At 38.4% G+C, this 72,089-nt stretch overlaps 2 protein-coding genes across 2 annotated transcripts; both read left to right on the top strand.

Annotated features, from left to right (window-relative positions):
• The first annotated feature begins 23,721 nt into the window (after positions 1-23,721).
• LOC134527375 (uncharacterized) lies at positions 23,722-46,898 on the top strand. Its single transcript, XM_063360009.1, has 5 exons — positions 23,722-23,757; positions 25,075-25,178; positions 25,990-26,024; positions 38,088-38,237; positions 46,407-46,898. The coding sequence occupies exons 1-5, from the start codon at positions 23,722-23,724 to the stop codon at positions 46,859-46,861; spliced, it is 780 nt and encodes a 259-aa protein (XP_063216079.1). The 3' UTR covers positions 46,862-46,898.
• Positions 46,899-47,755: 857 nt separating this feature from the next.
• Positions 47,756-71,237, top strand: LOC134527370 (zinc finger protein 865-like). Its single transcript, XM_063359995.1, has 5 exons — positions 47,756-47,783; positions 49,024-49,028; positions 51,507-52,318; positions 59,570-59,662; positions 64,155-71,237. Exons 1-5 carry the CDS (start codon positions 47,756-47,758, stop codon positions 65,158-65,160), a joined length of 1,944 nt encoding a protein of 647 aa, XP_063216065.1. The 3' UTR covers positions 65,161-71,237.
• The last annotated feature ends 852 nt before the right edge of the window (positions 71,238-72,089 follow it).

The following is a 72,089-nucleotide window of genomic DNA, read 5'->3' as shown; positions in this document are numbered from 1 at the left end:
TTCCAGACAAAACAGACTTGCACATGAGATGGAAAATGAAGAAATATTTATACCAATCACTAGTCGCCTAGACGAACTTAAAAATAAGAAAGGACCAGCCATCAATGTGAAGACAGAAGTTAAAGATGAAATGCCAACTGTAAAGAAGAAAAAGTATGAGCCATATCTAGAAGAAGAGTACTTAACGAGTACAAGGTCCATGCACAAGAAAAAAATACCGAAAAAGGGACACCAAATTAATGCAATGGTCCGACCATACCTGATATCATTTACGAGTCGGAATAATGACACGACCTATGGAGTGTACAGAAAACATAATAAGTGGTTCCTCGGTTCTAAAGAAATAGACTTTCTACCAGGAAATATCGTGCGCGTAGAAGAGGTCAAAATGCGCGGGAATCCGGGTCTGTACGAATTTCTGTTTCGCAGGGAGCCTAAAGGATGTTCTCACAAATATTAACAAGAGTACCAAAAAACTGCTACAGCTAACCAATGCACATTTTCGCGATAACGATCCAGATAGTGGCGTATATAAAGACGAAGATCATGAAAAAATCGACATTCTCGCTAATCTCTTCAGTGAACTAACAGTGCATGGTGAAGGTTTAAAAAAGCAAGAAAGTGGTCATAAATTTGAATATGTATATTGGGACGACCCCAATGAATTAGTCGATCATCTTAGAATTCTACATGCTTCGTTTGGTGTAGGAAACTATTCGCACATCAACGAAATAGTCTCCATTCTCGAAGAACTGAGGGAAGCCGGCTACATACAATGAGTCGAACCGGAATCGCTCACGAACTTCACGCTCCTGCTAGACGAAAATACCTACGTCGCAAAGTCATAGTTCGCGGAATTGATGATTTATTCCAGCCGGACCTTGTTGAGATGATTCCATATTCCCGATTGAATAAAGGTTTCAAGTACATGTTGACAGTCATCGATGTTTATAGCAAGTTCGCTTGGGCTAGACCTGTCAAATCAAAGACTGTAACTGAAGTAGCCAAGGCCATGGACAAAATTTTATGATGGGCGTGTACCGTCGCACCTGCAAACGGACCTTGGGAAAGAATTCTACAATGCAACCTTCAAGGCTTTGATGAAGAAGTATGGCATAAAACACTACTCTACATTTAGTAACGTCAAAGCCTCCGTTGTCGAAAGGTTTAACATAACTTTGCGTTCCAAGATGTGGCGACAGTTCACAGCTAAAGGAAATTACAAGTGGCTTGACATCTTGCCGAAACTAATAAGCGAGTATAATTCCATGGTGCATTCTACCACGAAAATAAAACCAAAGGACGTAAAGGACAATCGCCTGCTTCGAACAGTGTTTTCCAACACAAAGAAGAAAGATCCACGAAAGCGTAAAGCTAACGTCGGTGACATTGTGCGAATCTCCAAGCAGAAAGGTATCTTCGAGAAAATTTTCACTGCGAACTGAAGTCCCGAACTTTTCCGTGTGACACATGTTCGTGAATCAAAGCCTAGGACCTACTACCTCGAGGATTTGGACCACAAACCTATTCGTGGCGGCTTCTAGGCTGAAGATATTCAGCCTACGTTGTATCCCGATATGTATTTGGTGGAGAAGATTATAAAACGAAGAAATGGACGATCCTACGTCAAGTGGTGGGGCTTTCCACCTCGCTTTAATTCGTGGGTGGCAGATGCAGAAGTTGAGAAATCCTCAAGACTTTAGTAATTTGTCTGTGTTTTTTTGTACTTGTAGTCTAGTAGTGTAGAATTTATGTAATACAAATTTTTTTAAAGAAAGTGTGGTGTTTTTATTTTCTCAAACCTGTCACTTTTGTGGTATTTTTTAAATTAAAGTTGTTTTGTAACGCCCAGGGATCGAACCTAGTATCGATTCAATATGTAAATTAATGAGTGATTTATTTTGGTGTATTATGGAATTTTCCCCGAATTTCTAGGTCAATAAATAAACATTTCCAAGATGGTGGATATAGCGGCTTACTGGAGGCTGGTAGTATAGGATTTTAAGCCTCTTTAAGAATTTTGAACATGATTTATTGAAATTATTATATTTACATAAAATTACAATTTTTTGCATTGTCCAGGTATCGAACCAGTGACAGGAATCGATCGAATCAATCAGTATATTGATTACAAATATATTTAATTATTTTTGGAATTTTTCCCGAATCTCTAGCATTAAAATTATGGATTTTCAAGATAGCGGACATGACATCATGCTAACTGACTATGCTATGAACAAAGTGGTGGGGGGTCAGTCTGCTGGTAGCCACCATGAGGGAAGGATCGGACGCATTTTAATTTTTTTGCCTTCACCGGGTTCGAACCGAGGACTCCGAGCTCCATGTCTTAAATGTATGTTTTTTTAATATTTTTATTAAAATTTTATTAACTCTTTTTTTGTAAATTTTAAATTTTTTATTAACATTGGATGATAAATAAAGATTTTCAAGATGGCGGCTGTAACGGAAATTGCAACTGTGAGGTCATAATTCAAAATGGCGGAAAACAGAAAATGGAATGTTCGAGAATACAAAATGACGTCATCAAAGATGGCGGATCCAAGATGGCTGATGTAAAATTGCCGCCGGTGTCAAGGTCTAGGTCCTGGTCATCCAAGATAGCCGCCGTGACCTCACTAATCCAAGATGGCGGAAAAACACCACCACCACACCCTGAACCCTGCGCCAGGAGGAACTATTACATACTACTGTTAATCACAGAGTGTTTGAGGCAGGCGAAATTGTAACACAGTATTTGTTAAAAGTGATAATGGACGCACTGAGAACCATTAGATTTAATATTCCTGCTTAAAATTACAGGAAAACCACGTAAGCTGGACACACAACGATCCGCCAGATCCGTCCGCCATCCGTCCATCCGTCACAAGCCGATCGATTCACAACGACCCGCACGTCCGTCATAATATGTTTGTACTTGGACGCTGCCAACAACTATTAAGACTTGTATTTTCAAGGAAATTACTCTTGTAAAAGTTTACCAGTCTGACGATCATGTACGCTGAACCTTTATAAATGACTTTATTAATTCTAAAACTCTTTATTTAAATATATTTTCGAGTCGCCATGCATTATTATTTCCCTTTTTGTCTCAGACAATTATTGTTTCAAATATAAAACTCTAAACGTGTTCATAGATAACTGAAGAACAGGGTACGGAAAAGCTTAAAAAAAAATAATAAAAATAAAAAACTTTTCAAAACAAAGCTAATGCCTTTCAGATATTTTTGAGGTAATAATTTCATCCGTCCGTCCGTCGAAAGTTGAAGCTTGGCAACGTTTTGACGGACGAACGGGTGGAATTCTTCTGGCTATCTGATTGGCTGAATGCCACGTGATTGACGGACGGACGGGTGATGGACGGACGGGACGGATCATTGTGAATCCAGCTTTAAAGTCCCACAGAGGCGTGTTATCTACGAGAAGACTGCACGCCAGCTCGATGCCTATGCGTAGAGGCGACGAGGCATGTGACACGCGGGTGAGTGTCGTCATTAGCGCCCCCGCACTTTACAAACCTCTCAAGATTTACAAAATATGTCTGCTTACGAACAGCACTTAAGAGCCCTAAATGTATGAAGATTTCTGGTGAAAAATTATCTAATATTGACGACGGTTAGGGGAAGTAATTTTTCGCGGAAATAATCTGATCGCTCATTAGACTGCAATAAGGTTTACTCGTGTTGGTGGTTTCTTCCTTGTGATTGGCTGCCATCTGCAACAAAAAAAAAAAATCCGTTGCCTTATTTGGCCCGACCATCCAGGACACGTTCTTTCCCTGCACAAAGTTGTTGTGAAGTCGTGTGCCGACATTGCGCGCGTACTTAAAACAAACTCGATCAATCACCAAACACATACGTTGCTACAGTGTTTCAACATACAGTTGGTATCTAGCAAATTACACGTTTTACCCGTGATTCAATGACTAAGATACTGGATTCATAGCACTTTTGCCTTTCTGATTGGCCCACCCGGGATTCTGGATGGCTCCCGGCCAATGAGCTTCACTCGACGAAAAAAAGACTCGCATTACATGCTGACCACTTCACTCAGAATTGCTGCTTATTGAAGTAGTTCCACCGCAGCCATTACTAGCCAATATCATCACCGCTAGTACACAGAAAAAAATTCTTGTACTTTTAATAAATATTTCTTTGGAAACCATTTGCCAAGAAACAGTCTGTAATACTACAATAAAGATTTTGTAAGTTTGTACAACACATATCTATGGTTATTTTTGCATATAGTTAATACATTTTTCGAGATAACACTGTGTATTTTTTACAAAAAATTGGCGCATAATTTTATATTTTAATTTATATTTCATTCAAGCAAAATTTTTCTAAACCACGGAAAACTTAATCAAGTATTCCACAGTTTTGTTGTATTATGCTTATCTGTTAATACTGGAAAACTATTCATGGAATTCACCAAGAATCCGCACCCAGTATTATTGCGAATTTTATTTTGTAGTGGTACAGTTGTTTTCATATAAATGTACAAATTTTTAAATATATTTAGCTTTACATAAATATTTCTGTTCTATTTGCAAAACAAATTCTGGGTAGGCTGTACCTTTGACTACAGCCACCAGGGGTTTGTTTAATTAATTTTCATTGCACTGAACGGGAATTTTGTGTATGAAATAAATCATATAATATAACAAAATTGATGGTGCTTAATTTTTTGACGTGAATTCGATGAACGACTTCTTGACGGTCAGGCAACCACGCCAGAAAAATTGCGACACCAAACCGTGACAAACTCGGCCCAACGTTCACAACCACTGGCTCAACTGACTCCGTATCAACATCAAAATCACCAGAGAGCATATCCACGTCCATTACCAAACAATTTTCTGCATTCTCCATCGCTTCTCACGAGGTGGACGGCTGAGGCTCGCTCGAGCGCCAATTTCGCGCCTCGTTCTTCGGCTTGTTTTGCCCCACTGGCTCATTTCTCTCCGCTGCTTCTTGCCTCACTTGACACCTAGGACACTTCCCTGCATTTTTAATCGCTTCTGCACGGGCGATTTCACTTTTTTCTTTATTTTCTCCAACATAACCCGTTTTCGCTTAGAATTTTGCGATTAATGAGTCCAAAACCAAAGTTAGTTACTTTATAGTTATTTCACTCAAATAGCGACACACAGTGCTCACTCACGAGCAACTTAAAGTTATAATCACGCAAATCGGTCTATTACTTCCGGAGTTACGGCTCTCACTGACTTCGACGCTCCCCCACCAACACTCGTTACGTCATCACTGCAAATGTTAACCGGGTGAGTCCTACGTAATGACCTAGAGCAAAGTCTGCTCTACTAAGATATACGTATTTACTTCAACTCTGTATCTTTCATAGTTTACGAGTTTTAAGTGTTATAGAATCCTCAGCCGAAGTTTAAGCCAACCCGAGATTAAAGAGATTCATATTCCTGTCGGAATTTCATGTAAAAAATTACAGTGTAGCAGACACTGAGGCCGAACGTCAGATTGGACTTCTAGCGCGTGCCCGTCGGGTCAGACGGCGGGCTGCCGCCCCCAACCTCCGGTATGAAATAAAATAAGTTAGGTTTTCTAGGGTGGGGGGTTATTTTTAAAGGATACTAGGTATTTTGATTTAAACTTTTGTATACATTAAGCCCAAACTAAATTTTTACTCTGTGTTCAAGTTTGAAATTTATTTTTAGCAAGTTGGAAGACGTCTAACAAGTCAGCAGCCAATGAAGAGTCTGGATCAGACTGATGTGTAGAGGTCAGCACAGTCCATTCTAGAAAGAAATTAAACAACAAATTTTTCCAGTCTCAATATATTTCTGCCCTGTGTTTATACTATTTTTTTAAAAATGTATCAGTTTTGATAGTAACATGCAGCTTAATATGCATGTTTCGTATTTCATTACTTGCTAGTAATTATTTTGTTTATTTAGATTGTATCGTAATTTGTAAGGGTTTTATTATGTTATTGTTAATTGTTTTTTATTTATGTAAGCTTAGTTATGTTTTTGTTGTTGTTGTAACTATACATTAAATTATTTAACATGTCTGGGGTTAAATGGTGCACAAGGCGGCTCGCCACATAAAATAAGTAGGCTAGATAAAATAAAATAAACAAGTTAAAAAGTACAAAAACATTTGCAACCTAAAATGTCACCAAAAAGGCAAATATTCCTGTACCCTACATTATAGCAAGGGCGGAAACAGCATAAAAATAAGCAACCCACGAAATCTGCTTGAGTGACTTCACTTTATTCTTACGTGAGCCGCGCGCCCTGTCCGCGCTTGTGCCTGCCTCTGTGCTTGCTTGTGGCTGTCCCTGTGCTTGCTTGTGTCTGTCCCAGTGATCGTGGCTGTCACTGAGATTGCCCGCGCGAACGCCCAGTGGCGCGCCCGGAAGTTATTACTGGGTGAGGTAGAGGGGGCAGAGACGGGACTGAGGTTTCAGCGCGGACAATTGCCCCCGTAGTGTGCCGTGTGCGGGGACAGAAACTTGATTGCTTCCCTTCACGCTCTTCCCTCAAAACATATTACACAAACATTTTTCTTTGCAGAAAATCCCTTTCGGAATGGTTGTTCGTATCGAAACTTGTCCCAGACAAAAGCTTTCGATAATATATAACCGGTTTATAACAACATTTAACGGATTTGATACTGAGCCTTCTAAGGTAGACGAATTAATTATTGTTCATTAGTCCCCTTTTTTCCACACCTTGAGCTAATACAAGGGGATCTTTGTTTGTAAATTGACTTTTTATGTAAAATTAAATATATTGGTTAATTTTTACATTTACATGTAAACAACTTTATCACTTCAAAATAGTGTTCGCTATAATGCTAGGTTTGGATTCTTACCCGGGCATTTATGCTTTGTGTTTTCCCAGTACCTCCAATAGTTATTTGTAAATCATTTCTTGAATAGCTTTCCAGTATACTCGTATACTGTGCCTATGAATAAGCACCGTAAAACAAAATAACATCACATTGTTGAAAATTCTATTATATTTTTAGTGGTTCAAATAAATATACTTGAATGAATAATCAATTACAATATAAAATTATACACCAATTTTCGTAAGAAATACTCAGTATTATCTCATAAAAAGTATTTTATATGTGTAAAAATAATCATAACCATTGTAGTATTTCAAGCTATTTCGTGACAACTGATTTACAAAGGAATCTTTTGTAAAAGTACAAACAATTTTTTTTCTGTATGGTTAGTGTTAGCAAAAAACTTTTAAACAAAAGTTCTTTGTACTACACCCAGGAGGTAAAATTATTCCAAGCGCGTGTCATATATTTCATATTAAGGAAGATATGGGGATTTTTCCGTTTTTAAAAAACCTTCACTCTTTATTTCCCCATAGCTCCGATTTTGCATGTTAACGAACTCTACCAAAATTTCCCATCTCTTTATTTCATGTATCAGTCTGCAATAATTCGTGCAAAATTACGACCATTATCGAGGCCATAAAAACGATTGTATAGCTATATATATATATATCCTTACTTTATATTATATATTATAATATTATAAATGCGAAAGTAACTCTGTCTGTCTGTCTGTCTGTCTGTCTGTTTGTTACATTTTCCCGGCTGAACGGCTGAACGGATCGTAATGAAATTTGGCAAGGAGATAGATTATATCCTGGGGATGGACATAGGCTATATTTTGTCTAAAAAAAAATTTTAAACGGGTTAAAAAATATATCTTAATTTTATGTAATGTGTGTCATAGATATACAAACTGTTAGTGTCATTCCTCTATGTCTGCCGAGCAATAGCTTTCAAGCCATTGCGTTACGTTATGCTATTGTAAGGAACTAAGTATAGAGTAAGAATAAAATAAAGATCTTGACAGTTTGTAGTGTCGCCATATTTGTTTCAATTTTCAATACCGTTTTTGTATATTACAATTTAAATTGCAGAAAAAAATAATGTTTCATAGACACATAAATAGTGAGTGTGTCATTTCTCTATGTCCACGAGGTATCGCCGCGTCAATTTTCTCCTTGGGGCGAACCCGTCCGCTTAGTTAAATAAACAGCTTTTATCGTTGAATGATTTCATGATTTATTTCATGAAAATCTGCTCTCATAAAAAAGTTAGTTTTATAGACATTCAATAGGTGTCTCGCTCTCTCTGAAGATCAATCTATGAATCGTTACAAATTTATTTCCTTTATTTTTTTAAGTTTGATTTGATACAATATGGTTTCACTAAAAATCAATTTCTACCCCTTGCTATTTTCATTTCCACATTACGAAGTTTCACTTCTTCCACGCGGAGGGACTGCACGCAATATTTTTGCATGCAATTAAAAACTATTTTTTAATGATGCCAAAGAAGTATAACTTCTCATGCGCGTACCTAAGTACACGCACCCATTTTTTTTTAATTTAATTTATTCTATATATATTTGTTCTCCCTACCTAGGGTAATTCTTTTAAATTTCACGTGTATGTTTTCAATGTCATTCGAGTTGTATGATTTTTTTTTGTCAAATTGGTCATTATTTATACTTTGTTTCATTTTGGAAACATACGTATTTTAGGTATTATGACAAATAAAAAAAATTAGTTTAACTAACATTCTTAGGTTTTTATTGTGTTGATAGTTTCAAGTTAAATATTATGTAGGTACATAAATTCTTAAACTTATAAATTTCTTCGAAATTTATTCATAGGTTGGTAGGGCCTACTAATATTTTCTATTTGTCAATATTGTTATTTTTTTTACAGTACCTACTTATTTGCAAGGAGTTTGGTTTAGTGTTTATAATTTATCTGCTAAGCGTCAAGAGTCTTAGGGCTGCTGAGACCGAAGACCAGAAATATTTATCAATTATGTAATATATTGTTGAAAAAATTGAATTTTACTATTTCAGGAAAGTTGATTTTTTTTATTAATTAGAATAGTTACGTGTAATTGTCATCTTCCTTTATTTCATATTAAACATTATGTTTGGTTGAGTGTGAGATAATTTTATTTATGTATGTTTTAATATCATTTAATTTCTTATATATATTCTTACCTTCCTACTTCTATTAAATTTCAGGTGGATGTTAACAGTGTCATTCCAGTTGTATAATTTTTTTTGTCAAATTAGTTGTTATTTATACTTTTTGTTTCATTTTGGACTATTTTTTTTATTTAATTCAAAGATTTGTGGTGTATACAGGGAGTGATATCTCTATTAATTTCTATACTCCTTTGGATAAGCAGAATATTGCCACCACAGTTTTACTATAAACAAATCCTACAAATGTTTTAAACATCATGACAAATAAAAAATAGTTTCACAAACATCCTTAGTTTTTTTTTTTGGTGTGTATAGTTTGAAGTTTAATATTATGTATGTACGTAAATTCTTAAACATAAAATTATTTATTAATTTATTTAGATAATTATTCATAGGTAGGTAATAAGCTTTCTATTTGTCAATATTGTTATTATGGTAGATATGAGTACAGTAAATGACTACATTCTTTCTCTTTTCTATGCTTATATTCCTTTATATCTCTTTCGATTTGGAGTGTTTCTGAGCCATTCGGGGTCCTCAACATCAACCCACCCCCCCCCCCCCCCCCCCCCCCAGGTGGTTAAAGCACCAAAATTGCGAAAGTTTAAAAATTTTTAAAAAATTTCCTCTTTCGACTTTAAATGTTTTCAAGCCATTCAGGGTCCTCGAACCCCCCGCCCCCCTCTGGGAACAAAGCCCCAAAATTTCGACAATTTCAGGAATTTCATATATATATTCTTTCGAGATGGAGTGTTCCAAACCATTCGAGGTCCTGAACATTCACTTTCCGCTAAAGTGAACGCCCCAAAATTTCGAAATATAAGAATATAGATAATTGGATGTTGGCATGTATGACGTCGATAAACTCTTACACCGTTTGACCGATCGCCATGAAAGTTGGCACATCGAAGTGTTTTTTTTATAATGGAGAAGGTTTTTATGCTATCCATTTTTTTTGTAACTCGCCGCTAGATGGCGCTGTAGCGCATCAACTTCTAAACCTTTCAACCGATCGCCATGGGTAAACAGAAAACCATAGGTCACAGATACACAAACAGTAATTATGTGTCATTTATTAATGTCCACCACACTGGACATATCGCTATCCATTTTGCTGTAACTCGCGGACAATAAATCACCCGGCGTTCAGCCCGGGCAAAGCCGGGTACTGCAGCTAGTATATATATATATATATATATATATATATATATATATATATATATATATATATATATATATATATAACTTTTGAGTGATGCATGGTTTTCGGATCTAGGGACAATGAAACGAAAAAATAGACATTCTCTGAAGTCGCACCACGACAACGACGGAAGAAGGTAATTTTCTTCGAGCTATACCTTTAAAAAAGGAGGAGGCTTTTAATAATGAATCATGCGAAGTGAACTTTATGCTGTGTGTGTGTGTGTATATATATAATTTTATTTTCTTTGTTACGTGAAAACGTCTATTTGCTCCTTACAGTGATAGTCGGTCGAACTTTCTTGTGTAACAAAATACGTCAGATTTCAATCGCTAATACCTACGAGACTAATAATTAGAGACCAGAAAAATTCGCTCTTTCATTTCGCGTTAGGCTAGAATCCAGTTGCGTTTTACTTTTTGCTGCTTCAGTTATTGGACCACAGTTGGTCTGAAGGACTAGAAGCCAATGAATAAGCTTCAACGAAGTAAGTATCGAATCACAAGCATTTAGTTAACAGGTGCCACGAGTCACTGGCCAATGAGCAGGTGTAATTATTTCCGAATACACCAGTGGTTCCCAACCTTTTTTTGATCAGGGACCACTTTAATTTCATTATTATTAGCAGGGACCACAAGATTAAAAAATAATCTGTATCAATCTAAAAATAAACTTTGAGCCTAATCGTTCAATATTAATCGAAACGTTTAACATAAGCAATCTAAAAAACCAAAATAAACATTAATTAACAGTGTAATGATTGAAAACATATATTTTTAGTACACATTTCAGTTTTCATCAATGATATTTTTGAGCTTGCATCTTCTCTACAAGATCTTGAATTCTTGGGGTAATATTTTTGCTCAAAGCTACACGCATATCATCACTTACTTTCAGTCGATTCCTGGATTTGTTTTTAATAATCAGTAATGCAGAAAATTTTTGTTCGCATAAATAAGTTGTTGAGAAAAGCATAATATAGCGCAAAGCGATTTCTCGAATTTTAGTAGCCTATATGAAATTGCTTTCTTACACCAAAACGTCTCCAAAGAATCAGATTCAAAAGCGTCCTTACAGTTCCTGTCATTTTGTAATTCAATAAGTTCTTCTTGGATTTCTTCTGCAACTTCTCTAGCGTTAGTGCCAAAAGGGTTACGTATCTGTTTTTGGTCCACATTAGCTTCTGTATTGTTATATTCTGGGAAGTAACAGTTGAATTCATCAACCAACATTTGCAAATGACATTTTCTGTTTTTTTTATATGATTTCCCTAAACATGGCATACTTGTCGTCAAGGAGTGCCTTCAATGTTGCAAACGCACTATAATTGCCCTTGCCAACTTGACTAATCCATAACTTTAGTTATCAAATAAAAGCACGAAGTTTATCTTCAAAATTAAAAATATTTTCAACGCTTTCTAATTGTCTGTTTCCTGAACCTTGCATTTGCAAGTTCAACTAATTTATTTTATTTTAAAGTTCTCGTGAAAAAGTTATATTATTTTTAATGGATTGGCGTGTGAATAGGGCATGGTTATCAAAGTAATATTCTTGGCACTAAGAATTTCGTGGGAAAATATAATCACTACAACTATTACAAAAATTATTTTCAACCCACAATAAACAACAATAAAGAATAACTGGCAATTTATAATATCCACGAAACTGCTTAAGTATTATTTTTTGATAAAGCAAATTAATAATTTGTTTGTCAGAAATATATAATTTTTGTAAATATTTGCAAAATAAATGTTTATAAGCAGGAACACATACTTATAATTAACAATTATAATTTACTAAAGAATCAAAAGATAACTTTTTTTAAAAATAAAAGGTGAATTTCTCACAACGGAAAGTTAAATTTAAAACGAAGAAATGCGCACAAATGCAGTACCAATCTGTTTCACATGCTGTTCGAAAACAGCATGAAAACCCTGCTCTCTATCAGGGAAGGAAGACAGAAGCGTGACAGCTCTGATCTCTATTTTGAGAAAAAGGAACTCAATAGTAGGGCGAGTCAAACCGACAACGGTAGAGTACGCTGCAAGTGGTGATTTATCCAACTTTGGCATTAAAAGAGTTAACGGTGTTTTTATTTCGTCATGAAAAACCTAAAACAGCATAACTTTATGATAGCATAATTTAAGAATTTTTATGGCTGGCTCCACTTTTTGATTTCGGAGGCCAGTATTCTTTTACTATTTTAATTTTTAGTTTCATATCGCTTATTTTATATATAAAATGTTTAGTCAGTTGCTTGCCCTTCCCCCGGTCGTCTGTGCGCCGCGCTCGCTTTTGTTCACCGACGCGCGTTCATTCAAAGTTTGAAATCTTTCACGGACCATATTTTAGCTCTCGCGGACCACTGATGGTCCGCGGACCACTGGTTGGGAACCACTGGAATACACAGAGGATCATGAAGTCTATGCTAGAGGTCATTTAAACAGCGAATTTTTCCAGTCCCTACTAATAATGTGTCAACATTGGCTGAAGCAACAACGGATAGATAGGGCCATGCATATTTCGCGAAAAGATTCCGAGACTAGTTATAAGTTAAAACACTGTAGCACCGTCTAAGTCCCGTGATTGGGTGAATTTCTTTCAGGTACAAGTTGATTAATACAACACCAATCAGAGTAATTCAGTGCGAAAGCAAACGCATCCTGAGTGGCTCAGTCAAGAAAGGCAACGACTTCTCTCGCAGACGGCCGCCAATCGCAAGGAAGAAACCGCTGGTGCGGGTATACCTTGTTGCAGTCTAATAGGCGTTCAGATTTATTCGCGAAAATTGCCTGCCCCTAAGGATAGATCATGTCTGTACGTGTTTGTCACGCGGTGTTTGTTTTGACTGTGGCGTCATCGTGCCAGTGTAGGCGCGTGCGCGTGATTGTTGTGAATTAGCTTTGTGTAAAGTTATAAACTGGTGTAGCGTAGAAACGCGTGTAGCTAGGACATCGGGTGTCGCCAGAGTAAGAGTGAAAATCGGTATTAAATTGAATGTTACAAAATAATTAAAGTTACCGTCTCATATTCTCAGAATTACCGAAAATGCAGGTCAGAGGAAAGCTCTTACGTCGAAAGGAGTCCAAAAAGCCTAAAATGGTCCAGTGCCGGGTAACATGAAAGTTACGGCAGCGTCTGAAAGGGAATGTAAAAAACGGCGCAAAGTGATTACGTAGCTGACCCATCAGGCGTAAAGTGGCCAGCGACAGTCCAAACGTCCACGGATAATGTAAATATTGTATCAAAGAGATTGATGATTAAATTACACATTAGTGCGAAACACTTGTTATGATCTTATCCCGACGTTTTCACAAAAAAATCTACGGCGCGGACCCGAACAGCGCTTTTCTCTCTTCTTTTTTTTTTTTTTTTTTACCAGCGAAGTGGCACAGCTTGAAACGTTGGGCTCACGTCACAGAGACTCGGGTTCGATCTGATTTAAATTTCCCCGTGTTTTCCCGAACCTCTCCAGACGAATACTGCATATTTCCTACTGGGAAGGCCGATTCCTCTCTGGAGTTTATCTACTTTGTTAATGGTCATTACCTTTCAGTTGACATCTTCAGAAGATACAGAATCAAATAATAATCATACCTATGTGTGTGTGTATGTGTGTATATATATATACATATATATACATATATATATATATAATTACTTGTCTTGACTTTGTTGTGATTGAATGTGTGTCAAGTGCCTTACCACTGGAAAAACCCGCTCCGCAACTGCGAATTTTACCGATCGTGCAATAATATGTTTTGGTTATGATGTTTACTGCCATGGTGGTAAAAATAATTTGTCATCCCAGAAATAAGAAATATTAGCGAGTCATTCAGTACTCGCAAGTGATGTGTAAACATCTAACCTCGGTTAAGGAGCAAATTCATATGTTATCATGTTGCAAGTACACTTATAATAAGAAACTCGGACATGAAATTTAAAGTAGAATTCTTTAAAATAATGCCGAGCGTGATAAATATGTAAGAAAATTGTGTTTTTAGTTACATTTCTTGACGCAATTCACACGTAGTTTCCGCTAAACACCGTCTTTAGACCTGATTTTCGACCAGAAATTTTATTAAAATACGGCCCCATCATGTTAAAATTCATTGAACAGTTAAGACTCTAAATTTTCTCTTTTGTCTCTATGTACTTCGGTGCGCGCCATCCGTCACAGATGGCAGCACTGTGGTTGCATATGTCGTTCCATGCGACTTCGTTGCGTTCAGGAAATTACTCCTACCAACCGTCGTGTAGCGAGAGCTCAGATGTTTACACATCAAAAATGTTTGTCCCTGCTCTTAAGAAAAACGGTACAAGGCCGTGGAGGGACGGGGCTGAGATTAAGGGGTAGACAGTGCTTCCCTCTTAGTCTGAACATTCAGTTAATGTATTCGATAGTCATTCCTAAGGGCACATAATTTCCCCGAAAATAAGTTCCGAGGACAGCGGTACAATCGCCTGTGGTTTCGTGATGGGTCTAGTTTCTGTCAGGTACACTCCCACTCTCAGCAATACGAATCACAGCGACATAGTGCGGGAGCAAATGAAAAACCTGACTATCTACACTGTTAGAAGTTTCAGTAAATCCACGGACTTTTCAACGAAGAATTTAACTAAAATAAACCTTAGAGTTATTCGTTATTTAAAATCATTGAACCTTCTTAGAAACTAAACCATATTTCAACTTCCTATTTGCATATTTAGTTTAAACAAAGGTAAACACACACTGAACGAAAGGCGGGTTTCCTTGCTGTAGACTTAACCAGGTTGTGAATGTTTTGTTAATATACCTAGAATATTTTTTATTCGTGTTCGTAGTAAGTGAACTCAGTGCCCGTAAATTTACGAATAATTCGTAACCAGCGTTCTTCGTAAATTGGAAGTTAAAATTTTTAACAGTATAGCTAAAAAATGAATTTTTTTTGCAGACGGCTGCCAATCACATGAATGGCGACGGTATAGGCCTACCTTATTGCTTTCTAAAGAGCGGTCAAATATTTTCACAATGAATTTCTGCTTCATAGTTATTCTTCAAAGAATTTTAATTAAACACAACATGTCTTTCACCGGTTCCAACTGTAATGAAGAAAAAAATTGTTTCGTTGCCACCACAAAAATTATTTTTTGTCATATGGACCCAACAAAATTATTTATTGATGGCAGAAATCAGATTTTATTGTTCACAAAGTGTAATTCGTAGGAGCGTGTATTTTTTGTGAAACACTCTGAGCACTCGTTCACCTGCAATAAAGCACGTATACTTGCGCCGACAGTCTCTTCGTCGTAATTGGCGGCCGTCTGCAAGGGGAGACATCACCACCTTCGACCGGGCGAGTTTACCTCCGTGCAACATTGCTGCTGTTCGTGTGCTGACAGCAGCCATGCACCTCAGAGAAACTCAACCAATCACGAAACACAGACGATGCTAGAGTTTTAACACACAGCTACTCTCAAAATATTTTCGCGAAAGATGCGTTCCCTAGTAATTAGTAATTCATTATCTCGAACTTATCGTAAGTGATCATTTAACTCCTTGATGGACTCCAAATTGCCTATATGAAATCAAAACATTTTAGAACGCCCATTGGTGGATGGCCCAAATTGGGCGGTCAAATATTATTCTCCTTGTTTGAAACTGACGCAGGGCCATGTCAAAAGCACTGAAGTTTAATCATCAACGCGAAGCAGATGTTTATGTGATTCGAGTTTTCTGTAGCTACTACTCAATGAATAGGGCCAGTGACTTTTCGCGCAAGACAAGTTGTATGTTAAATTTCTGTAGCATCGCCTGTGTTTCCTGATTGGTTGAGTTTCTTTCAGCTGCATGCCCACTGTCGGCAACACGAATCACAGCAATTCTATGCGGAAGCAAACGTGTTCTTAATTAACTGCTCAAATAAGACAATTAATTTTCTTGCAAACATCCGCCAATCACAAAGCAGAAATTACTGACGCAGAAATACTGTGTTGCAGTCTACTAAGAGTACAGATTGTTTCTCGAAAAATCACTGCCTCTACCAATGAATCCTCGAAATGTTCCTGACACTACGTATCTAAAAGATTAATTGGTAAAGACCTGCAAAATTCGCGGTTTCGATTGCCTTCAGGATAGACTGCACATACCCCTGTACACTCGGGCAAATAACGCAAGTTCATTGGCTGCCGACTTGTAAGTCGTCTCAGCTGGTTTGTCTGTGATTAGATCCTTCTTTGGTTGAGGGTTTATAACTGGTTGAGATTCGTCCAGATGAACAGTAAGCCAATAGCAAAATTATCTAAGAGGAACACTTTAGGATTCTTTCTAAGTGTTAAGACGTGAGAAGGCATTAAAATGTGAAACCACACATCCCCAAATCTGTACCTCAGAGCCATGTAAGCCTCTAAGGAATTTAGCAAAATTTATAAGATACGAAGTCCAAAGATTTGTCTGAGCCAGTCAAACGTCCAGTCCAGTTACAATTTCATGTACCTCGTGGCTGTTGGAAATATCTCCCATTTGAAGAAATTAATTATAATTTCCTTCTTTCCGGTCACATGCATATTAAGGTTGACATAAAACAAGGCATCATTGAAAGATCTTTTTTTCTTTTTTTTTTACGCTCCTGCAAAGACGCCTAATGGTGACTTAGTCTCGTTCCGAGGGACAGATAAGTTTGCCGTTAAATAAATGTACAACATTGAATTCAACTTATTTTGTTGTGATGAACAAAGTTTATCGGTGGAATTCAGACTTATCATATATAAATATATATTTAATTAATAATGTCAAATCAAGGAAAGTAAAGATTAAACTTTGTCTCGTAATTTACTTCACCAAATTTTTAAAATTAAATTACAATATAAATAAAAAGTAATGCACAGACTTGCAAATTTCGCGTTATTTTAAGGTAGGTCTTTAACGGGTGATACAGTACTAAACACTTGAACCACGTTCTCATTGGACCATGAGTAGTTTTGGCATGTTCCGAAGGACAAGGAACCAACAGTACCAAATTCAAACGACCCTATCACATGCAGTTTGGTTGGAAGGTAAAATGTGGCATCAACTAATGAACAATAGATAGAGCCACAATTATATCGCGTTTTCTTTACATAGCATAGTACAATTAAAGCGAATATTGAACTGCTTCTAGTTGATGATTGGCCCACGTGCTCTCGACATGCCCTTGACGACCCTGGGACAGTTGTAAACAAGGATAAACTTGATATTGACCAAGTAGGCCATTACGAACAGGTTTGCTTCGGCACAGACACTTGAAAAATTCGCGGATTCATTTCGCGCTAGGCTGAAATGCACATATCTATACCTTTGAGCTGTCTCTGCTATTGGATAACAATTTACCAGGAGAACTTCCAGCCAGTGTGAAACTCAAAAAAACAAATATGTATCAAACCATAGGCGTACCCAGGGGGGGGGGGGTTTGGGGGTTCAAACCCCCCCCCCCCCCCCCGAAATAGGCAAGAAAATTATGAACACTCATGTCATTCGAGCTCAATTTCTAAACACAGAGCAACGAGAGAATAAACGTCACCAAGCAGCCCAATTGGTAAGTAAATGTAAACAAATTTGAATTGCAGTGGTTGGTTCATGATAGGTCAGTCTAAACTCTCAAATCGCGGTGATTGGTCTATGGAATAATCAGTTCAACTCTACTTTGATTATGTTTTACATTTGCTTAGTAGAATTGGGTATTGAGTCACAGTGGTGATTGCGACCTAATTTCATAAAAATCTCTTTAAAACTATTAAAACGTGGGGGCGGGGGACGTTTTTTGGTCGTTTTGTCAAGTCAGGTACTTTCATTTAAATAATGTACATCTGTACGTATAACACGAAGAAAAAAGTTTGATTATCGCAAGGTGCGTAATTTTAAACGACTGTTACAAACAATGAAAAGCTGAAATGTAAATTTCTCGCCTCAGATGAAAGGGACCTCGTTGAGTGCAACGTGGTGTGAAGTTGTGTTTGAGTCAGTAGCTTAATGGCCTCAACTCATCCCTCCTTGTGGGTACGCCACTGCCGCACCTCGAATGGAAAAAAAAATCAAAGCAGTGCTCGTTGCCATGGAGACGCAGAAGGAATAAACAATGCAAAATCCCGCTGTCCCACTGTTTCCCGGGCTTAACCACCATTGGGAGTTGATTTTCGGAAAACGTCATCCTGCATAACATGAGGAACATTACTGTCAAGTTCGTCTATATAAAATTAAAAAAGGGCAATTTTTGATATTTAAAGTACCCGTAAAATTTCATCGGTGATGAGGACTGCACTAACAGTGAATTAGTTGTTGCCATAGAGACGAATGAAGCATCAACAAAGCAACAGCCGTTGCCATGGTGATTTTATACCAAAAACTGAAATTTGGATATTTTACACCCCCAAAACTCCCTTTGGATTTTCGGAAAATCATATCTTAGTGAGCGTCTACATACATCACAAAATGAGTAGCTAACTATGCTAAGTTTCAATCGGTTGAAAGATTTCAAGTCAATCGTAATGAGTCAGTCAGTGGTATTTCGCACAAATATATTTTTTAATTCAAATAATTTTACATAAAATAATAATTAAATCTATACAGAAATATACCTCGAATTGAAAAAAAAAATCAATCTAAGCGATGCCCGTTGCCATGAAGACGCAGAAGGCATAAACATTGCAAAATCCCGTTGTCATGGAGCTGGAGTACCCACTGTTGCCAGTGCTTAACCACCCTTGGGAGCTGATTTTCGTAAAACGCTGTCATTAATAAAAATAAAATGTAGCCTATATATAAAGTTGGACAAAGTTACAAATATTTGTGCGAAATTTCATTAAAATCAAGGCAGTAGTTTCGGAAATTAGCTCAGTCAAACATCGTGACACGAGATTTTTATATATAAAGATTTAATTCTGTTTTGCTACACTTGAATTATAAAGCCTGAATTACAACAGCCCGTCGCATCCGTCCGTCATCCGTTCGTCCGTCAGCTGCCAAGCGATATACAACTTCACTTCACTTCACTTCACTGCTTGAATTTTGGCCTTGAGCTGTATCCGTTTAGCCAGAAATATCAATTTCATTATTCTTTTTCATCATCTTTTATCGCAAGTGTATATTTTGGAATAAGTCTTAATTTTACTCCCATGTCTTACCCGGGACTCGAACCCAGAACCTCTTCCACCATAAGCCGGTGTGCATCCGACTACGCTACGGAGGTCGGCTGGCGATTTACAACACTCCGCTCGTCCGTCATAATATTTCTCCATGTCAATGCTGACAACTGTTGAGAAAACTTAACAATTTGGGGGAAAAAATTATCATATGTAATTATATTACTTAAACGATTATGTAAAGTAAGTAGGCTACTTAAAACTCATTAAACTCAGAGTGTTTTTTTTCGGTACCTAACGTATGTATTTTCACATTTCCAGAGTTACCATACGTAATTATAATACTTCCGTGACTTAGACCATTTTTGTTTCAAAAATGAGCTTTCGAAATGTGTCTAAACGTAAGCTAAGAAATGATTTTGGAATCAGCTAAACAATTAAACAAACTTTAATACATTTTAATATAATATTTTATATGCAAACACATAGAAGACATTAGGAGGTTATAGCCTCATCCGTTCACCCGTCAAAAGTATAAAGTTACCAAGCTTTAGACGGACGAGTGGATGACATTTTTCAGTCCATCTTATTGGGTGCAGGTCACGTAATTGATAGGCGGATGACGGATGGATGGGCTATTGTAATTCCGGCCTTAGTTGCTAACACCCTTACAATCAAATTATACAGCAATTATTATATTGTCATGCCGTCAACTTATTAGGAATAAGTTTGTAAAGTGCGTACGTAAATTCGTTAACTAATTATTTATATATTTTTTATATTTATATATCTTTTTGGGGGGTTTTGTAGGTATTTTAATATTGTAATGTGAACTTACTTAAGTTAATTGAAAGAAAAATTACGTACAAATTACATATCAACAATAGCCCAGGTTAAAAAATGAAGTTTGAGACTATTCTATTTATTTACTCAAGAAATAATTAATTTTTGGTGTTTATGCAGTTTTTCTTTAAAATCTGGAAGAACACCCCCCGAAAAAAATTCCTGGGTACGCCTATGTATCAAACTACAGGCTACTAGTAAGAACTCCTAACAAGTCAGCAGCCAATCAGAACTGGAAATTTTTCCGAGTGTACTGAACTATGGAGTTTCTCCTAGTGATAATTGAAGCCTCTACCAATGAGTATTCTGAAAAGGCCTTGATCATGTATAGACAAGTTGAGTCTAGCCTGGAGTGAAATGAAACGCGGAATGATCGTGCCTCTACGTTGTTATTTGTGCAGAAGCGTGTTTGAAGAGCGCCCTGGCACCTGAAAAGAGAACACAATGACGCGAGTGCTGCACTGCTTCCAAGGGCGCCCATATGATAATTTGTAGGGGGGGGCCAGACTTAGGGGTATGAAGTATTTTTAATATTTTGGAAGACTAACTGCGGCCTGTTACTAGCCATAAAATAGTTCCAGTTCTGACCCTGTTAAAATTTTTTGTCCTGTTACTAAAATAATAGACCACAGTACTCATTCGCCATAAAAAAAGCTTTATTGGCTACTTTATTAATTAAATAATAACTATTTTATTGTAACAAGTGAATTTTTAGCAACACAAATGCAGGAATACAGTCCTTATATTTTTGCAGCGTCTCGGGAACACGAATATCAAGAATACAGTCCTTCAACTCATTGCTCTCTTTACCCCTAAATAAATGTCGCGTACAAATTAAATTAAAATAATTATAAAGATTAAACGTGTTGGTCAAAAGATTTAACTTTGGGAGAGAAACGATTTAAATATGTTATCACAGTAGGAAAATAGTTGTTTTTAAATGTAACGCCTGAACTATGCTTATAATTATAGTCAATTTTTTTTCAACTGTTGTTTACCTTTACCACGGCGATATTGTATCACACAAAATATTCCCTCGTTCACAGTTAAATGAATATTAGTATGTTTTGATATAAATCATAATTGCTTATCATTTAGAATTAGCACAGATGGATTCAGTAGTCGAGGACTATAAGTTTATTTAGTGATAGTAAAGCTTCAAATTACAAATGTGAAATCTGTTTACAATATTCAAATAAGATATAAGTTACTAAAAAAGGAATTGTTTCAAATCATGTAACTTCAAACTCAATTTAATATTATCAGCTCAGATCATGTTATCAATGAGTGCCTTTAAACAGTGCTTACGGCTATTTTTGCTCAATGGTGTCAGCAAATTGGACCACTGGATATGAACTACACTTAAGGGACAAGGTAAATTCTCAAAAGTAAATTGCAAAGTTAAGTTATTAATCAAACAGCAACTTCTAATTCCATCTGATCAGACACAAAATCAACATTATAGTTAGAACAAATTAAAATTTAGTTCATACCAAAAATTATTCACAATAAAATTAAATTGAAGATGAACTTCTGGAAAATTAGTGTGATCTCAGATTATATGAAAATAAATTGATTTAGGTACTTGATAATCGATAGTTCAAGGGACTCCCGAAAATTGTTCAAATGCTATTCAATACGACGGCAACCAACCTCCGTCAGTACTGTACATGCGAAAGTATGACGACACAGATGACCCCTGGCTCTGAAACAGAGCTGTGCGTGGTCCGGGAAATATGGCTGCTCACTGCCGCTGCTTCCTTCCTCGCAGTGGGAAAGGTCTTGTTCGGTACGCACCAATGGTCGATTTCGAAGTTCTGTGTGAAACACAGCGCCCTCAACTGCTTCTATATCGCCACTGTCGGTCAATCGTTGGCCTTCCTTCCTTCCGGCTGGAGCGGTTTTGATATGAACTTGCAGAAATTATTCTCCTCAGCTCGATTCTCTTTAGCCAAAAATGTTGATCGCTGGCATTACAGCACGTTGAACAGCGTCAGGAATCAGTCTTGCAGGCTGTAAACTTAGTTGACTGGTTTCATTCGTTTCCGTCGTGAAAATTTGATAGTTCGTTTCAAAGCAAGCAATAGATCGTGAAGTAACCCTATCGTGGTTGCAGTTTATCGCCTACGATGATTAAAATTTGATGTCACAATAATTTAATTCATTAATACTACTTCTGCCACATAGCTTTATTAGTAAAAACTTGAATGTCAGTCGAAACTATAATAAAATCGTGCAAAATTGTTATGTCGTGGATAATCAAAAGTAGGTAATAACGATGTCTCTTCAAAACCGTGGTAGAACGAATACTCCTTTTTTCTAAAGAATGTACTTTTCCTTTGCTATTTAAACGACTTTCAGATGTCAAAACACAAAACATAAGCTGAATGTCCTAGCTATCGCTATTCGCTGGATATGCTAGCCAATCATTAACTTTCTTACAAGTTCATCTTCTTATAATAATTAAATTTATTGTTCAACACATGAATGTCAATGGGTTATTTATAAAATATGAACATTTTATGAAACAAGCAAAGATAAAAAAGAGGAATTTCATATCAGTGTCTAAACACAATCATAGAGGATTAACCTAATTTAAGTTAACAGAATTGTTAAGTATGAATAAAGTATAAGAATTTAAATTTCAGTATCTTATGCTTCTCTACCTTCATAATTTAATACAGAAAACAAATTAAAAATGCACACATCACACAATTTTTCACTAGTATTGACATAAAAAGAAAATTTTAAGATAAATTAATATGCATAAGTTTGATTACGGATTTGACTATAATATTTATCTGAAAAAGCAAACTGTAAATTTATTTTCTTTTTGCCGAACAAGTCAAGCACTTTGTCCTCGAAACCAGGGTTTTTCACTCTTTTCCTGTGGACACTTAGAAGGCACAAGCTGGACAGACGGTCCTCGCCAGTAGTACTTCTCAGCCACGTCTTCACTTTACGCAGTGTGCTGAAAGAACGCTCTATTGTGCAAGTTGTGGGGGTATGGTTTGGTAGAATATAAGCAGTCTCCTTAGGTACTGATGGGTAAAACATTGTTTCTGAAAGTATATCATGGAGCTTTGTTTTTTCCAAACATTCCGTATTCGTCCAGACGTCATACCATACTCTGGCTTCTGCTTCCAAGTTGTCGATTTGATAAAACTTTTGCAAACTTTTTATGTTTCTCATGAAATCTTTCGTCTCCTTTTTCATCAAATGTAGTTGAAGAATTCCACCTTTGAGAGGTATGCCTTTATCTCTTTCAAATCTTGTAGTAAGAGACATAATTATAGAATCCATGTACGGATTGTAAATTGCAACTTTGAAATAGTCTTCAGGTGATGAGCACTGGACATTCACGTTACATCTGTGGGTCTGTCTTCCAGCCAATATTGGGATTTTTATATCTATGTCAAGCTCATTACAGTCTTCTTTTACTGCCTCGAAAATGGTTTTGAATTCGTCATTGCTTTCTCTCTGCTTTTGAAATTTTTCTAGCAGGTCAGTATTGATGTATCTGTCACCACACAAAAGTTAACATGATGCAGTGCGTGGTGCAGCTGTGGTTAGTGGCTGTGAGGTCACTTTATATCACTCGTGCAATGAGGCAAGTTATGGAATGTTAAAAAAATAATAAATAAGGGGAACGCAGGGGAGGGCAGAGGGCGGACGGCAGTCATTGTTTTTACTATTTAATATTATATATATTCCGTTCAATAAATTATAACATGTATCTTCAGGGGGTGGGGTGTTTAAAATTTTATGAAGATAACGTTTTTACGAATGCAATCCAAGCGACCGTGAGCGTACGTAAAATCGGGATTCCAGTGTGAATTGCTTCCGAGTCTACTGAAGGTAGCGGAATCCTTATCCTTTTAAACACTTTTGAAGGAAAAAATAAAGTTTTCCTCTAAGTTCAAAATTCCAACATAAATTTTACGTTGTAAACTTTTCTGAACAATAATTCTTATTTGAGTAACTTTAATGGTGTAAGCTTACCTTAAAAATTATTGTGTATTTTCTGAGCGGATGTGATGAATGAGGAAAACTAAGAAGCACTACATAATAACAATGGTTTTTATCTTTACACTTTTCACTTATTTATTTACAATTAAGTTATTTATACTGACTGAATACACTAAACTAAATCTAGACCAGATGCATAAAACTGTAGATCTAAAGACTATTGAAAAATCTCTGTTTTGAGATGTTATTTGTGAACATACACATTATTATGACGAAAAAGTAGCAAAACATTTCGCCGTCTGCAAGCACATGTCAATTGTCGCGTCGTCTAACTCTGACTGGTCTAAATCTGTTGTGTTGTGTTATCGAGTGAGCTTGGGCAGGATTACGAAGGGGAATGACTCGCCACGGGCGTTGCGCTTGAACAGCGTTTTCTCCCTGTACACAACACCTTATATCGCAGCAGCAGAAACTAATGCTTGAACTAACAAAAAATGAAGTAGACATGTAAAAAACGATATAAAATAATAGATTCGTGTTGAACCACTTCTACATAATACCGAATTTAAATAATTTTCTTTAAAGTAAAACACCTGACTACACTATATATTTTTTCCTTCCCTGAAAGCTAGGGGGGGGCCACGGCCCCCCCCTGCCCCCGGGTATGGGCGCCCTTGACTGCTTCCCACGCGGGCCTCCATGCCTTCCGGGGAGGCCCGCCTCCCAGCGGAGTGGGCTAGCTGCCGCCCGGGAGGGCGAGGAGGTTGCGAGCCACCCTGTGGCCGGTAACCTCGCCTCACGGTCGCCTAGCAACAGGAGGGGGGAGGAGGTGGTGTGGGTTGGGGAGGGGGCAGCCCACCCACCCACTCCCCCTCCCACTCCTTCAACCCGGGCGGAGGACTTTTTTTTCCCGCCTCCCCTCCCAGCCGGGGCTGGGTGGTGTGATCGCCCGACCAGTCGCCCCCGAGACGACGCGCAGGGCTGCAGGTGACATGGGCGCCGCCAGGCGGCCCAAGCAGCGCTCCGCCAGGTAACATCCTCCCCCCTGCCCGCCCTCCCTCGGGCCCACCCGGCCTTCCTTCCGCGAGTCGGCAGTCCCTTTCCCGCCGCCGGCAGTGGCTTCTCTCGCACACGGCGCGGGCCAGATGTGGTCTGGACTGGAGGCAACACTCAGCGCCAGTCTCAGAGGAGCAGACGACCGCTTTGGATACGGCGATAAAGAGTTAAAGCCGGAATGACACTAGCCCATCGCCTCCGTCCGTCACTCATTCGTCCGTCCATCACTCCTTCGTCCGTCCGTCAATCGTCCGTCCACGTCACGCAGCCAGCCTAACGATTTATAGTGTAACTTCATCCTCCGTCAGAAGATTTTCAAAAATCAGTGCTGCCAACAATCCATGTTTTTCTCGTTCTTAAAATTCGCAGTTTAATTTCGCGTTAGGTTAGAATACAAATGAGTAGAACTTTAGGCTGCTTCTGTGATTGGAGCATAGTTTAATAGAACTCTGAGCCAATGAATACAGGTTTCGCGAGCCAGTAGCCAATGTGCAGGTGTAATTTTCCGGAGTACATAGTATCGCGGAGTCTACCCACGATGTAATAGAAACCGCGAAATGTTTCCAGTCCTTAACGTATGTCGTGTTTCTTTACGTATTGTATTAGCATATCCTCGGAAATACTCAAAAGTCATGAATTAATTATTTGGTTTTAACAACCGCAAGTCACGTGTAATTCTGGTCTTGCTGAGGATCATCGGAGTCAATGAAACAGGTGCAGCTGGCCAGTGACATCAGCTGTGTCGGTGGGAAAGGGAACACCGCCCACTTGTTTGGGTCTCGCAGGCCGGACTCGTCCTACCGAGAGGTTGCGTCTCGCGGTAAGCCAGAGGCGTCGGGACCTCTGACTAGCTGCTAGGGTCGAACCGGCGACCCTCGTCGCGTGGGCTCCACGCCTTATGGCCAGTTGCACCATTAAAGGTGGGCATCGATGTGTTGCAAACGACCGTCACGTAGCCCCATTGCGTAACCAAAATGTGCATGTGTGGACGGGACTCGTAGCGTTGCGTGTCAGAACTTACCACGAAGATACGCAGTGGGCTCGATCCATTATTTGTCGGTCCTTTCCCCGTCACATCAGAGGAAGTTACGGCTCGACGAAAGAACCAGTTTGGACGGGTGGCGTGTCGTTCTTCTTCATTTATAGTCCCAATCGAAGACAGCAAAAATTCGAATTCGGTCGGATGCATTCTCGCAAAGTTCTTGTACAGTACACTCACTGCCTGAAACTTCAAATCAGCCAACAAACTCGAACCACCGGACAGCTACCGTAAATACTTTTGACTTTCTCTTTTTTCTTCTTTTAAGCGTGAGGTGTATAGGAATGAAGGCCACCGCTGCAAGTTAATCTGCGCTCATGGTTACTGATGAACAACCCTTCTGATGTATCTACGGGACGTAACATTTTATTTATTTTTTGACACGGATACGTTGTAACGGATTAATGGCAAGGTGGGAATTCCAACATCATTGCACCGTGACTTGTGACAGGGTTATACGTAATGATGACACGCAACGGATAACGTGCAACATATGGACACCCACCTTTTGCACCATGTGTCGAGAGCGCTGAAGGAACATCAATGGGAACTTCGATGTGAACCGCCTCGCTGGTCGGTTCACAGCAATGATCTCGGATTGACACTTCGCTAGGAGGCATGGTTGCATTTTCACGGACTTTATGCACGTTGATTTAATATGACGTAAATATTATAGCATTATTTACTAAATTTCAGATCATAAATATAACTCATAACAAACTTTTATTTATTAATATTAAAACCTCTTCTCATGCCAAATACCCATATTTTAAATGTTCTAAAAGCTTGTTATTTTAGTTTAATGTTTTAATGTAATATTTCGTCATGATTACTTTTAATATTAAATAGAAGCTTTTTTTAGTCAAAACCTATTCATATTTCCGAATGATTCGTTTTGTATTAACTTTTGAATACCAGTATGTGTTTTCAGTCGTTATTAAAATTCAAAAACTGAGGCAGCGACTATATGTGCTTATACAGGTATATTGTGGCAATCACATCAAACGTTTGTCCACCGTGTTACAATAGATTGTAGCGACTTCATATCGTTCCAGCCTACCAATAGAAATGCACCTAACATTTCTTCGACACTGCTGCGGCCTCCTATTGCAGATTGGAAATGTACGGACTATAGTTCTTTGTGATGGTGCAACGTTTAGAAGAATGATCGTTAGATCATTCTTGGGCTAAGATCATTAGATCGCGGATCGAAGAGTAGATGGTGCAACTGGCCATTAGCGATCAAGGTCACTCAAGACTCTAGTGGCTCCAGGAAGGTTTTGATACCTGCCCAGAGATGTGTATTGGTGCTAGGGATTTAGGAGCAGGTATTTTTAGCGAAGAATAAAAAATCTCACCACTCATTAGACTGCAATTAGGTAGGCCCGCACCAGAGGTTACTTGATTGTGATTGGTGACCGTCTGAAAGAGAAGCCAACACTTATTAGGTCAGGTCATTCAGGACACTGTGCGTCTATTGCCGTCAGTGGGCCTGTACCTGGGCGAAACTTGACGAGTCAGGAAACACAGACGATGCTACAGTGTTTAGAACACACTACTCGCATGGGCGTAGATCCGGTGGAGAGGGGAGCGGTAAGAGGGAGCAAGTGGACCCTCCCCCCCTCCCTACCACCGCTTCTTACTGGCAAAAGTGTAACTTTACTGTGAAACGGGTTTAATGTCAAAACTTTGTTTTATTAAAATTTTCTTATAGTTTTCTGCTTATTTCATGCATGCAGGCCAAAATATGGGCAGTATACAACAAGCAAGCACCGTAACCCCATGCGCCAAACTTACGAGCCGCGTCTCCCTTCCTCCCCCCCCCCCCGCCCCCCGAAAGAAAATCTACGTTTCCCCCTTGCGAATCCTACAGATTTGCGCCCCTGCACTAATACATGGCACTACGAACAACTGCTGGACTTAAACCCGCGACACTCGCGTCAGTAACCACATTTGAGTCGGTGGGGCGGGGTGGTAAGTACGAAGCTCGCCGGAGCTTCCAGTGCGGTGTCGCCTCTAAGAGCAAGGCAGTGTACCGGCGGGCAGTCCTCTCGTCGTGCGTTGCGTGGTGACGCATCGATAAACACGCTAAACTCGCCGCTCGGCGGACCTGGGTTCGAACTGCTGGGCATGCAGGACGGGTTATAAAATATGTTGGATGCAATACACCAATCAAAGACGTGCCTAGAGCGAGAACGGAAATGACATACTTTTCCGTCACGACGAATCTTTAAAATGGCGTAAAACACATGGTCGTTTAAGGAGATTATAAAAGTGAAATAACTAAAATAATGATAATAAGATTATCGTACGTGAAATAATTTTATGTGTGAACAATAAATTATAAATTATGTTTTTAAAACATTAAAAATTCACATTAAAATGTATTTTAATATGTAACTAGTATTATTGTTAGTCGGAGTTATACATGTTTAAAAATTTAAAAACGCACAATGAAAGGTCTGAGATAGCTCAGACCGAAAAAAAACTTTGATGGTGTGAAATGATTGAAAATATATTTGAGATTATCTATCCAGATGTATTTTTTGGAGAAAATTGGAAGCCATTTGCTGTCCAATACAACCCCCCCCCCCCCCCTCTTTCCCTCCGCCGAATAATTGACAATGTAACAGTACTTAAAATACCAGCCATGGACTATTCAACAACTGCATCAGCACAAAAAAAATTTCAGTAATATTACGTTCGGATTCTTACCTTGGCATTTATGCTTTATTTTTCGTAAGAAATACTCAGTAATATCCCGGAAAACGTATTTCATATGTGCAAAAATAACCATAGCCATGTGTCGTACAAATTTAATATCTTCCTTTGTAGTATTGCAAACTATTTCTGGGAATCTGGTTTCCAAAGGAATATTTTACTAACGTACGTATTTTTTCATTCCTGCTGTGTATGGCCATTAGATACTAACTATAACCATCAATGTTTACAAGCAATTTTCAATATGATTATTTGAGAGAAATATGTTTAATCCAATTTGAACGTTTATTCGGAAAGAATATCACTGAGTGTGAACACATTTCAAAAATTTCACTGATTTTAGTTAAAAATAATAATAATAATTTTATATTTCATGCGCCAGCTTAACCATCTTTCGAAAACAAAATTCTGAGACTGATTTCACTAACGTCACATCCACGACACGATGAAACATATGATCTTTCTAATCGGAAAGTCCGTTACACTGACGTCACAGATCATTCAAAGTAACTAGCTAGGAAATTGTGTTAGTTGCGTCGCATTCATCACGTCGCGTTCATCGCGTCGCGCCCGCCGCGCTACTTTAATTCCAGTATCAAAGTCCCTAAACACCGCGCTGTCGAAATCACCCACCATTTTGACTTGTTGGGTTGTCGCTAAAAAATCTCTGACTGTATGGAAGAAATAATTCTAAAAAAATTTTTTTTCGCACAGAAAAAAATATCTGTACCTACAAAAGATTCTTTAGAAACAATTTGCCAAGAAATAGTTCGTAATACTACAAGGAAGATATTGTACATTTGTACAACACATGGCTATGGTTGGTATTGCATTTATGAAATACGTTTGTCAAGATAATGCTGAGTATTTCTTGCGAAAATTGGCACATAATTTGATATTTTAATTTGAGTTTCAGTCAAGCATAATTTTTTTAGACCATGGAAAATATAATGGAATATTCAATAACTTCACTTTATTTTGTATTATTATGCTTATTAAGGCGTGCAGTTAATACTGGAAAGCTATTCAGGGAACGGTTTACAAATAACTTTAATTATAGAGGATACTGGGACAACACAAGGCATAAATGTCCGGGTAAGAATCTGAACTCAGTATCACTGCGAATACTATTTTGTAGTGATACAGTAAGTTGTCACGTAAATGTTCAAATTAAGAATATATTTAGTTACACGCGAATATTTATGTTCCATTTACAAAAACCATCAACACAGCGCAGAAGCAATCTTGCAGGTATTATGCTGGAATCATAATAGCGCCAAGGCCTCGATACGATATACGCGAATATTTTTCTAACCAATCACGTTCGACACACCCGTCACGTCAGCGCGACATGCATGGCGGACGCGACAGAGACTTCCGGATTAGTAATATTTCCTGTTTCCATCATGTCGGGGGCTGAAACTGAAAGAATGTCAGATTTTTGCTTTCGAAAGAAGTTCAAAAGGTTACGTAATGCTATTATTATTATTACTTTTTTTTTTACGTTTTGCTTACCAAATTTAATTGCGAAATCTCTAAACTGTGTTCACGTATAGTGATATATATATATATATATATATATATATATATATATATATATATATATATTTCAGTTTTAGTTAAGCAAAAATTATATTCGTGAAAATATTTGCCTGAGTTTATAAATATATCCGATTATGTGTAGCATAGGCGTACTCATGGCAAACAAAAATGTAAAAAAACATAAGCGATGTCTATACAGTGAAACAGGCGTAGAAATCGTCCTAAAGGGCAGTATCTAAAATTATTATACTTCTATAAATTAGTGTTTTGCTAGTTATTCTAAATAAATTCTCATCCTCTAAACAAGTGTTTATTTATGGGTTTTATGAACTTAAAGGCCAAATTATATTTCAATTCTAGCATCAACACAGAGAATGAAATTGTGTGGGATAATGTTTGAAATTAAAGTTTTGTGTGGCCTTTTTCGTTAAATTATTCTTATGATATCGTTCGTACAACTGTAAAAAAAAAAACCTCCTGCTGCATGAATTGGTGTTTGAATTTGTGTGACTGGTATTAATGTAATGCTACGTTTTATTTAAACGGTCAACGTGTGATGTGATGTTAATATATGCCTATAAATTAGTTTCTAGTTGGAGTTTGTAAAGTTTAACTCTTGTTTTTGAACATTTAACTAGCTCCTAAGTTTGTTTTTCAGCATATTACCAATTTTATATTTTATCTTCAACTCTTATCTTCGTTCTGTTAAGTTGAAATGCCATGTAAATTAATTTACAAATTAGTTTAAACGAAATATTTTCCCCTTAACTTCTCGCCCACAAAAAAAAAGTCAAATAGATAAATAAAGAGCGGCCGGGAATATTAACAGGCGAACAGTCGTACCAACTGCACAGTTGACGTCTGCCGCAGTTTGCTTGTCCAGACCCTACCGCGGCAAGGCGGTGCCTCAGACTCGGCAGTTGACAGCAGTTGCGGGCCCTGCGGTCCGACCGCCAGACCAGGGACTGCCGAGAGTTCACAGGGATGGCTCAGAGCAGTTGCTCAATGAAGCGATCCCAGGACAACAGGGGCCGAGTGCGCGCCGTCTTCAGTCATGGTTTCTAGATTACTTTACGTATTTGAGGGGGTTTGGGGAACATGACTACTAGCTCCGAAGAGGTGTGCAGATTAAATGGGCCAGAGGCAAAGTGACTATTAGGTCATATTGCTAACTCGAGTCGCCTAGGCGGTGGTAAGTTACTCTACAGCGTGGGTTTGCCAGCCCTTCTGGGGTGAATTGTATGAGTTAAATTGGTTTCCGAGCAGAGGACATGTTCTGCTCGTGTGTTGATTTATTTTATTTAGTTTTAAAGCTTGTTTAGACTTAGGGTTGGAATAGAATTTAGTGGGTTCTGTTTGCTAGATGTATATTTACGTACGAGGTTCCCAAAACCGTGGGCCACTGACCCCTTCCCTATACCAGGAGCAGAGGCTAGGCCTGCGGAGGGGACAAGTCCTTTCGACCCACGGCTGGCTCGGGATGTACCTGGGCGATGCAGCGCTGCAGCCAGAATCTCTGCCATCTCTTAGTTTGCACTATAGATTAAATGTCCTCCACTGTTGCCAGGTTGATACTTGCCGGCTTGTTAAATTTAACAGTTTTACTTTGTATACCATCGTTACCATTAGTTACTGCAAGTTTTTAATATACTTTTAAGTTGTATAAGCTCTAATCACCAATTACTTCTCATTTCACAGGAGAAACTATTTGTAGTAGTCGGTCAGTATTATTAACAAGGTATTCCATTAAATTATGTTCTATGCTCTTAACAAAGTCAATTTTTTATATTAAATTATATAAAATAAATATTTTTTGATAAAAACTGTTAAAACCAAGATGGCATCTTACAGTTAAGTAACGTCTCCTTGTAAGTAAAAAGCGTTTATGATCAGATGGCGCTCTTGATGGAAAACAAGAAATTATATTTCCAAAATTCTTATTCTAAATTTTCCTTTACAAAATACAATGTTTCAGACATTAAAGTAATCTTTATTACATTATAAAATGGTGTCTATAACGTTTGTGCTAAATGACCTGTATCTGGCAATAAAACACGCCGAAATGAGGGCAGTACTAGTGGTAGATTTCGTGCATTTGAAAGAGAGAGTAAAGGGCCATTGCAAACAAAGGATGAGACACGCTATAAAAGCGGTAACAAGCCATGCAAGTGTTGGAAACGTGGCTCGAAAATAATGTTTGGTAAGTATCTGGTGAGAATGTTTGTGACCCAGCAATGAGTGCATGAGCGCCATTGTGATTTATTTACAGGAAATATCCCTTGATTAATAGTGAGATCGAGTCTTAAAAGGCCCGTTCTACAATTGCACGGAAACGTAAAAAAATGGCAATCAATGAGTCTGCATTTAAGGGTTATGAAATATTAATTTAATTAAAAAAATATATGCTTCGAGATCACAGCATGGGCAGAATTAACCTAAATAATAAAAATAAATTACAAAGTAATAATATAACACTAGATATTCAAGTACCTGAAACATTTTTTAACGTACTTAGATCACAAACAAACGTGGCCACCACCGCAGCCAAGTACTCGGCTCCTATTGGTCGCACGGAGCAACGTACACGGTTTCAATCGCGTTGTTTTTGCTGAAGCTATGTGCACCGTGTGCAGTGGCGTAGCCAGGATTTGTGTATGGGGGGGGAGGGGGGGTGTTAAGAAGCATGTCCCCCCCCCTTAATAAAGCGGGTGGTCCGGGGGTCCTCCCCCGGGAAAATTTTGATTTTAAGGTGTAAAATAGTGCTATTTTAGCAGTTTTCGGTAGGTACTTAAATTTAAATATTGTAATGGTAAAAATTTTATTAATTTTAATAATTTTAATATGTAATTTGTTTGAGTGATGAATAAGAAATTAATTAAAGATTTGGCGCTAGGGGGGGGGGGGGGCAGTTTGAACCCAACCCCCCCCCCCCTCCCCCTGGCTACGCCCCTGACCGTGTGTGCAGGGTAGGCGGGGCCCGTAACAGCTAGCACCGCCACTGTTGCTGTATGTGTTTTTTTTTTTAAATGTGGAACATCTCAGCTCTCGGTACACGGCATTTCATGTGAGTGATTTTGTGAATGGAACGGAAATGTGTAACCACGGTGCTGCCATCTGTGAAGGATAGCACTGAAGAAAGTTAACCAAGTCAAAGGGAAACTTTATAGTATTAACTTTTTAATTAATTTTAACAAGATGGCCCGTATTTTGATAAAAATTCCTTGTCATAAATCAGGTATGAAGTCGAGGTTAGGTAATTTTTCAAGTCTTTTCCGCTTTTATCGGAGTCGTTTCATTATATACCTAGTTTGACATTTCGGCCTGCAAATATAATGATTCGATAGTCGACGTAGTTGCTCGGGCAGCGAATTCCAGCGGTGGTTGCAGAAACTACGAGTGATTCGCGATCAGAAATATAGTTGAAAACACATTTTGCGTATCTTTATCAAGCTCCGCATTATTTGAAAGAATCCTACGTTCAATTTCGTGCCCCAATTTCGTATTATAAGAGTATTTGCAACACAAGAACACGTTATTTTGCTTTTTACCGAGGTTAGATGTTACACATCTCTAACGCTTACTTAAAAGATTCGCTCGCATTTTTTTTAAACATATTTATACAATTCGAAGTGCAAGTGTTGGTTATGAACTATGGCCACGGCTATGTCTGAGTTCAAAATGAGAACTACTAGTCATTAAGCCAAATGCACAATTGATAAATAAAGAATTAAATAATGGACACAAGCTAAAATATTAGTTATGTTTATTTTTTATTCAAAATAACGTATGTCCAATTTCCTGTTAGGTATTATGATCATGAACGCACCACAGTCGCGCACAGTGCGCGTAAGGAGATGTTACATTTTTCTATGATATTGTTACGAAGCGTGCTGGAAGCAGGGCTGCGCTGCGAGCCAGGTACCTGCTAGTCAGTCCGCCGAGCCAGTGGCTATCGGGCGGTGTGGCGGGCCCGCGCGGCCACTGACGTCACGCGCGCATATCGCTGGGGATTAGGGCGACCCGACCTCGCCACTCCCCTGCCCTCGCGACCGCCTTATTCGGCGCCGTCATCTATCCCTGAGTGGCCAGGGAATTCCGCGGGCTTACGGAGGCCGCCGCGTGGAGTGGCGTAAATTACGCACCGCTGTTCTGGATGCTTCGAGCGTCGTGTCGGCCCGGGATGATGCGAAACGTCACAAACACTCCAGTTCGTTCCAGAAGGACGGCCTACGGGTATAAAGGAGGTGGCGACGCCGGCCTCAGCGGGAGTTCCAACAGGCGAGTTGAGTGAAGTGCGAGTTCGGCGAGCAGCCCGTGTGTTGACTGAGTAGCGCGAGACTGTGTGTGCGGACAGGCGCGAGGCAAGGGGCGAACCACAGTTGAACCTAGCTCCAGTGAGGAGTGCGAACTCTGGACTTAACAGATATTTTGTTATTTGTGAAAGGACATTAAGTGTGGTTATTATATTAGTAGCAAATAAAACTGTATAAAATTATTTAATTGGGCTTTCCTTACGAACCAGTGTCCCCACATTTTTGTCATAAGTGGGATAGCCCTAATTAATAGATTTAGGATTCAGTTATACAATTGAAATATATAACAAATTTAGTTATCGAAAATTCAGTTATTCGAAAATTCAGTTATTTGAAAATTACATTTTTTGTAAGAATTTTAGTTAGTGTTAGTTTGAGTGTCATGAAGTTATTGTTAGTTTTTAGTAGAAGTTGAGGTTACCTCATTGGTAATAAAAAATTGAGTATAGCTAATAAAATAGTGATATTGATAGACAATTGAGTATATATGGACAAGGAAGATGGCCGTCGACGAACTTAAAAACATAATGGCTTTCTTGGCCGAAATGAAGATGAAATCAGGGGACTGAAAAGTGACCAAAAGGAGATGAAGAATGGCTTAGAGGAGATAAAGAATTAAATGAAGGGTGGCAAAGAAGAAATGAATAGTGGAATTAAGAACTTCCCAGAGGAGATGAATGGCCAAGAGGAGATGAAGAATGAAATGAAAACTAGCCAAGAGGGTGAAGAATGGGCAAGAAGAAATAAAGATTGAAATGAAGAAGTACCAAGAGGAGATGAATAATGAAATTAGGAACAGCCTAGAAGTGAAGAATGCAGTGAAGAGTGAAATTGACGAATGAATTTATACCTAGAAGGGAGATGTACACCAAACTTCGTGTGGTGAACGCTAAACGTCTGCGCCGACTCGTCACCTGCTTCCCGCGGAGCGTTTGAACGTCACTATGCCCCCCCCCCCCCCCCGAAGCCCACCAAATTCAAATTTGCAGGCTACTGATCACGCCAGTAACTTTACAGGGTTATTTTTTCAGACATACCTATGTTCCATAACTAAAGTTTCTTGTTTTAGAATTCCCTGCCACTCATTAAATCAATGCCTCTAAATTTGCAAACATACTATAAATAGGTCGTCTTTATGTGTGTATGTTATACATATAAAGAACATATATAACATATATAAAGACATAAAATAGCATATTTTGAACACACTTGCTCACCAAATGTCGACATGGTTATGTTGTTATCTGTAACAGTTTTATCATTATAAGTCAGTCAGTTTCGTCATTTTGTTCCGGTTTTAGTGCAAGTATTGCTATATCTTACGTAACTATATATTTTATTAAATAAAACATAGCCTATGTCAATTTGTAAAAATATAAATAATTCATGACAATAAAATTAATGTAATAGATTTAGCAGTTTTTAAGTTTACTTCTTACAAACAAACTAACTAGCGCACGATCTTCCTATAATATTGCTATATATTTAATAACATGCCTTCAAGTTTTTCGTCTAATTTTTTTTTATTTTCCTTAATGTCTATGTCTTAAGGATTGTATAGCCTATGTGCAAGTTATCATAGAATTTTTTTTATTTCCAAAAGAAAAATGGATTTGCACAGGCTCGTATTTTAGTTTAAAAAGTGAGATGTTACAAAATCCTATGAAATAAAAATTAATAAAAAAAGCCATATGAGTACTAAGACGCTATTAATAAATCAGAATTTTGTGCTTTTTACGCAGTCATTATAACATGCAGAGTGCTTCCTTGAATTCACAGGTGTAGGTTTTCAATAGGTCTCGAGTGGAAGGAAAGTAAACAATTGTGATATTTTAGCTGTAATAATAATGCCAGTTTTATTCAAATGCCGACTTTGAATAAACTAACAGAATATCTCAGCACGGACTACGTCACACTACAGTGGATTTCTGCCTCAGAGCTAACTGAGAGCCAACCATGAAAATTAATTCAATTTTTAAATTAAGTCACTCCAATTCTTATTCTGAGAATGAACATGTTGCCTAGGTTTATGTTTCCGTTTCCATGTGTATGTTCCATCAAGTGGTAATTTTTCCGTAACACGAAGAACTTTAACCCTTGATCCTCATGACATGATCATGTATATATTGATCCAGTAGTACATTATGCTTGCTGTGTTAATTAAGTACGGCGAAAGATCCTAGCCAATCAAAAACTAAAATTGCGTATCCAATTTATATAAAAGTTTTATAATTCATATTTTTATAATCAAAAATATTTTGGTAATTATACAACTTTTTATCACAAACAATTACAATTCCTATCATTATTGATGTGTAACATCTTAGCTCTCGGTATACGGAATTCTGTAGAAGTAATTTTGTAAATGGAACGGAAGTCGATTGGAACGGAAATGCGTAAACACGGTAGTACCATCTGTGGAAGTCTCAGAAATCTCAAAAAGATGGCGTACCCGCGTGATTCATCGGTATATATTGATTTCGTGAAGATCGCAGGAATTACAACGCGCATAGGTATTAAAAATAAAACTTTATAAAAGTACAACTATCCTTTAATACTTTATGTTATAATTAGCCATGTGCCTGATGGGATTTCCCCAATTTTAAAGCCCTATTTAACCCCCTTAGGAGACGAATTTTCAAAAATCCTTTCTTGTTGCTCGCCTACGTTATATAAGGAACTTCTATGCAAAATTCCATGCTTCTAGACCCATCTGTTTACGCGGTACGTTGTCGGTCAGTCACGATTTCCCAAACGTTCATTCCCTATTTAACCCCCTTAAGGGAAGAATTTTCAAAAATTCCTTTCTTAGTTCTCACCTATGTTATATATACCTATATGCAAAATTTCACGGTTCCAGACACAACGGTTATAGTTTAAGCTTTGCATTGCCTGTTAGTCAGTCAGTGTTAGAGTTTTAAGTAGATTTATAGTCATAAAAAGATATGACAACTTAAAAAATCGGTTAGAATCCTGACATTACAATTTTGACAACCCTTAGTTAATATTGAAATGTAGAGATAGCGCAGTATTCATAATACTGTAGACACACAACAAATTTTTGGCCTACATATAATTTATAATAAAATAAAACTTACTCCATATTCATCTTAGCTATATAAATCGGGGAAAAAATTATAAAATTATAATACGCTACTTTTTAATTTTTAAAAATAAACGTTTACTGTAAATATACAACTGGATACTCACTAAGGAACAATGACCCGTCAAGTTTCCATTGCACACGCGGTGTGTGTGTTGTCCGCAGGCCGGCGCGAGGCTGACACCCCAGCGGCCGGCGAGGCTGGCGACGGCCGCGCCCCGGGCATGGAGGCCCCGCTCGCCATGGACTGCTACGAGGACATGTTCAAGGAGATCACGAGGAAGCTGTACGGGGAGGACGACAACATGGCCGCAGGTACTCGCGCCTCCCCCTCCCTCGACCACCCAGTGCTGCCCCTTGCAACAACAATGTTTATGTGAAGATCCTCATTTTTCAATGAGGCGTTATTGTGTTGCAAAAACATGGCCGGTATTCCAAGGGTTGTGTGCTACACCTGTACCCTAACCGTATTCCCTAGTGCAAAATACCGCACCCAAATCCTTAGGTCACGGCCAATCCTTCACGTTTAGGAAACGGATTTTGGGATGGCATGCCAAGACGTTCAGGTAAGGTAGTTAATAAGCACTGCCTTGTTGGTATGCAACCGTAACCGAACTCGCAAGTCGTATTCCAGAATGCGTCCAAACCGATTTCCAGTAAAGAATCACGTCGGCAACCGTTTTAATAAACGGTGCCCTCCGCGAGGCTACTAGATACTGGTTCAAAGCATTCTAGCGGACATTTCGCAACCATCGATACAATTGTTACGGCACACAAATGAGAGATAGCAGCACCATCTCACAAAAAATACAAGCGCCTTTCTAATTTTATAAAGTAATTCTAAGTTGTGAATATTTCTTGTTATGACCACGAAAGTGTACAAAATGTATTCCAACATAGTTTCCCTATCATAAAGTTTCATTTGGCACACCAACACACTTTACGTCCCCCTATGAACACAAAAATTACTATATATGAGTTGATGGTGCCAGACGCAGGTCCGCCATCTGGACGAAATCAACGAAAAAGTGAGCTCTGCACATGAGCGGAATTTGGGCAACAGATTGACAACGGATAGAACAACAAAATACATTCCCTAAAAATAAGGAACTGGCCGTGTTCTTTCGTGCACTAGGAATCGGTTAGGGCAGGGTTTCCCAATCTTTTTCAGTCCGCGGCGCACATACATGTTTACTATTTTGTCTCGGCGCCCTAACATATTTGGCTCGTCGAAATAGATAGGTACAATGATATTAGTTAGGTAGATAAGCACAAAAATTAAAATATCCACATTATGAATCTTAACTGTATATTTATATTTATAAGAATATAAAATTAACACAAAAACATTCAAGAGAGACTTAAAAAAACAAAAATTAAATACAATAGCTACCTACCTAGACAATGTGATGGGTGAGCTTGGTTATTTCACACATTTTTTCAAAACGTGTAATAAGGTTTGACACTGCTACTCGCATTTCTTGCTCCACATTGATCTTTTAGCGATATTTGCTCTTGATTACAGGTACAGCTGAAAATCCAGCTTCGCACAAATAAGATGTTGCAAAAGGAATGAAAATTCTTATAGCTTTTGAAGCTAAAGTGGGATATTAATTTTGAGCCGATATCCAAAACTCCACCAAATCGGAACATGTGAATCTAGTTCTAAGGCTGCTGTCGCAAGAGAGTTCAATGAGACTTTCTTCTTCTTCCGATGTAAATTCTGGCGGAGCTTGTGCATGGAATGGGTCTTGGATCCACGCATATTTATCGACATCGTCTTCGGCAAAGTATTTTGTAAACCATTCAATGAGCTTCTAAAGGTGTTCCGTGAAACGGGTCATCAGGTCTTGTGAGACAACAAGCTCATTTGATGTCGCATTTTCATACAACTGCGAGAAACAATCTTGACGGCGATTTTCATTCATTTTTTGAATACAAAACTGCAGTTTTTTCTTAAACGCAGCGATCTTCTCCAGTAGTTTCAGAATGTGCATGTTGTTGCCTTGCAAAGACAGATTCAGATTGTTAAGTTTTTCAAATATGTCGCACAAATATGCTAGTTTTAGCAAAAAAATCTGGTTCAGCAAATTAATTGGAGTTTGCATGATGTCTTGTTTTAAAAAACTGTGAATTTCTTAATGTAATTCGAACACACGAATTACGACATTTCCACGGGAAAGCCATCGTGAATTGCAGTAATATATCAGTGCCGTATGTTCAGCTCCCATATCTATGCATAGTTTTTTGAAAAGTCTGACTTTTAGTGGTCTAGTTTTAATGTAGTTTACAGTGCCAATGACATGTTCTAATACTTGGTTTAATTCAGAACTCATCGGCTTTGACGCAAGCGCTTCTCTATGGATGATGCAATGGGTCCACACAGCATGCGAGGCTTTTTTTTTTTTACAAAGAAGCGCTTGTAATCCTCCGTACCTGCCAGACATTGATCGAGCACCATCTGTACATACACCAATGCATTTTTCCCAATTCAAACCATTTTCTGTAATAAACGTGTCAAGAATTTCAAACAAGTCATGAGCCTTTGCTTTTTCGGTAATGTTTTTTTTTTGCAGAATAAGAGTTCTTCGACAATAATATTGTCAGCCACAAAGCGTACGTAACAAATCAGATGTGCATCATTATTACTGTCAGTAGCCTCGTCAAGCTGCAGACCAAATTCCTTGCCTTTCATTTTTTCTATTAATTGCCGATTTAGATCCTCAGCTATGTCATGGATTATCCGACTGATAGTGTTGTTAGATAAGGGTACCTTAGAAATTAATTTTCCCGCCGATTCTCCTACCATAATATTCACCATGTCGAGAGCAGCCGGTAGTACAAGCTCTTCTGCAATAGTATGAGGATTTTTGCATTTCGCCACCCTGTATGCTACCTTGAAGGATGCTAACAGCGCGTTGTTAGGTACTGAGGCTTATTGAGTAAACATATTTTGTGGGGTTTTTTTTTAAATTTCGTCATTTCCTATTTAAAAAATCACGCAATTTTTCAACCATAGCCGGGTGAATGGTTTCGAGATGTCGCTTTAACTTACTTGGAAGCATACTTACGGTTGATAAAATTTTCAAACTGAGCACACACTGTGGTCTTTCTTCATTGTTTACTTCTATTGAGGTAAAGCCGCAGTCCAAATAGCTATCATCGTATTTGCGATATTTCCGGTTTTTTTTTACTTCCCACGCCATTGGTAGACGCATTATCAGTGTCCCTTTTACTACCGACTTGTTTATTTAATAAAAATCTATCCATTTTGACAAAACAAAAGACTTATGACGAAAACAAAACGAAACGGCACAATCAAAACTAAACGGGAGACGACGACGTCATCTCGTCTCGCTGCTTGCTTGTAACTAAACAAATGACCATTGTTTATTTTGTACCTGCGAACACTTAAGTTGAGGTTTCGGAGAATGGTCAGAGAATCGCTTCACGGCGCCCTTCTTAACTTTCTACGGCGCACCAGGGCGCCGCGGCGCACACTTTGGGAACCCCTGGGTTAGGATATAGGTGTAACATATTCAACACCTAAAACCTTATTTTTTTTTGTCTTGGAATACCGGCCTTGGGTTTCAATTGGTTGCCGATCTGTTGCCCAAATTCCGCGCATGCGTTGAGCTCATTTTTTCGTTGATTTCGTCCAGTTGGCAGACCCGCGTCGCCATTAAACTCGTATATAGACACTTTTGTGATCAACGAGGGATGTACCAAGCGTGTTGGTGTGCCAAATGAAACTTTATGATAGCGATACTATCCTGGGATACATTTTGTACACTTTAATGGTGTTACACTCTGCTCTGTACACTGGTGTAACGTAAATGTCTCCTTGGAAAAACTTTGGGTGACTGGTGGATCTTTTAGTTTCAAATACATAAATAACAAATGCAATTTCGTCTATATCTGTGAACCTATTAATTTTACTTTTATAGTTACTGGAAACTGAGCCAACAAAACATTATAACAATAAACATGATAAAGAAGTTCTTTGACATACATAATTTTACTAATGCATTATTCGTTAGCCATTACCTACAATGGTGACTAATACACAAATTGGGTTAATATTGGTTCGTATGGACGACCCTTTGTAAAAATATTACGAGATGACTTCCACCATAGTTAACAATACGAATAAACAATTAACAATATGAATAAACAATCTCAGGATTATAATGATTGGCACATCGTGTAATTAAAGTTCTCTAATTATCGCATTTTGGCACGCTGGAGGTCTAACGGAGAATTTGGAAATATGATGTTTGGTACTAGGTGGCCGAAGATGATGTTTCACGCTGTAGTTTGGACTACCAGGGTACCTTAGCAGTCCTGGGTTCAAGGACGGGAAAAAATCATGCGGTCGCCATGCTTGCTCCGGCTCTTGAACCCTGTCTGTGAACAAGCCAAATCAAACATTATAGACCTGGTTCACATACAGTCATTAAACGGGCAAAAATGCCCACAAAAATGGTGACGGTCGGGAAAGAGAAAGATTGTGGAAACTCACCAAAACAGCGTGTAGCTCATAGCACTCAGTACGTGTGCTCGCCGGGAGGTGAGCGAAGACGTTCCCGAACGAGCGCGGTTGACGTGGATGCGCTCATCATTGATAGAAATTATAATTTAGCAAAATATGACTATTTCTACATGGAACATAGGCTGACTATGGGAAAACATCCCTTTACAAGATGGCTACATTCTCGTATGATGGCAGAAGTGAAGTCTTGCTGTGGGCTGGCCGAGGATGTGAAGTGGTTAGTCTGATAGTGCATCGCGAAGTCCCTGCGTGGCGGGAAAGACTCTTAATTAAAACAGGCGCTTGCTTTCGAAATAAAGGGGGGACTTCGGCTTCCGGACCGAAAGGTTCTGAGGATTTCCGAGGGGGGTGGTCGAGAAATACTGACTTCGATATCTCTACATTGGTGTTAGAGGCCGATCGCAGCGCGACCTACTGAGGAGTGGCCGAACCAAGAAGAAATCGACTAGTGCATCTTTCGCACGAGGCTCCTTCAAAAGCATGGGGCTTATTGAGGAGACTTGTGCAGCGCTCTAGTGGCTTGGAAAAGAATTACAGGGAACTACTTGTGGCGTGAGTCGCCAGGGGGCAAGTGTTTAGCGGGCGTTCAAACACCCAGGGGAAATAACTCACAAAACCGCCACTAGAGGCCAGAGGTGGTACTTTTGGAGACCTATGGCTAGCCTTGACTTAGGCCGGGGTTAAGGACCGGTCACTGCTCTGGGCAGTGTTCCCAGGAAATGCTGGAGGGGGGGGGGGTGGTGGTGGTGGAAACTGCTACGATGGTGGAAAACTAACTCTACAGAGCCCGGAGACATGACTGAGGGTTTGGTAAAATGACTCATGATTATGCTTTGTAGTGCTCGCGTCAGGAGGGCTCTTAGAACCGAGCTGCTCTGATAGCTTGCAGGGCATAGCAGTTCTTGTCACGGCTACAGGGAGAATTACAGGCGAGGAGCGTGCATCAAAGAGGGGATAAGACGAGCCCACATTCTGGCTTGCAAAGACTCGGCAAAATTCAGATCTGGTGCTGGGAACGGATTGGAGAGATTAGCCTGGCAAAGATTAAGTGGGAGTGTGCAGAGAGCAGAAAAAGTTTAAGTCTTAGTTATAAAATTACTGGTAAAATTATGGTTCAAAACTCAAATTTAAAAATTGTGCCAAAAAATGCTTATTGGTGGAACAATGGTCTTAACAAGAAATAATCGCAACTTAAAAAGTACTTGAGAAAATTAGAAAAGAGTTTCTATTTTTATGGAACGGTACTGCTATCTCTCGTATTTTTGCCATAACAATTTATCCGATGGTTGTGAAATGTCCGCTAGAATAATTTTATACCTGTTTCTAGCCTCGCTCAGGACGTTTTTTAAAATGGTTTCCGATCTGTTTCCTTACTGGAATTCTGTTTGGCCACGTTCTGGAATATATCCCGCGAGTTAGGTTACTCTTGTATCCCAACAAGGCAGTGCTTATTTGCTACCTTACCCGAATGTTTTGGAATACCGCCCTCACTCTCTCTTGAATTTACGGAATTTTATATATATATATATATATATATATATATATATATATATATATATATATATATATAAAACAACTGAGCACTATATCTCTCTGATCTATATAGCAAATTAGAAGTATACAAGATGTTTAAAAATTCTTGCTACATACATGAGAGGGTGATAGAACACAACTAGGCAAGTCACCGCACAATGCCTTCTGGGAACTCAACCAGTGAAGCGCTTTCCAGTCAGTGATAAAAACATTCACTTACAAAGTCGCTCTTTGCTTACGAACACTGACAACACACATTAAGTTTTTACAAACACTGTTGACAGAACAATATTGGCAGAAGGCAGGAGTGGCCCCAGAATTTGTGGGGCCCTGGGCTATTTACGTTTGCGGGGTCTGATATTTTGGAGAGGTGCCTTACCACAGCCTCTGGAGAAAAGGCGTAAAAATTTAAAAATAGATTATTTTAAGCAACATATTTAAGTTAACCAGGACCTCAATTTTAAAGATAGTTTTGCTAAATTATTTGAAAGTTTAGAATATAATAATAAATAAAAGTACACATTTAACTCAATACACATGATTGAAGTGAAACTTCTTTGGCAATCCAAACCTCGACTCATAATTATCTTCTCTCTCTCTCTTTCTCTCTCTCTCTTTGTCTCTCTCTCTCTCTGGCATATAGGCAGAGAGAGAAGATAATTTTTAAATAAACTTGAATTAACAAAATTATTAAGTCAAAATAACTGTTCAGGATATCAATAATTATTGATCAATCACTAATGATTAATTAACAAACATTACTCACTGTTGGAATACTCACACCATAAAGAAAAACTGTGCTGTTTACTGTTTCTTCAAACAATTCTACCATTTGGAACATGCAAAATCTTTTAAATGAAATATGAAATTTAAACAGGTTGCGCTATCTATGCGGAAAATGCACGAACTGTCTTAACAGCATTCTCTAAGCTGCTGGTTGAACAAGGAGGTATGCGAGTGTGCTGGTAGTAAATATAAAATTCAAGGCATTCACAGCTGATTGTAATGGACACCTACATCTATTTTCTGAAACAAGCGCATGCGCACACTCTCTGTTTCATTCTTTCGTTCATCTATCTCTTTCGGTTCAATTTTTTTTTGGGAGGAGGCTGAATCATCGCACAAAGAAGAGAACGAAAAATAGCCCAGCAACATGTATACATAATTCTCTCTTTATATATATTTGGTGAAATACCTATTCTGGGTCCTCTTTGTGTCAAAAACGTTTCACAACAATGTTTACGAAAATGCATTAAAATTCGGCCTTGAAATTCCATTCTCATCACACCCAAAGAAGTTTCACTTCAAAAAATTCAGTTTAGCATCACTAAATCCTAAAAAAAATTGTGTTTACATTGTATAACTAATGATATTCTACAGATTAATGACAAAAATTTTATATTACTTATGCATTAGTAAAAGAAGTGCCGGCACGGAGCTCGGCTTGCCCGGCCTTGGACCCACCCCTAGCAGAAGGATGAGTAGACCATTGGTATGGAGAACTCTTAAATTTATGATACATGACACACTATATCGACAACTATGTGGTCAGCTATTGTACTGTTCTGTACTATTCTTATAATGTTTCAGGGAAAGGGTGGGAAGGAGACTAGTTCTGGACTCCACAGAGACAACCCTCGTGGCCCAGTGTCGGATCCAGGGAGACCAGGGACTAGATCCAACTAACCCCTCACATTTTTTTCCCATGCTCTAATAGAGATATGCTGATTAAGAAGTTTTATTCTATATTAAGTTGTTTATGTTTTATCAGGTAATTTTTTTTGCAAACACTACATATTTAATTTTTTTTCACTAGTAGGTACAATAGGCACTTACAAAATATAATTCGTGACTGTTTTACACACATATGCATAGAGCATACACACATATATTACCCATGCATGAGAATATCCAGCAAAAATGTATGAAGGGTCATTTTTCGGAGATAAACCTCATTACGGATGTAGTTCTTATCACTTCCCAAGGTTTATTAAAGAGTGACAAAGCCATGATTAGTCCCACAAAAGTGTTAATCATAGATACTTGTCTGACTTTGTACAGATAGGATTTTTTATCTCCTCATGCTTTGATGGCAAGGGGCCTTATTTAAGAGTTATTTCAAAAATTAAGTTTTGTTCATGCAATGTTTTTTATCTATTAGTTAATCATACTCCATGCCTATGAACCTTCTTAATATGCAATATGGTAGGTACTTTATTTGTGTTGTCTATATTTAGCCTTAGACTAGTTAGTCATTAATTATTAATTTCTTTGTTGGTTTTGTACATTATAAATTTGGGTGATGAGGAGGATGAAGTATGGTATTCCTATTTACAAATGGCTGGAGCAAGCCTGTTGTGAGAGAGTGACTCTAAGTGGTGGTGGTGTGCCATGCACAGCCAATGCCCGACCGCACGCCCCCACGTCAGAGTACGAGCACGGCGACGGCACTTTGGCCGCGTTCGGGCTGGCCGCGCTGATGCAGAACGGCTTCCAGTCGGCGACCGTGCCTCAGCCACATGCCCCCGCGCAGCCCGACCCGCGCGACCGCTGGGTGCAGAGCGACGAGGCGCTGCCCTGGACCGCGTCCAAGGTCGCCTCCTACAACCCCGCGCAGCGGGCGTTCCGCTGTGCCGACTGCGACAGCGTAGGCTCGCTGGCACGCGTTGCCGAGCACTGGCTGGGCACGCATGCCAACCTGCGTGTCTTCCAGTGCCCACGGTGCGCGTACTCGAGCGCGTGGGCACGTTGCGTGCGCATGCACCTCGCACGGCAGCATGGCATCACCGAGGACTCGCTGGGGCCGCTGCACAGGGAGAGCCCCGCGCTCCAGGAGGTCAGTGCCATAGTGTAGCAATCACGTAGATAGATTATAATTTTTTGCACACAACTCCAACATTAGCTATGTATTTGCCAATAAACCCATTGAAATAATTCGAGGTAAACAACAAAAATGTGCATTTGTTTACAAATGGCACTCGACCAATGCACTTTTATTTAATTTTCAAGATGTAAATTGATGCACTACATAATTTAATGCACTTATTATGAAATATCAAACATTAATGCATCAAACATTGCTGAGGCATTATATAATCTCAAAAACATCTACTTTGACAAATATTTATGAAAATTATAAAGCAGAATACCATCCAATGTTTGGGGCCATAAAGGCCTAAGGGGTTTTAAGCGTTCATGGAAGGCAAGCTCCAAAATGAAAGTGCTACAATTTTCTACATTCAGGAGAAATACTTTTGGTAGTACACCAATCCCTCACTTAGTAAATCTTCAAATTGTGAGAATTCATTTAGTGTAATGTTAATTTTACTGCCCCAGTCTTTAATAGCAGGTCTGTAAATTTCAGTTGGCACGAAATTGTCACAGGATAAAAAAAAAAGTCAGGCATGACCTCTGGGCATGAAGCCATGAAGTCTGTTTCGACTCAGTAAACAACAGATATATAGTGGCATGCAGTTAGCTCTACAAAGGGGAAAAATATGCAAGCACAGGTCTGACTAAGCTATTGGCTATTGGTTATTGAACAAATATCAGCTATGGCAAGTTGCGGCTATGGAGTGTAAAGGACTAAATGTTTTTATGTCAGCGCATATGTCGCCGTGCTGTACCGTTGCCACCCAGGCACAGATATGGCCGTGATGAACTTCAGTCTAGCCATTAACTGTATGTATGCAAATACCTGCAGTTGGAATCATATTGGAATCCAAACAGTAAAATCGGTTCCACTGCCATGGATGGTTTTGAAAGTTTGTGGAAAGGTACGCGACATGATTTCAAGGTCATGCCTGGGTACGCAAGCCAACCAGTCGACTGATGCTAAGTACACATAACCACCTATCTCCCTGTTACGTGGTGTCGTATTTGTCATACAAAGTATTCTATGGTAGGCTTATAAAGATAAATGGCGTCATATATTTATCATTGAGTGTTATTCTACGCATTTATTTTACGTAAAGTACCTACATATTTTGGAACTCATTAAGTAAATTAGCCATGCTATTATTTGAATAACACGATCATTTTTAGGAATGCATTAGTCGTGCTAGGTGAAGGATTTGTGTATACAGATTATGTACTGTATTATATTTATCGATTTATATATTTTGAATCAGAGGAAGGTTAATTTTCTGATTAAAAAAATATAAAAAACCAAAATCGAGGCACTATTTTACACTGAACTGTCATTAAGGAACAGCATTCAGGCTTGGGTCCACCCAATATTAAATGAACTGAGAAACAGGGATGTGCATGAGGGGGATGGGGGATAAATCCCCGAAAATTCTTTAAAATCTATTATTCCCACCAACAAAAGGAAAGAATTTGAAAGCAAACAGCAGGTAAACTGGTTATATCCCCCAAGAACCCCACGACCCACCCTCCTTGAAATGAAATTCTGCATACCTTACACTCCTGCCAAAAAATGATCTATTCATTTTAACTAAACAATGTTTTTTTTTTGTTTTTTCCCCAATAATGCTGAAGACTAGTACAACTTATATTAAACTTTTAAATTTGTAGTCACAAATAGTTTCTATGTTTTTTATAATAACACAATGTATGCATCCCAAATTATGTCTTAGGTAGGAAATAATGTAATGAAATATAAATTATTTAGATTCATTCAAAATCTGTATTTACATTATTAAACTTGTATGTGTGTAGCCTACATATAGCAAACAATGTTTGTTCAAGTGCTAAGGACTTCCCCTCCCCGAAATTTACGAAACAGGATTTTAAGTCCCTGCCATCATTTACTGTAAAATGTTTTGAGGTAATGAACTTAATAGTTTTTTAAAAAAAAAATTCTCTAAAGTGAAGTAATTTGAAGTGAAATCCCACTCTACGTTAACCAGAAGCAACACACTCTCATCTATGACACAGCAGAGTTGTATTGTGGGCGTGTAAGTCGTGACAACTTTTTTTGTTTTTGTTAGTTAGGTTTAACGCCTGTTGAATTTCTGTGTCATTGGTGGCAGTGATTGCTAAGGTGTGCCGCAGACGTGGTAAGGGCCTTGTGTTCCATCCCAGCACCCCGGAATGACTCGAGTTCGTGAGCACAGAGTCCGTGCCCTAGTGGTTCGGAGCCCACTCTGATCCTGGGCGTTGCATAGCCTCACGTGTCTGTACTAGTGATGCAACGAAGGTAAATTTTTGGGCATTGGGGAATGCAAATATCTATCGCTGATATTCGCGAATGCAAATGTTCAGTTTTCTAAATCTGGGTTGGTATGAATTTGTGGCACGACTGAAGCTCACCCTAGCGTCACCTGTCAGTAGAACTGGAGAAGCCTCCACACTTTTATCACAGTTTGCATCTTATTCTGTTTAATGACAGATTGAAAACAGGAACAAGTGAATTTATAGTTTAGTGTGTGATTAGTGATTTAAGGTGAGTAAATCAAATTCTAGTGAAATATGGAGTTATTCTCACTTTCAGACACTGAATGAGCTAGATGCAAGCTGTGTAACAATGAATATTCATGAAAAGGAAGAACTACAACAACTATGAGAAATCATTTGAAGTCACTGCATGAAACTGAGTTTTGTGAATTGGAATAATGCAAGAAAGTAAAACAGGATATATTAAAACATTTGTTTTGGCATCGTCTTCCCACCAAAGTACTAAATCTGAGATAAAACAGATGTAGCTGCAGGAATGTGTCGAAAAAACAAAACAGTCCATTAATAAATCTGTAAAGTGTTAGACAGTTGATAATTCAATAAGTGAAATGAATGTGCTGGAAGACTTGCCATTTAGATTTTTGTGGAATGTGTTGGATTTTAAAGACTTATAAAGCACCTGTGTCCATCCTTTATTTAAAATCTAGTCAGTATTTTCTTCATTTATCTGCGATAAATTATATGGTACAGTAAGCCAGAAAATACTCGAAATCATTTGAAAAAATTTCATTTACTAGTGATATCTGGTCCAACTCTTGTTCTAGAGTTTCGCTACTGAGTTTATCATTGCAAGGTTATCTTAGAAAAAAAACTTATTTTTACAAAAAGAGTAAGAAAAAATTTTCTAATGAAAATTCTAAGAAATTCATATTTTTTGTCTTATTTAATATTATTTTCAAATTAAATTTTTTTATGTTCATATTTGCAAAATATTGGCATGAATTTTGTGAATGAGAATGTCAAGAAATATGTGAATACTCACGAATGCAAATATTTGTTACATCACTAGACTGTACATAGCACTACATTAAAACCTCATTAATAAAAACCCGGTTATTAAAAAACTCTTATTAATACAAGGTTTTTCACAGCCTGTAGAAATTACGTAGGAATTATAATGCTAAGTAATTTGTTTAATACAAAAGTATGGTTATTATGTAATACAAAGTAGTTTTTGTTCGAAGGGTAGTTAATAATATGTAGTAAAGGATAGTTAGTACAAGTAACCCAGATTAATGCAAAGAAACAATGTGTCATTTCAACCAAAATAAGGCTGATACCATTGTTTTGGTTTAATTTATGTTGGGGAAAAAAAAAACTTTGAAATTACATATATTTCCAAAATGATAAATTTTTTGTGGGTAGTTTCTAAACCTTTTCCGTATTTTTCTATTTTAAATTCTCTAAAAAGTTGTACGTACCAAATATGTTTTTGAGCCTCAGGTGTAACTTTCCTAAAATTGTATTTTAAAATGCCTGAAAATGTAGCCCCCTTATAACCTTATTTCAGCCTCCACCAAGATCTGGTGAGTCTGTTCATCTGGTCATGTTCGGTACACAAACTTAAGGCACGTTCAAATCAGTCATTCGTACTTTCGTGATTTGTGTAAGGTTTCAATTTGAATGCATTCACTTAGCGTTGCTACAACACACATTCATGCACTTAGTATTAAAAAATTCTAGAAACATACATAAAGTGTAGGTACCAAATTTAATCATTCCCACTTTTTATTTAAAAATTCATCAAAAATTATTTATGCCAATATTGCTGTTTACTACAAATTGAAATAGTAATTTTTATCGCTACATGTGATTTACAATTTGATAATATAACACGTATTTGTATCAAAAAGATATAAATTAATAATTCTTTTTAAATTATAATTTGTGAGATTAAAGATTTCTTTAAATAATGTTAGAATTTTCCAAAATTTTGGAGTTGTGGAGTTTAGGTTATCAATTTGACAGTATATCTTGAATTATTTTTCAAATTTTATCCCTCACCCTTAAATTTTGAATAATGAAAGATTAAACATGGCATTTGTATCACCCTTGAAAAAGAATCGACATTGTAATCATTATTACATTTAATTATGCTGCAATGAGCATTTTTGATACATGAATGCAAACATATACAAGAAATTTAAATGGAAAAGTTTTTTCATCAATAGATGTGTTAGCCACCTGAGTTGAATTAAAGTTAAAAGTTTAAGAGGCCCATATTAGGAACAGATACAAACTGTATTTTATGAAATGTTTTTTTGGGACCGCAGTGAGTGTTGTTGCGACTGTGTTCGCAGGTGACCAAGTTCCTGCAGCGTCTGCGAGCGAGGATCGACTCGACCCCGTTGCCCCTGCCCCCTCCGGCACCCCCACCAGCCTCCCCGCCCAAGCCGGAGGCCAGCGGCGGCCCCAAGCGCTACTGCTGCGCGTTCTGCCCGTACGCGACGGACCGCCGCGACTTGTTCACCCGCCACGAGAGCATCCACCGCGAGGAGAAGCCATTCCAGTGCTACGTGTGCCAGAAGCAGTTCAATCGCGCGGACCACGTCAAGAAGCACTTCCTGCGCATGCACCGCGACTACCCGTACGACCTGAACCGCATCCGGCGCCAGCCGTCCAAGAACGGTGGCGGCGCATCGTACTACCACAAGTACGGCAATGGCTCCCCGTCGCCCGGGGGCAGCAACCAGCAGGGCCACCAGATGCCGGGCGCTCCCCCGCACGCGATACACCCCTCGCCGCACCTCCACCCCGGCCTCAACATCCCCGGGGGCTTCGGGACCACGGACGTACGAACAGGGCCCGGTGGCAAGTCCCGCTCCCCGGCGGGCTGCAACGCACGGTCCCACGGCGGCAAGGGCAAGCGCAAGGGGGAGAAGCGCTATGCGTGCTGCTACTGCGCGTGGTCGGGCGTCGACAACTGGTGCCTCAAGCGCCACCTCAACACGCACCTCAAGCCGTTCGTGTGTGGGCTGTGCGACTATAAGGCTGCGCGGTCCGAGCGGCTGGCCACGCACGTGCTCAAGGTGCACAACAAGCGGGCGTGCGGGCGGTGTGCGTACCTGGCAGATGACCAGGCCCAGCTCACCATACACCTGCAGGAGCACCAGTACGTACTTGCATGTTCTGTATCAGCCTCTGTACACTTACTTCATGCACTTCATGCTTAACTGAACACCTGCAGGAGCTCCAGTACATACTTGCCTGGCCTGTACCACCCTCTGTACACTTACTACATGCACTTCATGCTTAACTGAACACCTGCAGGAGCTCCAGTACGTATTTGCATGTTCTGTACCAGCCTCTGTACACTTACTTCATGCACTTCATGCTTAACTGAACACCTGCAGGAGCTCCAGTACGTACTTGCATGTTCTGTATCAGCCTCTGTACACTTACTTCATGCACTTCATGCTTAACTGAACACCTGCAGGAGCACCAGTACGTACTTGCATGGCCTGTACCAGCCTCTGTACACTTACATCATGCACTTCATGCTTAACTGAACACCTGCAGGAGCACCAGTACGTACTTGCATGGCCTGTATCAGCCTCTGTACACTTACATCATGCACCTCATGCTTAACTGAACACCTGCAGGAGCTCCAGTACATACTTGCATGGCCTGAACCAGCCTCTGTACACCTACTTGACGTTTACTGATCATGTTCTGTCGTCAAAAAATCTTTATTATCTCGCCACACAACCCAAAATCAAAGAACAATTACTTCATTACTGCCAACCTCATACATAAACTCATTACAATTTTACAACACAGAACATCACTGTATGTGCATTAAAGCTCAGTTCAGAATTTTCCTTTTTAAACTTATGGCACATGTTAGCATTATTAAAAAAAAAAAAAAAAAAATATTACTTCAAAGGCATTCTAAGAAAAGTATGTTTTTTTTTATATTCACAAAGCTCTTTTTCAGAAACACTTGAGATTTGCCTGTGAAGAATTTTCTTGGTACAGTTCCCATAAATGAGCTTCCATTACAGTGGGCACTCTAGTGCAGCAGTGTGCGGTTCGGCAAGTTCTGTATTCCACCTGCTCACACGCAGATTTTTTTGGTGGATTCAGGTGTTTGTTGCATGTAACATGATATCAGTCTTAAACAGTAACACTCATGTGTATTTTTACTTGACATACACCAACTTACTACAGCTTGTTTTAAATACAGTAAAACTTATTTAAAGAGTTTTCGCTCAATATGATTTCCCGTATAATAGGTTAAAATGTTTCGGAACTGCCATTTTCTCCACAAGACGTGCGTTATTTTTCCCATGTAAGTAAAATCTTTTTTTCCTGTGTAAAATAATGTTTTTCTTTTTCAATTGAAATTCATGATTTGTAACGAAGTAACAGTTTACTTCAATTACAAAAAATACATAGCTGTTCTATTTTAAATTATTTTTCTGACACTTATATAACATGTGTGAAAATATAGTCAGCGCTGGCCAGCATCATATAGTCGTATATTAATAGTTTGCTGATTGCATGCAATGTGTGCACTCCTTTATGTGCCGAATAAACTATATTTGATAGTCCTCACTCTTTTGTAGTCAGAGTGTACTACAGTGACAATTTTTTTTGTTCTCTACATTAGTTCTATCTTCCATTTGGGTTACATTTTATGTTAACTTATTTAAAGTTGATGTGAAATATGGATTATATTTTGTAATATTAATTTACAAGTTATATCGCATCAAAGTGTTAGGTGTAGATTTAGAATATGTGTTCTAAGTGTAAATTCTCTTTTACACACTTTTTCAAATATTACAAGTTCAGTCAAAACCTTTTTAGTATGTACGTTTTGTATTCAACATATATGCAAGTTATAATTAATTATTTCAGTAATGATTTTAAACTTTTCATTGTAATATAAGTTTATGCCCTTGTTTTCCTAAGTAAATGTTACCATTAGTTAAATTATTAATTTATACTTGACGCTGCAGGGAATTTACATGTTTAACTAATTAGGCGTGTTATGGACTGCGAACATGGGCGCCACCTCGTGGATGGGCAAGTGTACCTGGTTAGCGACTCTGTCTGTGGGTCGTGACGTGGCCCGTGTGGGTGCTACGCTTGATCCCCTATACAGCGTTAAAGCCTACCCTACCAGCCAGCTCTGAGCGGCGGGTACGCTTTTACACTATCAAGTGATGGTCGTTGGTGGGCTATTAGGGCGCCCCACACGCCCCGGTCCCGTATGCAGGAAGCACACGTGGTCGCTCAATAAAGTACTTACAGATCTGGTTGGAGGGTTTTATTCCGGTTGAGTTGTACATGAACGAACACAATTATGAAGTACACTTTACGTTATAAGCTGCAAAAGATGCCAGTAGCAAATCAACCGGTTTAGGGGCGGACCAGGACACAGTGAGGCCTGGTCTAAAAACTAAGTCACATTTGTTTATTTAATTAATCATTTAAGTCCTAGAGGACATTTTAAATCAGTCTACTATCCGGGCCCGGCCTCAAAAGATAAAGAAAAAGGTTTAAAAAGACATTAATGATGGCAGATGCTAAAGATCAGTTAAAATAAAATGGCAAAGTCGACGAGGTGTGTAGGATGCATCCTAGCCTGGGCAGTGAATGAGAGAATCTGGGCTGTGGTCTGTGTGTCAAGGCGGCAGGAAGCAGTTGAATTACTGTTAGACCGTTTATAATAACGTGAAGCAACAGGTAGAAGTTTTCCCAGCTAAGAAGTTTTTTGTAAACAGTCCCTTTAAGAACATCTTAACAGAGTTTCCCCATCATTGTACTATAAATTGATCCTTTATTGGTATTACCATTTTTCCAGCAAAATCCTGTATCTAGAATGGTAATAGTCCTGAATGTGCTGGGTTAAAGCCCCTTTACTGTACGTACAAAACATTATATACCGTGTTTTCTCGCATAATCGTCGCACATTTTATTCTAAAATCAAGTTTGAAAAGTAGGGGTGCGACGATTATGCGGAAAAAAAAATTTTGCTAGGTAAAGTTATTCATAAAAACAAAACCTGTTCATGGAAAGTATGTTTATTTAAAAAAAAGGTGGAGTATACAAGAGCACGCTGAACAATTTATATTAATAATTAATTAAACAAAAACCTTTCTTCAACTTTAAATAGAAAAACCAAACTGTAACGCGAACGCAAGCCACTTGAATCTGTGACGTGAACCAACGCATAACTATTGCTGTAGTACACATTTACCACGAAAGAATGCGGGCCATTAAATGTAGTTAACTCGGCTCTCGACAGAGAGCGCGCGTTGCATGCAATCGGCGAGATATCGATATTCGACTACGTGTGCACGCTCTATACGGAAAGCAACATAAGCAAACACGAATGATGCCAACTAGCGCTGGCTTCATGTTCATAAGCGGTACACCGCGGCGACGCAGACGGTCAGATAAAGGAAATAAAGTAAAAGGAAATAAGGTTTAAAAACGTCTTTAAAAGAAATTTACACGTCAGACAACTTTGTATTTCCATTAATTAAATAAGTAAGTGGTAATGTCCGAATAAATATTAAATTTCTTCTTTAAAATACATTGTTTTATACGGAAAAGATATCTACACCTGTACACCGTGGCGACGCAGACGATCACATAAAGCAAATAACGTTTAAAAGTGTATTTAAAAGAAATTTACACGTCAGACAATTTTGTATTTCCGTTAATTAAATAAGTGGTAATTTCCGAATAAATATTAGATTTCTACTTTAAAATACATCGTTTTATACGGAAAAGACATACACAAAGCGCTCGGCATCTAATAGCGTGACCAAAAACATCATTCGACGTTTAAGCGAGAAGTTTTTTTATCCCAATTTTGACGGCCAAAAATATAGGTGCTACGATTATGCGATAAAAGAGGGTAATGGACTGCAATGACCTTTAAATAAAAATTACACTTTAAACAAAGCATTAGGGTATAGAACAAAACTAATTTTATTAACTCACTGCCAATTTCACTGCATATAAACTCTACAACCGACACATTTATCCATTTGTAGTTGATGGATGCTTTATGGAATTTTGTTTTCTTCAGGTGCTTGTTTTGAAAGTGTTCAAATTAGTATGAATGCCCTTACATACAATGTAGTATCATATCTCTATAAAAACAATTAGTTTGTTGTTTACAAAACACTTTGTGATGAAGACATTGAAATGTTTGTACAAATTAATAATTAATTAAAATTTTCTACTCGTACTTCAAACTATAAAAATACAATTAGTGTTTCTAAATATTTTAAGAAGCAATTAGAGTAGGTAATATAAATATCTTCCATGAAGCAATGTAGTAACAGTAGACTTCTGATAGTCCGGAATCCAACAGTCCAGACAGCCTGATTATCCGGCACCGGCCTGAGATGCACCTAGGTTCCTCCCTAACCCGGACATCTTCCACAAATACACAGTTTTAATTAGGAGGAAAGACAAATTTAGTTTTGGCCTGTGTTTGCTTTAAAATGTTCATCCTTATGTCCCTGCTGAAAAATATTTGCAGTCGAACACCATCTTGTGGATGTTTTTACTCTACAACTTAGGTTCATCGATAAAGGGATACACCATACTTTGATTCGGCATTTTTGGTAATCAGGCACCAGCAAGTTCTGAACATACCAGATTATTGGAAGTTTACTGTACTTTGTAAGTATGCTAAACTGACTTTTTTGTTATTTTCAGCTGGGATTAACACCTTGTCAACAACAATTTCATTAAAGGTAGCACTCAACAACACAATGCCGGTATGTTGGGCCATGACATAAAGTGAGGAATCGTCACCACTATTTGCCTACAGGGATTTCAGAAAGGAGTGAAAAACCAGAATTAGGATGGTCGGACAGGGTTTCAAACCCGAATCCTCTGAGATGCGAGCTCAACGTCTTAATCACCGCACCACTATTGAATGTTGTGCAGTGTTGTACATGCTGGCTTGTCCACTTGTCGACTCATGCTTGCAACATATCCGCTGAGATTATTCCATACAAAAATAGTGAAATCCCGAGCAAGGAACATATTCAGTGACTTGAATACAGGCTCAGTGCTCATAAATTTAAGGTACTGCTGGAAATGTTAAGACTGAAAAATGAGCATGACGGGTTAAAATCTTGGCCCCCCTGGGAGATAAAGAACAATTGCAATTATAGTTTTGGTTTTGATGTCGAGGGAAATTTACGTTATTAATTAATCGTCGTGAACTTGGACACAACCACGTGGAAGGGCACCTTGGACCCGGCTCGCGACTCTGTCCCTGGGCCATGTTGACGCCCATATGGGAGCTAAGGCCCAATGCACCCATATGATTTCAAACCTATCTATCAGTCTGCTCTGAGCGACAGACACACTGTTACACTGCTGAATGATGGTCACGTGTGGGCTCTTAGAGCATCCCACACGCCTCGGTCTCTAGGTAGGGTGCACACGTGGATGAAGAACATAGTATGGGCAGCCTCTGGTAAAAGTTTTATTTGCAGGTTGTTACTCGAGAGAACAATTAATACAAACACTAAACATAATAAAACTGTAAAAACATGCCAACTGCAATTTCTCCGGTTAATGTGCAGACCATGGCACCGTGTGATCTAGTCCAGAAGTTGGATCTTGGTGATCTATTCGAAATGTCCTTAAAGGAACTGGAAGTATTATGTAAAACAGTCTACCCCCTGGAGTAGGCCTCGAGAATAACAAAAAGGTTACGGTGGCAGATGTTAAGAGACCAGTAATGCAAGCGGTGAAGTCCTTGAGGTGCGGCGGTTGCTTTCTACTCCGGTGGTGTCAAGAGAGACTGGGCAGTGGTCAGGGTGTCATGCTGCCAGGAAGCAGTGGAGTTACCATTAGGTCTTTTATAGTTAAGTGAAGGAACAAACTACCATAGTGCAAACCTTCAAGTGCTTACTTACAATTTACAATTAATTATTATGTATTAGTATTATTTATCATTTCACTATTTATTTTAAAAGTTTAAATGCAAACTGCCCTTGTGAGGGTGCGTTCAACACGGAGTGAGTATCATGGGCACTCCTGCTTGATTCTGCAACTTTCTCAACTTGCTTTGTGCATTATTCATGTCATAAACAGCAAGTTCATACCTGCTGACAGATGGCGTTGAGTAGTGCTCATCTTGCTGAATGAGTATTGGTAGCAGAGATCAGCTATCATAGTAATAATGCTCAATAACGTTTACAGAAAACACTGTTGTTTAAGCACTTTCAGGACCATGACCATGCCAGATTATCAAATATCAATATATATTTTTTAAGATGAAATACAAAATTAAAATTAAAATTCAGCACAGTGATAGTTAAAGCAAGTTTTAATAAGCTGTGCTATGTAAAAAAAAGTTCATTAAAGTCAACAAACATCCATATCCACCTGAAGAAATCCAAAAGTGAGTAACATGATTTGTGTCGGTTCACAGAACATGCCTAACTCATCTAAAAGGAACTATCTGAACTTTGTTAACATACCTCTTTTTTTAGATTCCAGCTCATTATTCATTAATCATTCAGATTCCAACTCATGAATCAAATATTTATCAGATTCCAATATATTAACCACTTCTTATTCCAACTCATGAAACTCTTCTTATTCCAACTCATAAACCAGTTCCTGTTCCAACTCATACATTATTTTAGATTCCCACCCATAAATCATTCATTATGTTAGTTTACTCATAAACCACTTAATTTTCCTACTCATAAATACTGTCTATCACATACCATAATGGTATAAAATCAGGGTAATGAGAGGTGGGTTCTTTGCTTGTAATTGGACTTTGCTTAAATGTTGGCCACCCTTGATGTACACTGTAGTTGATCAATGCTGAAATTACAATTGCGAGACACATGCGATGGAAACGGCGCAATGCGACAGCAAAATTTCGCATTCTTGTGAACATGTTGTTTCCAACCGAGTGACTAACAAAAAAATCCTATTATATATATAAAATAGGATAATATATATAATATATATAAAATAGGATATTTATACTGTTTCTAGTCATTAAATACACTTACTTTATATTTATGTGTTTGAGCGAAACATGTTTAATTCAAATTTAGTATTCATACAAATAATCACAGTACATAAACCTATCTTCAAAGATTTCATAGATAAATTTTGTATAAAACACCTTGAAAAATAAATAAATAATAATAACAATAATATTACCAATTCAAAAGTCTAACCATTGTTTGAAAACCAAATTTTGAAGCTCATTTCAGTAAGGTCGTTCCCGCTTCGCTATATAAATTAAACAATTTCTTATCAGGAATGTTGTCACACTTACCATTTTTATGTTGAATATATAATTATCCATTATGTTCAGCGCAAACTTAAAAGCATAATTTTTTTTTTCTTTCAGCCCGCTGGAGCACAGAAATAACCGCTCTTCAAACAACATCTTGAGGAACGTTGGTTTTCCCGGCCACCCGCCGGCCATGCCGACTTCTTTTGGGTAAGAGAAAGATTGCTTCCGTTTCAACAAATCCTTGTTCTTACGCAGCCTTCCTCTCGTACTGTGCACACTCCGGTGAGTTTGATAAAAAAAAGTGGTTTGTATACCATTTGTTGAAACTAGACATTGATGCCTACCGCCTTGGTGGCGGTGTAACACAGGGGTGACATGATGATTTGGGGCTACTCAGAAAGGGTGCCCACTAGTATAGAAAAGGTGAGGAACCGCACGCTAGACCCCCGCGAACACTAGTAAACGTATCTCCCCAGGGTCGTGACGTCACGACGTCATTATTACTCTTCCCACGAGTGTATTAAGGTCCTGCACTCCTGCGTTTGCCTGCGCCATCTAATTCTTGATCCTGTCTCACCTCATAACTAACTGCCAACATACTCCTCATAAACTTCATATTTATTGCTCTGATCTTTCCATCGTCTCTCTCGCCTACAGTCCAAGTCGGTTTTCGTTTCAGTACAGTGTTTCCTGTTTTCTAGAAGGTTACGTTTTATGGATATATTCCCATCATGATCATTTGAAGAGGACCAACATTCATCTGTATTTTTTTGTATCAGCAGCTTATTACTTCTTGTTTCACTTGCCATTGTACTGCATTGCATATTTATTTTTTAATGGTATTTCAGTTACAACTATAATGAATTTTGATAATCTTCTAAATCGCATATCGGGCATGGCAGTGGTTTCGAGCAGGTTGGACTAGACCTTTCACAGTGCAATGCTCTTAGTATGTTTGCTTAGCAAGATATACTGAATACATATACGTAGTAGTTTCATTTTTGTGATCTATTGATGTGACAAGAGCATTTTATTCTGTGATTCAAGACAAAAAATGCTGCCTAACATAGTGCGTTCATAGTTCAAGTTGGTAAGTGTTAGTATGCATCATGAACTCCGAAACTGCTGGAGCAAATTATAAACATACCCATGCAAGCCGTGCACGCCGGTGCTCCCCGTGACCTTGTGAACCGTACTAAGGTTGGCACCAGCATGGTGCTGCTGTTCTGTGACTCACGCGAGCGATAACTGGCCTATGAAGTTTCAAGGCAGTAGCTGCAACACAACAGTAATTTTTTCTGTCATAATCTTTAGACAATTATGTACAATAATAAACGCAAATGAGTGGTACTTTAAATTCAACAAAAATTAAGAATTATCGACCAACTAGACTTAAAATACGGCTGTTTTTTTTTTCTGTAAATTACATCCAACGCTTTAGTACCTATACTAGGTATGTCTAGATAATATGGATAAAATATTTTTAAATAAAGATGCTTTTTCAGCATTGCTTTAATCGAGGTTTTTATTTTTAATATTGTTATTTTATCTGTGGATCTCTTGCCAGTCCCGGATAATCGGGAGTCTACTGTATGCATATTATTTTTAAAATAAAAATTAAATAAATTAAAAGTTTTTTCATAACTTAAATTTCTGTGTTTTTGCTTATATATTATTTTATTCCCGACTCAAGATCTAGATTTGGATTATCTTTTCCGCTTGCTGGAGGGTACAGTACGATTTGTCACCAATCAATATTTATATTGAGCAAATGTAGCTGGGATGCATTCTGGGTACAAAATTTGTCCACTTGAAGATATCACAATATCTTTGTTATGTTGCATGTCTTTTTGACTTATTTTTTAATCTGATCTTTTTGCTCCATTTTTTACTGTAGGATGTGATGCTAGTACAGTATTCTCTGTTTTAACAGGGGCAAACTTGCTAATGAGTAATGCTACCAAACTGTCATTTAAGTTCGCAATGGTTGTACCGTATCACTTATCACTAGCCCGGCAGACAGATGTGCCATTGAAATGTGTATTTTTAATCCACAAAATAACAAAAATTTTGGAATGAATCGCACGCCAACAACGATGAGTCATGTAAAAACTCTTAAAGATATGAAATCTAAATTTTACATTTTCCTTTAAATATACTCTTTATTTTAAGAATTAAAACTTAACTAAAGACATCCTTGTACCAATATGTTTGAGTTCTGACAGGAATGGAACAGCAGAAGTTTACGGTTCCATACCCAACAGTCATTGTTGTGACAGTTGTGTTTGGTAGTCTTTAGTCATCCAGAAGTTCCGGGATATCAGCTAGTTAATGAAATAATACAGAAAAATATTTGTAAATCTTTGACTCAACACTGAAAATTGTTCTTATAATTATGTAGATAATTTTTTTTTAATTTTGCATAAGCATGTGAGGTATTGTAAACTGCTCATTAAACATAATGTCTCTATATTTTTTAATTAAACTTTTAGACAGTTCATGATTCGGATGTGCTGATTTCACTTAAAAACCAATTCTGGTTTGCACTGCTGATCCAGAAATTAACCAGTTCCAAGAGAGTTTCATTCAGACTTATTTCTGTAGATTAGAAGTGTATATCAAAAAGTGGTGGAGTAAAATGAACTTTTTTTTTTTAATACGCACATCCAGTACATACTTATAAATACGGTGTATCGAGGGGTGAAGAGATACAAATGGAGCATTGAGAAAATGAATGGATGGGGAAAATGGGAGCACGCAGAGAAAACTCCCACCTGCTGAAGGCAATGTTCACCACACTTATCACTTGCGATAAAGTTGGGATTGGCCCCACTGGTTATAATGACATAAGTGATTCATGATTCAGCACTTTAAGCAAGAAGCTTCCACAAGGATCACAGCAGTGTATTGAACACATGAAATAACTATGTGCAGATCCAGTTTAAAAAGACCACTTATCGGCAGACACCTGCAAAATTCACATTATTATTTGGCAGCAGTCTAGGTTGCACAGGTTTGAGAGCTCAAAGGAAAGCATAGTTGTCATAATAGTTATTTGACAGGCCCTGAAGGACTGGAAACTGATGAAAAACACAAAAAAAACAGCTAACCAAATCATGTGCAATTTGCAGAGAAGGGAAATGAGGCGACAGCCAAAGAACATATGACATAGAATTGATTGTGCACATTTTGCAGAGCTTTGCCTGAAGTCAGAAAACAATGCCAGTTCATTGAATAAAAAATTTTCCAATTTGTTAAGGAGCTGGTTGATGATGACTAAAAATATTTGCTGTCCAATAATCACACTTGTCAATCGGCTTCACCTTGAAGACCACATGACCCCCCCACAAGTAAAAAACCACCAACCCGAACCCGGGATCTTTGGCTCACCAGTCAGAGGCTCCAACCAATGACTGACAGGTCGGGCATCATTACTATGTACACTCTCATTCTACCAATCTTGAGCCAGACACAGTCCTTGTATGTTGCTGTCTGGAACAAAATCAAATTACTGTCACCCTATAAATTTACCTGCTTATTTCATGCATAACATGAGAAGCCTGCACACCTGATCAGTGGCTTGCATAAAGGGGTAAAGGAGTATTGGAGATGTGGCAAGAAACAGTGACAACATGTTGCACTGCAGACAGGGGTGCTTTGTTCCTACCCGGGGAGTCCTCGATGCTCCACGATGCACTGCAGGCGTGCAGCCAGCAGGCAAGCTCGCACTCCACCGGTAGTCCTGGCCACTGCTTGCGCTCGGCAGGTCACCCACGGGTGTTACTATGCCTGGTGGCTGATCACGTAGGCATACAGTCTCCACGACTCAGTGGCTGAACTACTGGTTAGTGGCGAGGTGTGGGATGCAACTCTGTGTAATTCAGTGCAATCATGTCCACGTTTAGACCCTCATCAAATAGAGAAAATCAGTTTAACTTAAAAGGCTTACTGAAAGTGCACCATTAAAGATGGTTGGCAACTGAAATACACTTCTTTTCATTTTACCAAAATTATAATAATATATAACATGAGTTTAAAGTACTTATGTTAGTAACATTAACTTTAAATGTGAGTGAAACATACAAACAAGTCCCTGGGCTCCCATCAGTGTCAAATATTTCTATCTGTCAGAGGGATATTCACGTAGATTTCAAGAAGGGTTTCCAGAAACATTTTATTATAGAAAACAAATCTAGATTAGTTGGCTTTATTCTTCTGGGCTTGATGTGTTTCTGAGTGTAGCTAATCGACATTTTGGAGCACATTTGTAGTCACCATATATTACTGTTTTACTGTTACTGAGGCTCTGTCTGGTTTTCTTGACTATGTATACCCTTGGCAGGTGGTGTGCTTCCTGATTGGCTGAGACAGTGTCCACCGGGTATAAGACAACCCTTGTTTGGTTAACAGCACCATTCAGATAGCAGCCCACTTAGCCAAGGGTATTTGAAGGCAGGAAAGCAAGAGAGAACAGTTTCCTGCTAGTACTCTGAAAATAGTGACTGCTATGTGTGCCGAACCCTCAGTGATGAGTGACATACAGACATGTCTCAAGCGAAATGATTACCGCCTTCTGGTAATAGCTATAAAAGCCTACGAAATACATCAACTGTAGAAGAGTTGAAAAGGAGTGAGCGAACCAACCCTCTTCGGATGAACATTGTATTAATAGGTTGATGTAGTCCCCTGCCTGTCGCAGGTACCAGACCCCCGCCATGGTGAAGCGGGAGCAGTACGAGTCATCCTATCACCAGGAGGGGCGCGCGGGCCGGCAACACTGGGGGGCCGCAAGGCTCTTCCACTACATGGAGGCCTCAGACACGTCCAGCCAGGAGGACGATGAGGATGAAGGAGGGGGCACGGACGAGGCGGAGCTGCCAGAGTTCGTATGCCGCGAGTGTGGCTGCGAGTTCGTGGACGACACATCGCTGGAGACGCATGCCGCGACACACCGACTCGCTGCCCACGGGGCAGGACGGCCATACGTGTGCAGCGTCTGCGGCTGGGGCATGGCCTCGCAGGCCGCCATGATGGACCACATGCGCGGCCACTCGGGAACGGTGGCCCGCTGCCGTGTGGACGGCTGCATGTTCGCCACGACGCTGGGTGAGGACGCAGTACGAGAACACGCGGCGGCGGCACACGGACGGGGGCCGTACCACGCTGCATCCAAGAGGCCGCGCAAGCAGAGCCAGCCTCGCAGGGTCCCGCCCGACTCCGCGGATGGTCAGGGCCTCTGCGCGGTGCGCAGCCAGCGGTCCCGGCTTGCCTCGAAGCACGCCCAGCGGCTGCTCACACGGAGGCGTCTCTGCTGCGAGTGGTGCTGGCAGGATGCCTTCCCGCACCACACTGTCTCCAGTCTGGCATTCCACCGCCTGTGGCGACACCGTGCGGCACGGTTCCGCTGCGAGCACTGCGGCGAAGGCTTCCGACACCGCTACCAAGCCGTGCTCCACTCGAGCCGCCAGCACGTCCGGCAGCGGCCGAACACAGTGCCTGAACACGACGAGGAGCCGAGCATCACTACAGTACCTGCACCGACGGAAACTTCGCTTTCGAGAATAAACGTACCTGATTTACTACTGCACACCCCCGAGCCCGTACGCACGCCTCCCTCGCACCTCGACGTGCCGACACTCTGCGGCACCACCCCTGACCTGCCCTCGTCCCTGCCTTCTTCACTCCCCTCCGTCGCCCCTTCGTGAAGAACCACTCGTCTTATTTCTATTCCTACAATTTGTACAGTGCTGTGTTTTTTCTATTGATGGTAGATGTTGCAAGACAAACTTTGTAAGACATGTTGTGTTCTGTGAAATAACCATGTTTTATACATTGTATTTACCAAGGCTGACATCTGCGAGAAGCAGCTCCCTACTGATCTCCATATCACTGTGTGATTAATTTTGCCATGCATATTATGAACAGCATCTCTCAGTTTTTTTCTAAAAACTTGAAGTATGCAAGCAAAAAAAACAAACTAATTCTGAACATCTGTGTTCCCACAGTAAATATTTTCTTTCCAAAGCTGTAGAATAAAATAAACTGACAATCACAGGCTTTCAGACACTGAAGTGTGATTTTATCCCAAAGTTTAATGGCAGTGATGAGTTAAAACCATATGAATTAGAATTAGAATTTTTCCACTTCATAATGTAACTAATAAAAAAAGTTAATGACAGGCCAACATAACTGAATAAAAACTTACAGGTTTGGCACAGGCGTAGGAATTTCACAGAGACCCTAATAAACAAACTTCCATAGAAGACACTTCTGGCACATTCCTATAAACATGGTTAAGGACTATATAAACTCATTCATGAAATAGGCATGAAAGTAAAACATACAATGATCCACAAATGGTGACTGGTCAAATATTTTTGGACAAAATAATAAAAAGTAAAAAATCTATAGTGCATAATTATAAATAGATGCTTAAGAAAATGCACCTCGAAAATTATAATATGCTCCAAACCATTTGGGTACTGACTCTGAAATATTAGTCATTCCTGTGTGTTAGGGTTGAACCTAAGACCCTCACCAAATTAAGGGGTCTGCCTAGTCAGTGGTGAATCTGTGTCAGTGGGGCAGGATGACAGTGCTGATGCTCCTAGCACGGTCTTCTCGTGCATAGGGCAACTGTAAGATTTGAGCAGAAACCATCACCATATGGCATAGAAATGAAGATAAAGGTGATATGCAAGTCCCTTGAATGCTTTCAAGAATCTATACCAAACATTTTGTGTCTAATAATTACACTGAAAACACATGATTTAGCCATTTTAACTTTTCTATAAATAATTTTAAAAAAATTAAAATACGGACACAGAGCTAATCATCTGCCCTCAGCGTATTCTTAAATGCTTTTCGTAAATTGACCCCACTCAGATATCTTGAGCAGTTTTCAAATTTTCTTAAGGGCCCAACCTACCCAGGCACACATATTGTGTACAGAGCTTCAGAAAAAAACCATAAGATTGGAAAACTGCTCAACATATCCGAAAGGTGTCACTTTATAAAAAGCATTTAGAATTCTCTGTGGGCGAATGAGTAGTTCTGTTTCTGTATTTAATTTTTAAACTATATTTTTAAAACAAATTTTTATTAATAATATTTAGGCAAGAAACACCCAGTAAAAATTATTAAAACCATTCAAGGTTTACACCTTTATCTTCATTTCTCTGCCATATGTCATTGTTACCGCTCAGTACCATAGTTTCCCTACAAAGAGAATGCGCACTGATTCAAAGTCTTGCACTTAGAGGTTATACCGTGCTAGAAGCACCAGCAAGCGTCGTGCTTACCATCCAGCCTCACCAACACAAATATATCCCTGGCTAGGGAGGCCCCCTTAAGTATGATGCCTTGGCACTCAAGGTCACCAAAGACTCGGAAGGAATAGAAACAGAAGTAACTAGGCCTGTGCAAATAATAGATTTTTCATGTGAAGTGAATATCAAATTGAATCTTTAAAATTTTTTAGGAAGAATAGAATTGCAAATATTTTTTCTTAGCATGGCTGTATTACATTTACATTATAAAATACTGAAATGAAGTAAAAAAATTAATTAATTAAATTTGAAATGTTTGTTCTTACTATAAAACTATTTGGGCCCTTTATTTAACACCATTCAATAGAAATGATATAATAATCACACATTAAAATTATTTTGTACATTGATATAAGCAGACCTGAGTTTCGTCACAAATGCAAAGCTTCACATCAGACGTGAGGCTTCACATCAAATACAAAACTTGGTATCATATTCGAAAAAGCTTTGCACAGGCCTAAAAATAATAACACAAGCCCAAACAGAGGATGAGACAAAAACAAAGATTTAAGAAATTAGATAATCAACACAAGAAGTCAAGTCTTGTGTTTATCTTTTTACCTTCATATTTAGTTTTAATCTAATCTGAATATGAATTGGATTACTTTTTTATTTTCTTCCTCAAAGCATTTTTTAATGACATTACCATTTTTTTTTTGTTGCTGTTTTATTCACAATTATTTATTTTCCTAATCAATATTACCAAGTAATGTACATTTGGGTTTTGTGTTTGTGTACATTCCGGCATTTTTTAATGGCTATTTGAGTCTAACATTCCCTATTGAAATATTGCATATGCAGTTTTTGTTCTGTCCTGTGTATTTTAAATATAATTGTACTACTCTTATTCAATATTGCCATTCACTTGCATAGGCTTTGGAATACTTCCATTTAAATTCACATGGTTTGTGCTGAAACATTCTACTTCAAACAAAGATTAAATAGTAAAAAAAATATTTAAAGAGTAACTTTGTCAGTCATGTGATGTCAGTAAAGCCATTAATTTTTGGCATTTATAATTAAATTTTATTTACACTTGGATTAATTCTGGTTTGCTCTGTACCCACCTCACTGTAACAGTGCCAAATGTAGTCTTGCATCAGAGAAAAACAGGAATTACCAGGAATCATCAGGGGATTTTTAAATTCTGGAGAAATCATGAAATAGTCAGGAAAATATTTGTTAGGTCAGGGAAATAAAATAAAATGGTTAGACAAAGGTTCATCCTGTACCGCTAATCCATAAAATGTCTCAGGGCACTTTGTAGGGTGAAGTCTATGTTTGTTGCTATGATAGTGTATCAGTGGGGGATGTAAGATACATCCCTGTGTGCTTATTTTCCAGAATTTTTGTTATTGTGTAAACTGTTTTCTCACGAGATTGAAGAAAAGGTGAGTACATTGTGACTATGGCGGTGTTTGGAAGTAGCGTAGCAGTTTATATCGGTTGTCTTCTATGGAAATATTAAATTTTTTGGTGTTCATAGTGCCTACAATAATACGGGTATAACCACCATCTCTGTAGTATAATCTAACATACGGGATTTAATATCTACCTAATACCCAAAATAACAAAGCAAACTTACATCTTTCTCTTTCAATGTATGATCTCTATTTGTGTCCATCCACTATCCAAGAATCTTTCATATGTGTACATTAGTATCATATCCAATTGTAGTGGCTCACAGCAATAACAAACTGACAATCATCTCTGTGCATGGATGTTTTTTAAACAGCAAGCTTTTCATTTTTTTTCTTTACATGTATGAAATGTTTAATTTATGGACACATACGTAATTGCAAACTGGAATCATACAACTATTATTTGTGATGTTGGCACCAACCGAACATCACCTCAAACTGTCCTAATTATTAAAAGATTTGATTAGTCACAAAAATTTATTTTAAAAAATGCTATGAATGGAACATTGATGTAGATTGTGTTTGTTAAATATTTATTATATGCCCTTCAACATGATAAAAATGGGCATTTTTCACACTGCTGTATCTTAAAACATTGCAACTGAATATATAACAATAAAATTACGGAGTTCTTGTGTTACATCTCGTAGTTGTACGTGGCGCTAGGCAGTATTGAAAAAAATATTGTTTCGAATATTTATTTTTACTAACTTTAGTTTTTATTTTGAAATAAAGTAATGTCTTCTTTATATTTCATAAAATACATTAATACATTTTTCACTTCATGCTTACAACTATTTAAGGAAACTTCCTAAAGGTGCAATTAAAAACAAGAACACTCTTATGAAAAAAGAAGATGAATAGTTTGAATTTTTAGAAAGCTGGGCAGGGGAAACAAATTTTCTATTTCAGAAAGGGGGAAAAAAAAAAAAAAATTGTAGGGTTTACTACAGTATATAACAAATAAATCCATGCAATGATAGATGCTTATCCAACTGTGCAAAAGATTCTTCCATACTGTTTTTCTCCCAATTGAACAGGTACAAGTATTTGGATGAACATGATACGTCGGATTTGCAGATCCAATCAACTCATGTCAAAATAAGAAAACTCAGCAGCACTCAAATCAAAAAGTCATAATGGCCTGTAGGTAGACTTACCCAGTAAATGGCAAAGTCTAATTTGAGAAATTGAGACAGTTGTTAGTAATGAAAGCATTCCTAATATTTTTAGATACAGTGATGTGGCTTTTTGATTGTTATTGAGTTTCACAGTTCGTTGGCAGCAAGGTCATTAGAGATCAAAAAACAGAACGACAGCAGTAGTACCACAGAAGGAAGAAATGATGAACCTGTTTTGATGTTTGATAGTGTTTTACATAGGGACACACCAAACAAATAATCAAATACCGTAAAATCTTTCATTTTTAACAACATTTAGTTTTTGAGTGAAAAGATTTAGAGAAAAAGAATGGAGGAAATGCAGTAAATTAAAAAATTTAAACTGGCATCTCTGAAGACCTAATATCATTCCCGAATATATTTTGTTCTTTAAATATGTAATTATGTAAATTAAATTACAACATTTATTGAATCAGAAAAGTTAGTTAAAATGAAATTATTAAAGGTTAAATGTTTGAACACCATAGTAAATATCTTGGATAGCTTCAACATTATTTTATTTCTGACCTTGGATACATATATCCAATTCGAGATATGGATTCAATAAAATTGGGAAGTGACCCATCACTAGTTTGATGTTGCATGGTTCCACACATAAGCTTGAGGCGACGGAACTGCCGAATGGGCTTCGAACCACTGTTGAGTCATGCAGGGGAGCTGGGATCGAATCTATAACTCTTCACATGATCATGATGTGTGAGCAACAAGACCACTGAGACCTCTGTAAAGCAGTACTGCATAACCATCATACCGCGACCAGAGCTCAGTCATTCCTTAGAATGGATCCTGAATATGCCAGAAGTAAACGTAAAACTTTGTACAACGAACCCAACATTTGTTCTTATTACAGTCCTCTTCAAAGCACTGCAATGTTTTTCCCACCAAATATCTTTAAAAGATATGTGTTTATTTGAGTAGGTAGTTTACTATTTATTTTAATAAGCTCATTAAAGAACACTAAAGAAGTAACAAATAATTAAACCCTAACTAGGAAAAATAGTTTTAAAAAGCAGAAAATTTGATAAAAATTACATTCTGGACACATAATTTTAAAGACTGGATGAAAATTTGAAGCTACAGCTACACATACTGAAGCATTTTGTTCATAATGTGCATTGCAAGTATGTTTCTGTTTGTAAAAAAAAAACAGAGTGATTTATTTTTAAGTATGTGACGTTCCAGTTCAGTGTTCTTGAATCTATGACATGTGCCATTTGTTGCCAGATCTCAGCAGAAAATTTTTTCATACTTCAGCTGAAAAACTCACAGAAATAATGAATATAGTATTTTTTAATATAATGTAGTGGAATATAACTTACTACAAAAATTTAATAAGTACCCTTACATGAAAACATTGATTTGTGAAATCGTACTTTCTTTCAGTATGAGAGAATCATTATAACTTCTTTACTCAGTATTTGTAATCAAACACCAAAGAATTTAGACATAAAATGCTTTTAATATTTGTTTACAACTTGTTTTTTATACAAAGTAGTTTTCTATTTTATACTGTTGTGTTTTTAAAATCCATTGCGTAGTTACAAATATGTTTTTACGTTGTGTTTACAAAATGTGTTCTGTTTTGTTAAGGTCTTGTACCCAGTTTCATGAAGTTTTATTATTCATTAAAAAATATATCCATAGCTGTTTTATTTGTGTATGATAATAAAATACATACTCAAATGCATTTATTTTTACTTGCATATTGGAATAATAGAAAAAAATCCTTTTCGGCACAGCCTACAGGTGTAGGTAGATTTTGAAGTATGTACCTATTTCTTTTGGAAATGTTTTAGAAACTTCTATTAACTCCTGTAACATTTTAAGAACTTAATGCACATAACATCCTATAAATGTTCTCCAATATTCCAAAATAATTTAACAATTTTTCATATTCCATGGAGAGAAAATATTTTTAATGTTTTTAACTGAATACATCCAGCATTGAATAGTTTAACAAATTTCATATAATGCCTACTAAGGTAGGTAGTTATGCAATTATTTTTGACCTTCAAACACTTTTTCATCCCTTTCAATAATACGTGGTTGCATAAAAATTTTATTTGGACGAAGATTTAAGATGATAGTGACGTCCCTCGGCTTCAGGTCCCCGTTTTCCCGTTGAAATAAATGTCCTGTTATGCCCGTACTGCCCTCGTCGGAGAGGTGTGGGTCCAGGCCAACGTGGCCGGGACCGGGAAAGGCGGGACCTGGAGGGAGAGTGAAGTGATTGCGAGGAATGTTGGTAGGTTGTCGCAAGCAGAACACGGCATTAACGAATTTCACGAGCCGTCTTTTATTAACGCTTATAAAGTCCTGCCGCAGCCTGGCGGAACCGTCGCGGAACAAGTGCCCTACCACGGCGACACGGACTCCCTGATGACGGGGCGGTTCTCAAATACGTTTCGGCGCGAATCGTAAAGTTTATTAATGCTAGGCTGACCCAGTGAGAAAGGGCCCGAAGACGAAACGCTGTACATACGCGGCCCGTTACGTAATGTTCCGTGGACGGCGAAAAGTTCAGAGACTCGTAGCACCACGTTCGCGTGGTAGAAACTGCCCGCTAGACACGTCTCCCGATGACTCGTAAGTTAACAATGCTAAGCTGATTCGCGGTGGCAGCTCAGCTGCCGTGACCGACTGCGGACTGAGCGAACGTTCAATCCCGAGCGCAACGTGCGCGGCTCGCGGAGCAACGAACACG

Source organism: Bacillus rossius, chromosome 1 (assembly GCF_032445375.1).
Source record: "Bacillus rossius redtenbacheri isolate Brsri chromosome 1, Brsri_v3, whole genome shotgun sequence".
In the NCBI taxonomy this organism is placed as follows: Eukaryota; Metazoa; Arthropoda; class Insecta; order Phasmatodea; family Bacillidae; genus Bacillus; species Bacillus rossius.
The sequence above is the reverse complement of the archived record's forward strand: the minus strand, read 5'-3'. Positions and strand labels throughout refer to the sequence as shown.

Bases quoted from the DNA above. Each gene is read 5' to 3' on its own strand.
- LOC134527370 (XM_063359995.1), top strand. From the start codon at position 47,756: ATGGATGGTTTTGAAAGTTTGTGGAAAG. The intron at 52,319-59,569 runs GTACGTACTTGC...TTTTTCTTTCAG, and splicing joins ATACACCTGCAGGAGCACCA to CCCGCTGGAGCACAGAAATA. The intron at 59,663-64,154 runs GTAAGAGAAAGA...TGCCTGTCGCAG, and splicing joins GCCATGCCGACTTCTTTTGG to GTACCAGACCCCCGCCATGG.
- LOC134527375 (XM_063360009.1), top strand. From the start codon at position 23,722: ATGATGCAGTGCGTGGTGCAGCTGTGGTTAGTGGCT. The intron at 25,179-25,989 runs GTAACATCCTCC...TGGGTCTCGCAG, and splicing joins CCCAAGCAGCGCTCCGCCAG to GCCGGACTCGTCCTACCGAG. The intron at 26,025-38,087 runs GTAAGCCAGAGG...TGTTGTCCGCAG, and splicing joins CCGAGAGGTTGCGTCTCGCG to GCCGGCGCGAGGCTGACACC.